We start from the raw sequence: 72,089 nt of genomic DNA, 5'->3' as shown, positions 1-72,089 counted from the left end.
TTGCTTGTCAAGTATTTAGTAACGAGGCAAATAATTCCAGTTTAGATAATCTTTTATTATTCGAAAAGTCATAGTTTTTAATCATGGTATTTTATATTTTTAAAATATCAAACTTATGTATGTATTGCCTAATAAAATTATCTGAAAAAAATTTAAATTCGGCGACTTTATTCCAATCAAGATATTGTGAAAAGTTGGTTAACAATGACTTGTCTAACACCTGATAATTGCAAATTAAATCTCATTTTGCATATTTAATTAATATGTTTTTCAATAAATGAAGTAGCGATTATATAGTTTCTCCATAAGATATCCCAATTTAACTTATCAGAAAATTCAGAAATAAATATGAAAGATAAATCGTTTCATTTACTGATGATATCCCGGTCAATATAATTTTTTAAAAACGAACATTATTTTTTTCTAATGGCAAAAATGTAAAATCCCCCCAATCAATTAGCAGTTGAGTATTGTCTGTAAAAAAACAAATATTTTTCGTTAAAAAATATTTATTTAATTAATTACATAATAGGATACATCATTCATATTAATAATATTTTATTATATGGATATCATAATAGAATACATTATTATTCAAATTGAATACATATGTAAAAAGATAACATTATTTAAATTGAGTACATATATTGGCAGATACTAAATTATTTATTACATTTCATACAGTCATCTCTTCTAAAATGTTTTTTCATATATCAGCAATATTATTTTATCATTTATAACAAAAAAATTTACATTCATATATTTTAGTTAGACAGATTTAATGATGCTGCTTTAATACATTCTTGTTTTAAACATGGATAAGTTTTACTACAAATACTATATATTACATATGTATGTTTTCGTTTGCATAAAAATTTATATTGTGAAGATGATGATTATGATGATGATGATATCTGAAAATCGGTAAGAATCAAAAGTAGAAGCTGCAATGACTGAACGCTAGTACATTTATCCCATTATCTAAAGTGAATTTTTTATCATAAAATAGATGAAAGCAAAATTTTGTATTGCAGAAAGACTAACGTTTTCGGCTTACTCAATAAGCCATCCTCAGGTTTTAAGCTTTCGAAAAAAAGAACATTATCGTTCCATTAAAAGAATAACAGATTTTGAAAAAATTCAAAACATTAGTAACGGACAAAAACGAAGTACATGGTAATATAAATAAATAAAATACATAAAAACAAAAGGAAGAACATGGTAATATAGATAAATAAATATATAATAAAATCGTTATATTGGGAATAAGAAGTAAAAGATGAAAAAATGAAAATAAAAAATAAAAATGATTCCACTGGTGATACTTTTAAAAAGAATGGCAGATTATTGAGGAATGATGCCAAAACAAGCTAAGACAAGCCTACGAGTTCATGATACATTTCTTAACTACGAATTTCCAAGCTGTTGGTAGGCTGTCAGCGTCCCTCGCATTTATGCATGCGTCTTCCAACTTGCTTTTATAGATTTCAATTTTTTCTGCGGTACTTGCTAACGTTGGAGAGCTCAAGGGTTTTACAATATCCGCTTCCTCCCATTTAATTACCGAGCCTTGGGTCTGCGCGTAGGAAGCGGATATTGTAAAACCCTTGAGCTCTCCAACGTTAGCAAGTACCGCAGAAAAAATTGAAATCTATAAAAGCAAGTTGGAAGACGCATGCATAAATGCGAGGGACGCTGACAGCCTACCAACAGCTTGGAAATTCGTAGTTAAGAAATGTATCCTGAACTCGTAGGCTTGTCTTAGCTTGTTTTGGCATCATTCCTCGATAATCTGCCATTCTTTTTAAAAGTATCACCAGTGGAATCATTTTTATTTTTTATTTTCATTTTTTCATCTTTTACTTCTTATTCCCAATATAACGATTTTATTATATATTTATTTATTTATATTACCATGTACTTCCTTTTTGTCCGTTTTTCAAATAGTTGTATTCTTTTAATGGAACGATAATGTTCCTTTTTTTCGAAAGTTAAAACCTGAGGATGGCTTATTGATAAGCCGAAAACGGTAGTTTTACTACAAATACTATATATTACATATGTATGTTTTCGTTTGCATAAAAATTTATATTGTGAAGATGATGATTATGATGATGATGATATCTGAAAATCGGTAAGAATCAAAAGTAGAAGCTGCAATGACTGAACGCTAGTACATTTATCCCATTATCTAAAGTGAATTTTTTATCATAAAATAGAGAAAGCAAAATTTTGTTTTGCAGGTATGCTGTTACTACATGATTTTTGCTTTTAATCCCAAATTGCTGATGTTTTAATAGCTTTGTGTTGAATAAAACTTCTTTATATTTATCATTATTAAATGTTTTTATAACAGATTTTTAAAAATCTTTAGCAGTTTTTTTATTTTGTTCAACAAAAATGTCAGAACCCGAAGGGGGGATAAAAGCTGCATGCTTTGGCTCCACTTATCGGCACGGATCAGAGAGATCTGTCACAGGGACGTTGGATGGCTGGTTCCGAGTGGGAGAAATGGAGTGAGTGGGGAAGCAGGGAGTAAAGTGTTTAGGTGTCCTTAGTCAGCCCAGAGACATGGTTTTAACACACAATATGAGTATTTATTAAAACGCAAATATATACTATATACAAACCAAAAAATAAACAAACGTAGCGATAAACATTAGTCTAGCATATTATGACCTAAGTTATACTTTAAATTAATCTCTAGTGAAAATGGTAAGATCTACCAATATAATAATAATCGTGACCAATCGGCGTGTCACGACAATACTAGCGCGGGTCGGCTAATCGTATAATATTGCAAGTTGATTCTATTGTCTATCTTAATTGTTCGAGAGAGAGAGTTTACAATAATCGGTTCATTCTAATAGAATACCTCTAGACATGCATAGCTCACAGGTTATGCAGTGGATGGATAGACACCGGCTGGTCGAACTGATTCGGAGGTTGCCAGTCTGAAGTTATGGCAGAGTTGGAATGAAGGTGGTCGTTGGCAGCTTCCCTTTGTGTCTATGGGCCGGGGTATGGCAAGACAAGTCTGGTTCGCTGGTGACATCTGCAGAGGATGTCTGCCTGGAAGCTGTCCACCTGGAAGCTGTCCCTTCTTGGTGTCCACTTTGTCGATGTCCGCCCAAAGGCCGAGATTGGCCCCTTTTTATATCAGTCTCTGGCAGAGGCTGACTCATCTATCACGTGATGTGGGTATGATTGACTAAGAATTAGTGACATAAACTGTCCCCGCTAAAATGTTATGTTTTCTCATGTCACCAGATGGAAACGTGAGAAGTTTTAGAAAATTGTTGGATATAGATGATAACTGTTATTTTTACGTGAATCATAGACTTAGTTATACGCGAGAAAGTTTGGTTCGAATCTCTTAATAATTACGTATTAAACATTGTATATACAGAATGTTTCACAATGATTTCAAAGTTAAATAACTCACAAACTAATCGCTAAAAAAATCGAAAATTTTTCACAAGGAACAAAATTTATTCAATTTTACTTATGTAATATTACATTGCACAAATGACGACCATTCGCGGCTACACAAGACTCGAAGCGTTTCACCCAGCTTTTGAATATATTTTTCGTAACTGCTAGAGGAATTCTGGAAATTTCATCTCCAATTCGATCTCTTAACTGTTCCAAGCATCTTGGCCGGTCGAAGTACACATTTACCTTCAAATCATTCCACAGGTAAAAGTCTGGCATAGTTAAATCAGGCGATCGAGGTGGCCATTCGAAACGAACGCGTTTGAAAATTATGCGGTTGCCAAAAGCTTTACGAAGAACTCCAAAGGTCTTTTTGGCTCTGTGCCATATCACACCGTCTTGTTGGAACCAAGTTGATCTGAGATGTCTACAACGGTGAAGCGTTAGGATTAGGAACGTATTCAACATCTCTGTATACCGGGCAGTGTTTACAGTATCTTCGAAAAAATACAGAACTGACGATGCCCCACCTGCCCATACGGTTACTCGCTCGTTGTTTAACGGCTTGTCTTCGATAGCGTTGGGATTATCACATGTATGAGTCTAGTAGCGATAATTTTGTTTATTCACTACGCCAGTTAAATGGAATTGCGCCTTGCCAGTCATTAAAATTTTATCAGGATCAATTTCTTTATTCTCGATTTTATCGAGCATCTCCTCAGCGAATGTTTTTCTTTTTGAATAATCTCCGGGTCTAACTTTTGTGTCACTGCTAATTTGTAAGGATGATAATGCAGACCATACCGTAATATGCGACGAGTGGGTGCCGGCGAAAATTTCAGCGCTTGGGCATGTTTTCTTAGGGAACGACGAGGACTTTTCTGTAAACTGCTACGCACACGATCGATGTTCTCGGGAGTTTGTACGGTCTTCCTACGGCCGGATGACTTTCGATTCGATGCACTGGCAGTTTCACGGAAGTTTTTTACCCAATTCGATATTGTTCTACAAGCAGGAATTGGATATCGCGGCTAAATGTTAAAATTTGTACGAAATTTATCTTGCACGCGCACGTGATTCGCCAATCCGAAAATAGCACTCTACCGCAAATGCACGATGTTGCTTCCACCAGTACGCCATGATACTACGTAATAACCTATTGATGAGATGAAAGTTGACAGTCCGCACTACTAATAGAGAGCGCCATTGTCACTGTATCTCGGTTTTAACGCGAGTTTCTCAACTTTGAATTTGTCAAAACATTGTGAAACACCCTGTATATTGTAAATTGAAAAAATTGAAAATAACACTGCACAACATACAAAATGTTTTTGGATGTTCCTTTCTTTCATGAGTGAAATCTTACTAATTTTGGGATAAGAAAATCGAATACGTCAAAGAGAAATTTTCATTAGCTCTAGTTTCTGTGATATACAATAGGTGGCAGCATGTGTTTTTATCGGCTTAAGAGAAAACGATAAACTTTAATTACATATGCTCACAACATCGAAAGTGCTTTTGAATTTTTTTTAAAATTACAATTACATTCTAAGCGTTCTAGATTGATGGAAGAATATTTGGCAGGCGGTTCGGAGTGAAGAGAATCATGTGGTTACTTCATGACATCGTTTTCTTTTGACTTGCCTCTTGTAAGTGAGTTTCTGTGCATCCCTACACACAGACCAGCAGACTACAGAAATGGAGAATATTCCATTGCTGTAGTCTTGAACGCTAAAAGTTCTGCCTTATTCTTTGACAAGTCTAGGTCTCGAATGAGATTACTCAATTCTGCTTGACTCAGTCTGTGTGGTGTATCAACATTTAACTGAAAATTAGAATTATGAAATGTGGAAGGTTGTTGGATTTTTTTCTTCCACACTTTCTACTTCAATCTCATAATGTTGGGTTGGAGTAGGAACTGGTAGACTATCTGAATGTGGAATAGGATATGCAAGATTTGGGTATTAAACTATTCCTTTTTTCTTCATTGACAATCCAGCCATTATAGTTGGAGGCAAGCAGAAATATCAGTTATTTGTATAGTTTATAGGCTCCCGCCAAACCATAAGTACAACAAAAGCCATAGATCGTTTTTTATTTTTCAGATATTCTCGTAGTATAACTGAACAAAAGTTGCAACATATATGTGGAGCCCATGACTTATTCTGCTCCCTACCTTCATACCAGAATAATGGTGATAGGCAGTCTTCAGAAGAGGTGTCAGATTGTGTTTCTGTGACGAAAATGTTATTTCGCCAGAAATATAACAAAAATTGTTCACAAAATTTACACATTTTCGTGGCATTTTGGTATAACCAGTATTACATTTCAAAAGCACTCCAAAACCAGGAATTTTGTAATAAGAAAAACAGAAGCAATATTAAACTCAGAGTCATAGCTACATTAATTACGTTTATAACCTACAAACATATGGAGAATGTTGTGCTATGTCAGTTGAGAGGTGTGACAACTCCCAGGAAATTAAATTTTCCCCAAAATACAAACGTAAGTGGTATATAGGTGAGAGACTCTGGAATAATTTGTTAAACTTTCAAGACCTTATAACTTTTATTTCAGTAACTCTCACGATTTCGTGGAATAGACTTCGAGCAGGTGGTTAAAAATCGACGAATTTTTCAATAATTGGTAAATGGCTCGTGCGTTTTTGAGATATTTAGTATCCTAAAAGCTTTCGTAGACATCAAAACCATACCCATTTTAAGTGCCCCTTTCGGATATAATTTCCAGCGCGATCTAAACAAGCGTTTTTGAAATAATTCGTCGTATTTTTATACATCTTAAGAGAATCAATATTTTTATATATAACTTTAATATTTAAGAGATTTTTTAATGTAAGTTTTGTTAAGAGTTTTTATATATAGATATAAGAGATTTCTTAAGAGAATCAATATTTTTATATATAACTTTAAGAGATTTTTATATATAGGTTTTTTTTGGTTAAGCTGGCATCATCTTTTGGCAAAATATTAAACATCATTTTTTTAAATATATTATTATTTTTTTATTCAAAATTAGGTAGGTGTTAAAAAATAGCAAATAACACGAACCATCGCTAATCGGATCATGCTATTTGCTATTTGCTTTTTTATATTGATTCTTTTACGATATATATTTTTTTCGTGTTGCGACAACAATTAAATAAACGACGACAATTTTTTTCTCTTTTTTATTAGTATACGAATAATATTTTAAAAAGTCAATATTTTATTGTTTCCAGCGTTAAATTTAAAATAATTACAAGCTATGACAAATGTTCTCCTTTGAATATGTGAAGTTTTTTTTATGACCAATGCTCCATAGCACCTAAAAAAACAATAAATATTATGTTGCATATTTATTTTAAAAACTTTTATTATAAATAGTCTACATTAGAAATTTCGAAAAACTGAAAGCAGTTTTTAAGGAAAATCCGTAAGAAAAATAAGCAGAGGGAGTTAGTTGTTCTATTTTCAAGACAAAGAAGAAAAGATGGATGACTAGTCATTGTGCGTAATTGTAATAATTAAACCTAGTTCAATAGTTTTTACCGTTGCTTTTTGACTTATGAAGCTTACAATTGTTTTAAATAAGTACGAGTTGTACAAGAAGTTGAAGCGATCGATAGGATTAACTGATGTATCACTATCAACCGTGTCTATAAGAACGAATCGAAATGAATAATATGCACGGTGAAGGTAAAAAGTTTAAGATTGAAATTATAAAAAAGCGTAAAATTTGATCGTAAGCGAATTAAAGTTATAAAAAAAGTTTAAGAGTTAGCTCTAGGAAGCATTAGCTTAAATTTATTCCGAATATTAAAAAAAAACGCCTTCTTGCAGAATATTCTCCAAAAATAAAAACTTCTTACATCTATTATTTAAAATTTGTATAAAGTTTTTTGAAAAACTTACCTTCTATTGATTTTCTTCTCCTCCTTCAAATATTATTATTTTTGCATTCCCAATTTTAATTACTATCCATTTATAATATTGTTTTAAAATAGTAATATTTTTTTAATATAGCGTTTAAGTTTGATATTTTGCAGTAATTTTTATAAAAAATGGATTCCTTTTTAAAAACATTTATGCTAATTTTCATTGCTATGTTAAGGTTTAACGGAATACTTCCGATTACTGGATTTACGTTATAAATGTTGTTGATTGGGATATCTGAAGATTCTGAAAATTATCAAATACTTTTTAAAAAAATCCTACTAAATAAAAAAATTTTTACTGAAATATAAAAAAGATAATTACCGTTACGATCCATAATTTTCCACTTTATTCCATTTTAAAGCATATTTGGTCCTCATCATCATCGAAATTTTGGAGGACCTCTATGATATCTTATTCTTCTCGTACCGTATGATTCCCTGTATATATTGTATTATTAAAATTTAACGTATATTTCGTAAAAAATTCGGTTTCGGAAATGCCTACAATTGTAGGGGATCTCATCTTGCTGGTAAAAAATTATGTAAAAATGAAAGTATTTATACTCTAGGGTTTTAAATTGTTAATATTGTTTTCACATTACAATTCCACATGTTAACCCACGACATTTTTTTGTTTTACGATTCAAAGTCGCGTCTTATTGTCCCCCGCTATGACATACATTTTTTACGTTCTAGGTCAAAATTACACCTGTTCGCCCCTCTCTATTGTTTGTTTTACGCAATTCAAAGTCAAGAACTCCCGGCGAAGATATTTAGTAATAGGAGTTTTCAAAATCATAATTTCTCTTACACTCGCTATGGCATACATTTTTTACGTTCTAGGTCAAAATTACGCCGCCCTCTCTCTATGTTTTTGTTTTACCCAATTGCCACACAAAAATTACTTGATGCGACTAATTTTTTATAGTTTCAATAAAAAACACCTTTTTTTAAGTTTTAAAAATTAGACTTTTATTTGAGTAAACTAACGCTACATTGATTACATTTAATTAATATATTTGGCGGTATTTTACCAAAACGAAAATGTTTGCGTACAAAAGTTATTACATAACCATCGTTAAAATATTTAGTATTAGGTTGAAGTATTTTTAAGTCTTGGTTTCTCGATATTTTATAGAGAAAAAATAGGCAAAAGTATCCGCACGTAAGGATATACGGACCTTGGAGCGTTCTTCGATTCCAGCGTAACTCCTTGGAATTCTGTCTAATGAACTTTATAATTTTCGGGATTTTTGGAGGTAATCCGTATGAGTCAAAATAATAACAAATTGAGTTCTGAAAAAAAGAGCTATCCAGTGTCGTCCTGGATTTTTACTGTCCTTTGTATTAACGATAAAGCTTCTCTTCTTTTGGATTGTTAGAGGTAATAAATCCGAAGGATAGGCGCCCCCGAATGTCTTGCTAATTTCGGGATCTCCTAATTCCAGTTTCCTTAGCGTAATCATATCCATTATTTTTTTAGTAGTCGCGGTAAATGTTTCGAGATCGATCGATTTCTATTGTATTGCGATATTCGAAGAAGCATATGACGTTAACTGTTTCTGGCAAAGGTCTTTTATAAAAAAAAAAACATTTACATCAATTTGGGAATAAGAAGTAAGTATACAAAAATATAAGTGAATAAATGTATTAATTATATTTTAAAAAATTAAAGTCTTTCACATATTTCTGCTAAAACACGAACTAGAGCAAATTGATAATTATCCGTTATAAAATTGGTTGTTAATTGTTTCTGATTACTAATGACACTACATCAATCCAATTTATGTTTAAAATCTTCCATAACTTTTTCGGATAAATCTTGATATTCTAAAATAATCTCCTAATCCACGTGCTTTTCAAGTTTTTTAATAGTATTTTCATCCAATCGTTGATGTTTACAAACAAGTGCCATGTTGAGTAAATGTTTAAAACTTATAATGAAATGCGGAGTCAGTTTTTGATATTGAGATACGAGATCCCAGTTTAGATGATTAGAATGTTCATTCAAAAATATTTCTGTTAACTGCTGATAAAGACAAACATCATTCCAATTAAATCGATGAACATACTTGTCTAAAAAATCAGGAGAGTAATGTCTGCTTTTCCACATTTTATTCCAGTTTAATTTATCCTTAAACTCCTGAATAAATTCATTACTACGATTTTTTTTCAGAAATAATATCCCAATCAACTCTATCTTGAAGTCGTCTTATTACATCTTCTGTTAAATTTAATTTAGAGAAATGTTTCCAATCAACATTTGAATTTAATTCGTCAGAGAGTAAGGCTATTTTTCTTGACTCCATTTTATATGAAAGGATCGACTTGTCTTCTTCCGATATTAATATAATTACTAACCTAATTTTAGTTTCTAAACCTAATTTTCATTTTCTATCTGAAATTTATATCTACAAGAAAAGTTTCTTTTCTGATATGCATTTCAGATGTGAAATTCCTTTTCAGTGAGCAATAATTTCAAGAATGATTAATTAAACCAAAACATCAACATCATTAATTTAGTTTTCTAAATATTATCGATTACAGATATTGTAATCGATAAGCCATAGTTAAAATTGTTACTATAAAAATATTTTTTACATATTACAGTCTGCAAGAATAAATTAATTACATATTTTTTGTATTATAGCATCTAAATACTTATACATTCGTCTTATAAGAACGGAGCAAGGAGATATACAGATCAAATAGTAAATAAGTTATTTCTTTTTTTTTCCTTTTTGTATGTACATGTACATACTTTATTGTGGTACACATTTTGAAAAAAAATTACATCAGGCATTTCATATGATAAAACATAAACGCTATACAGTATTTATACAAGTAATGGTTAACATTGTAATCTACTCTCCAAATTCTCCCTTCCATATCCGGACTTGCCAAAGGCAACTAAAAATTTTACAAAATAATGTACACAACTCTAAATCTTACCTTTTCATACTGCAGTGTGCACATTTGAAAATTCTTCATTGATAAGGTAGCCTTGAAGTCCATAGAAGTGCAAACTGCATTAACCACTGCTGAGATGATAATAATGAGGCATTAGTCAGAGGTGGCAGCTCTTCAGCTAATCGAGAGGAACACAAAAAACTTTAATACAATACTTTCATAATTAATTGTAATTGTCAAAAATAAACCTGAATGTAAAATAAACATTTTTTATGCATACGTGGCTTATTGTAGCTTTTTACGGCTTCTATGTGGCTAATTCAATTGCGTTCGTTCTCAAAATCTGTTTGATCAACTTAGAATAAACTCTGCCAGTTTCAGTTTTAGAGACATAAGACCATAGCATGAGCGCTCGCGAAAAAGCGATATCGTATCAAAAGACACAAGGTAGACAAAATTATTAAAAGAACTACAAAAAATTGTCATAAAATAAAGAAAGTAGTATCATACATGAGCTAGAGATACGCATTAGACGGGAATTGATTTTCTTGTGTAATGCATGAGACAAGCCCATGAATATCTAATGTTTCATAAAACGCCTTTTCTGTTTCGTTGTTTCTATTTCAATTTTAAGTGTTTTGAATTATATTTAGGTTTATTGAATCAATTTGGGTAGATAAAATATAATTTAATCTGGATAAAAGCTAATGGATTCAGTTTACGTGTTACAAGTAAAAATGCCTCAAGTGCCGTAAACACTGACAACAGAATTAAGTTCTACCATTAAAAAAAAAGAAAGAATTAATTGATTATCTGAGTAAAGACTTTGTACAGTATTCAGCATGAAACGTCAATTGATATATATATATTTCACCTCAAATAAATTGTCTACTGCTTTTGAATTTACTTTTCATCTTATCACAGTTTGACAAATTATGGCCATTCCTCTGTTTCACTCCCCTTTTTACTTAATTCATCACTTCTATTTCTCTCGATCGCCTTTTTATCATAAACCTTACAAGTTATTTATTTATCCATAATACGATTTGCCATTTTTTTCCGTAACGAAACTTTTCTTCCGTTTCGTTCCAAGTCCTCATTTCTTTAAATTTGCTTTTTCATGGTTCACCCGTTATTCATCTCAGTTTTGTTCTCTGTATTATTTACTATTTTCCTTGCCACAGAATTCAGTTACATAAAATTATTTAGAAATGTTTTATTTGTTAGAACGTGTCTTTACTTCTCCGGCTGTTAATAGCACGAATAAAATAGCACGGAAAGTATTGTAATGATCTCAAATTTTTACGTCATTGTTACTTTCCTGATTGTACTAACGTGACACGGGTTACATTCCCGACTGTTATAATATAATTATAACATTGTAATCATGTTACATTTCACTCTCCGGGCTTTTGGAATCATGATGTTTCACAATTCTCAATCTAAAAAAGTCGAAAAACTGATACCCCATAATATGTATGTATGCGTGCGTGTGTTTTGGCGTCCATTTCGTTTAATATCTCAGGATGAGATAAAGGTTAATAAACGTAATTTCGCATGTTAACTTTTATATAAGGGGCGTACATGTGTCAAATTTTGCTGGTTGAAGGTTGAAGTTGTAGATGTAGGTGAGTCGGTATCATATGTTGAGTGCGGTCAGATTTAATGAAAATTTTTTTGTTATTAATGTCTACAATTTTTGATGAAACTTATTCATACCCTGAAAATTAATCTTTGTTCCATTTTAAAATAATTAATGATATAAAAGACTTCTTATAACAAAATCTCATAATAGATGATACCATAGACAATTTCATTTATTATGATTAACCATACTGCTGCCATAATTAATTTAATGCATACCGACGAGATGTCCGAATCAAATCCCACTCTCCTAAAACCACCAGAAGAAGAGGAACTGGCCATCTTGAACTAATAACTAACTTAGACCTACTTACCAAAAACTACTAAACAAACTTAATCTAACACAAAAGATCAAAAACAATGAGAAAAATTGCCAAAAACCGCAAAAACTTTAAAATGCTTCAATGAAGGTATCCAAACCGGAAGAAGCCTTCAATTGCAACGCGATACATTTTAATAATATAAAGAAATCACACAAACTATCGGTATTAATTAAAATTTTTCTTTGAACTTTATTATATAAACGAAACTTTCTGTTTACAAATTTAAAATTTCAAATACATTTTTAATTATTACAGAATATTTAATTATATGTTTCAGATTGAATGGAACATAAAAACAAATTAATTTTGTTTATACTGGTCGTAAATAATGCGTATCTATCTTTTGGAAATAAAAGTAAGTACTTAATATATTTTATTAATTGTTTTAATATTTTAAATTCAAAATTTAATTTATACTTTACGTTGTGCTAACTATAGAAAAGTAAAAAAAAAGTTGTACAGGATTACACAAACTATCGGTCAAAAACGTTTATTTCTGTTTTCATGTAACATTTTTCATTTGTATACATTAAAAATATGTTTATAGCATGAAATTGTGTTTCTGACTAAATTATTTTCCTGTTTTTAATTAACATAAGTATCATTTTCAGTACTAAGTAAAAAGTATACATATAAATTATTATTAAAATATATAATAACAGCTAATAGTTCGTCCCTTGATTTTTACATTTTTCATATATTATATGCGATATTATTACATGATATATAATATTATATCTGTTTATTGTTTTATCTTATTTTTATACATACATATATATATATATACACTGTATATTATTATATTTACTTTTTATACATGTATATATATATTTTGTTATACTTCTTCCGTTAATTTTGCATTTCAATTTGTTCCATTGTGTTTGTGTTCGAATTTATATGTTATATTTTTAGAACATCATTATTTTTTCTTAATTAACCTGAGGATGACCAATCGATTTGGTCGAAAACGTTAGTTACGTTTTAATAAATATTTCTCAGCAACTTAAGGTGGTGTTGTATAATTTATAATAACAAAGTTTGAATAATAAAATTGGACAACAGAAATTAATAGAAGAACCAGAGCAGGAAAGCAGTTCAATAATTTTCCATTATTTCTACAAAATCTAATTTAAACTAGTTGAGTAACGCTGCATCAGCGTGTAGTCAGAACGAAGCTGCTCGCACCTTTATTTTCTAGATTATGAGAGAAAAAAGAAACACAGAATCATTCGTTCTCAACAATATATTTGATTTCTATTGGATCATTTAAAGGTACAAATATAAGGTCAGAATAAGCCATTAATTAATTGCTATGCCATCGTTTCACGAAATTCTGCCTATCACTACGGGCCTCGGACTTACAATAAAGATCGCTACGAATCAAACTGTAACTCTCTAAAAATTCTGAGTCAGTTATTTTTTCACTCGACTCAATGTAACATAGGTAAGACCGATAGCTGTCTCTTTTTTCCCTACATCTATTTTGATTTTTGGAAGAGTTAATCCTTGTGATTTATGTATAGTCATCAAGTATGCTAAGGTAAGGGGAAATTGTCTACGAGATCACAATATATTGCCATCGTTCGAAGAGCGTATTATGGGGATTATTGGAAACAGATTACCATACATAAAGGTCCCTGATAGCTAACGAATTCCACTAAAATAAACAGAGGAAGAGCTGGAGGGCGAGCATTAGGAGCATATATAATGTAGCGTATAGTTCCTAGTAAACCATTGACAAGACCTCCTTGCACCCATAAGTTGACTCTCAGCATGATTCTGGCCTTAACTGAGAGATTCAAATGCTTGGAAAGACCAAGAGCTGAGTCATCTTTGGACAAAGACAGGGCAATATCTGGAGTGTTTTCGGATGCTATATGTGCAACAGGGTGCCCAGTTGACTGCAAAGAATCTTCGTTGCTTTCTCTAACTTGCTCGTTTGTTGGATATAGCCTTTTGGAACAGATCAAGTTCATCTCTGGAGAAATAGGCTCCATTTCTTGTTGTCAGAGTGGTCAGATCTGTATCGGAGAAATCAGCCGAAGATAGATGTTGTAAGACATCTGTGAAGGAACTATCTGCGCTATTTTGTCTATGAGAATTACTAAGTACAATGAACTTCACAAAAGAATCAAATGCGAATGTAATGTAAAGTCCCAACAAGGTCTTTACCTTGTTGGGACATTACATTGTAAAAAACACTCGAGGAGAGAGGAGTATCTTTAACAGGAGGAAGCTGACAAAAATCATCAAACAAATAGACAAAGAATCCACCAAACGCCTCATCTTTCTCAGGGTTTATCTCCCTCAATCTTCTCTCGATCATGTAAAGCATTCTTGCACCAATCATTGACATTTCATCGATGATGATGAATTTGAGCGACTTCATCTCAATCTGAAATTTCTGTGCAGCTTCTTTATTTAGAGATCGAAATTTCGTACTAACGATAGGAAGACAAGGAGAGAATGGATCGTAAAGCCATCAATATTGATCACTGCTACTCCATGTTATAGAATAATAAGTTAAAAAAAGTTAGCGGTAACATTTACCTTCAAAATTACTGATTTAGTGCTTGTCATATTTTCTGACCACTAGATGACGCTTCTACACGTGCGTGCGGGAAGCGACTAACACTTGACTTCATGCATTCCTTGTCAACATTATAACTCTAGAATGAGTTGTCCGATCTTGATAAAATTTTCCACTACGACTCACCATCACTCAAGGACAAACTGGTTAAAATATCAACTCTCAAAAATGATCCATACTGAAGAAAAACCCCTATCTTTAGTTCTACAAAAACAGATCATTTTTGAAAGTTGAAATTTTAATCAGTTCGTCCTTGAGTGATGGTGAGTCGTGGTGAAAAATTTCATCAAGATCGGACAACTCATTCTAGAGTTATTTTATTGACAAGGAATGCACGAAGTCAAGTAAGTATTAGTCGTCACTACGTTCCGGCAATTATAAAGCGAAATGTTTAATTGTAAAACGAGAAATATCCATTTATACTCGTGATTGGAATATGTATTTACAGTATGTTTTAAAATTGTATTTTATTGCTAAGAAATTTTTAAGTTTTACAGTAACTTATTTGTTTTGTTGTTACTTTTTAGTGTTTGGTAGTAATACTGCTGATTAGGGGCATGCTAACCCGAAACACGTATAATATGTGTACAGAAATTATTACTACAGGTGATATAATAAAGAAATTTTGTTCTTTCCTGAACTAACTCTCATTACTGTGCGAATCTTTAAACACCAGTATAAAGTCCTATTAATAAGTATAGTCCAAATAGACAATTAACAATAATATTAGAATTTAAGGACAGTAAGGCTTTTACAATTAGTTGAAAGTTGAAATTTGGTACACAGTTAGGGAACGTCACGTGGACGCACACTAAGAAAAGATTTTTCGAAATTCCCCCTTCCACCGGGTAGAGGGAAAGAATTAAGGCTTAACACTTCCATTCTTGATGGAAGTGTTATACGTAACAATGAAATTGTTAAGAGAAAGCGACGTGTAAGACGCAGATGAATTCTTTCGTTTTTGCGGGAAATGGAACATATTTTTAGACTTATCTAAAATTCTCTAATTAGTCTGGAAACAGGGGGACCTAAGTTTTTCATTCTGTAAAAACGGGTAAGATTGACTACAATGTAATAAATTTAATCTTCGCTATCGTTACTTTTTGCCCGAGCAACGCCGGGCTTATCTGCTGGTTTGTATATATTATTTTTCAGTTACTTTCTTGTTCTTTTTCCGTTGTTGATGTTTTGAATTTTTAAACAAATGTATTCTTTTAACGAAACGACAATGTTCCGTTTCGCAAGTTAAGCCTGAGGCTTGCCTATTGAGTAGGCCGAAAACGTTAGTTTTTTCAATAAAACTATCTCGGCAACACAAAAAGGTATAGTGTGGTGAATTAAACTAGATTCAACTATCGTCTTATCTGTGGAAATATACGGTATATTTTCTACACCACAGATTAGTAGTGTCTTGTACCCGTAGATCATACTTTGCGTGACAACAAAAGAGTCATGCTGGTCATGTATGTAACTCTATTCTGGATAAAAAGTGGCAGCAAGTGAAAGTTAAAAAAAATCGTCAAAATATTTCTGTTAAGAAAAGAAAAACTTTTAGATGATATAAAGAAATTACACAAAACGTTCAATACAAAATTGTTCTAAAGTCTTTACACAATGTATAGTTTCAATAAAATCTGTTCTATAGGAAATAGTCTATAAAATAATTCAGACATGAATTACTTTGCAGATTCTGTATTTTGTATTGTGCAGAATGTTTTCCATAGAAAAAATTATTAATTGCATTTTACTTTTACTTGAACTAACAATACTTGTCTCAGAGTACAGATGTTAAATCTTGAGAAAATCATCTCTTAATACATTTTGCAGATTTTTCTTATATCTTATAGAAATCAAGCTATTAAAGTATTGATATTTGAAATGCACGAGGATTCACAAATGACCCTTTATTTTAATCTTATAAATAAAATCTTGTTTTAACTTTCGAAATGGCAAAATTATAAATTGATTTAAAATTCAAAACCTTTTCCAGAAATAATCTTAGACATATATTAAATGTTCTTTTTCACGTATACAGGTATATTTGTTTAACTATTAGTTTTAGTCACAATATAACTTATTGCAATATGTTGCATATTGCAATAAGTTGTATAACGTTATTTCATCGAGTGTTGCACTCGATGAAATAACGTTTTTAATAAAATTGTATTCAGCCTACATGAATGTTTGTTAAATCTATAATGTGAAATAAAATTATATAATAATTAACTGTAAAATTAAAATGAGCTACTATATTCGATTTTTTCACTTATTTGTATGTAGAAACATCATAATATAAATCGAAGTAATTCATATATAAATTTGAAAAATATATATTGCAATAATAATCATGGCCAAATTATAAAGTTAATTTGATCATAAGAAAATCATTAAAAGTGTCGAATGAACTGTTGCAATAATTCGATTGTCTGTCTACTAGCATTCTGCATTTCTAAACAACTTCTTATCATCATTGTGTTGAGAAATAAAAATTTACATTTTTGTTTCAAATTCTTTCTTGAAACATATAATTATTCATATTCTTATATTCAACATTCTCAAATAATATTACATTTGTCTGCGTATATTTAGTATACAAATTTTTAATTTTGTTTTAACAATTGTAACGTTTATTACCAAATATAATAAGCACACTTCTATTGTATCTATCAAAAATTTAAAACTTATTTATAATTTAGCCTATTTCTTTTCTATTAGCCATTACTTGAGCAATATTGTGAATTAAAAGTAGGTATTTTTTTTAATTTATAAATTATACAGAATAATTCATTTTAATCCCTGCTACTATTTTAACTAAATATAAAACACGTTATTAATGGAGTCATTTAAATTTTCTTTATATACAATACAAACTCCTCAATGAAGAAGGATACTAACATATATACAGGTGGGCCAACGAAAACGAAACGGCAGAGTGTTCGTGTTTGTCCAAGCAAATCGCTCGGACAGGTCGATTTTATTCTCGAGGGGACATCTTTTGCAATAAAGTTTTTGCGATTCTGAATACAACAGACAACAAAAAATTTTAAAAACTCATTTATTTTGTATTAACTGAACAAACATTTATTTCGAAAAAAAATGTTTGTTTAGTTAATATTCAGATTCGCAAAAACTTTATTGCATAAGATGTCCCCTCGAGAATAAAATCGACCTGTCCGAGCGATTTGCTTGGACGAACACGAACACTGCCGTTTCGTTTTCGCTTGCCCACCCTGATATATTTACCTTATTGATTTTCACGGAGAAAAATACTTTAATTCACTCTCTTTTGGAAAGTACTAAAAATGGAGCACTGGTTCCTTAACGTTACAATTCGCGTTGTGACGTCAAGTTCTAGCCTAATAGCAATCTAAGTGGCCATCATCCTCTTCGTGAGTATGAATCGCGTATTTGAAATCTCGTTTGGTGTCATTGATATAAACAACTGAAATTCTCCATGTTCTTGAAAGATTTTGAATTTCAGTAGCAGTGTTTTGGTTTCCTGCAAAATTTCGGTTTCTGTACAGAATAAATTTAGTGATGCAACCCATCAATTTTAAACAATTACAATAGGTTAAGTAATTGACAAGTAATGCAAATATCATTGGAAAATCATTTAAGTAATGATTACATTTAAAAAATTTAAAGTGATTAGTGGAAAATAATTATGTATGAAGTTCATTAAGTTAACGTTTAAGTATTACTTGAGAATTATTAGTAGGGTATAATTGTTATAAACTGCTTTATTAATTAAATAACTGAAAGTAATTGAAAGTAATTTTTTTATTTATTTAACAGCAATTGCTTGACTCTTGACTACATTTCTCTAACCACTTTTAACTTTACATTAACTAATACTAACTTGTAAAATTTATTTATCTTTTTGTATTTTTAGCCCAGAACCAGAAAAAATATAACGTAATAAAAATTTCTATGACAAAGGCGAGTATTTTAATTTATTAATTTAATAAAATAAAGTAAATTGGTTTATAGTGCACTTAATTTCGTTAAACTTTTCAGAGGGATTACAAAAATTTAATGGAGGGAAAGCCATTCGAAAATATAGAATTTGTTGAGACACTGGTAAATAAGCTAAATATTAGGTGAGTAATTTTAACTTCAATTTTTATATGACTTTATTTTTGTACAGAATTCTCAATTCTTAAAACTAAAAACATATTTTGGAAGTTTGAAAATATTCTTATGATGTAACACTCGCTGCATTACCTGCACACGTGTTCGCGACTGATTATATACTGTATGCGCGTGTTTGTATATACATCAACATATATAGAAAATCCGGAAAAGATGAACCTTCTTTTTAAAACTTTTGTATTTTTCTTATTTATAGCTAGACTAACCAGACGTCCGCTTTGACCAAGACGTTCTTGGAAAATATTAGAAGCAACATTTTCGAATATAATGTAGATATTTCCAAATTGGAGTAATAATTTATAGAGGTTTCGAATATTACTTTTGCAAAACACGAGTTAAAACAGCGTACGAAGTTCTCTGAAATTGAGAGATTTCATTTCTAATATAAATATTTTTGTCCGAAAAAAGTTCCAGAACAATTCTCGATTAAATTTTGTTATTCCGTTTAATGCAGTACGCAGGTGACTGTATAGCAAAATTCAACCCATAAGCGGCATGTAGAGTTGCATAACGAAATATAAGATAATATTCAAAAAATGTTGAATATTGTTTCGTTTCATTTCTCAAATTAATTAAGTATTAATTCCTAGTTAGTTGAATACTCTTTATATTCTTACTGGAATTTATTTCAAAGTGCTTTATGCTAACAATTGATATGGCGATTTAAGATATGAAACTGTCCACGAATTATGTTCTCTGTCATTGTTTGTTAATGGTTTTGAAATAAATCATGTCACTTCTTAGATTCAAAAATAACTTGGAAACATCTTGATTATTTCAAAACCAAGATGTTAATTTGTCTAATTTACAAAATTTGTATTTGTTCTATTTTCGGTAGTAAGATATAATGACGAATGACGGCAGTTTAACGTGAAAGGAAATCTTTGGATTGTATTAAATACAAATTTTTCCTCGATACTTTTACATGTGCATAAATTTAATAAATTTAATTTTCATGACAACAAAAAGAAACAATATGTTATATACAAAAGAAATTCTGAAGAAAAAAGTTTATGATATCCAGTAGTCTATTGAATAAAATTTCTGACAATACGTCTCTCTCAATTTAAATGCCAAGTAATTTATATTATTGTGAATACTATCTTTTTCTTCGATTTTGAACTTAATATTATTATATTATTATAATATTAACGGAATGATATTATAGGCTATTCGTAAATACTTGACATCTTTTTACCGGATCCTAATAATGGTGAAATACGTCTAACAATTTTAGAATAGTATTTATATTTTGGACATATTGATATACAGATTCTTACATGTGACCGAAGTTATACAATAAAAATAACTAGTGTTATCTATCTCACCGTAGGAGCGAATGACGAAGCAAGAATTCTGTTTTATAAAACACTGATGATGACGTTAGTGTTTTGTTTAGCGGCATTTTTAATTAACCCCTGCCGTCAGACGCTCATAGAATCGGTTCATTCTATATCGAACTGGTACTGTACATGATGGCAGTAAACTGACCGGTGGTCTCGCGTACAGTATTTCCTGTTTGTGATCGCTTCGTATGTTTGTAATGTGCTTTCAAGAGTTGTTGATGTAATTCCTGATTCTGATTTTCGTTAATTATTAATAAATATTTACTGTACTGTACAGTATGAGAATCTTTATTAATATACAGTGCATTGCAAGCATTCTAAGTGATACAAATTACTGTGTCTGCGGCGGTGGTATGATCTTGCCCCAAACAGTTAATTAAAGTCGGTTTAGAATAGTGCTTTGTGTGACAGAATGAGATATAAGTTACGAAGGCAGAGACAAGCGAGATGTTAAAAATATATCTTCTAGTATGTAGGATAAGGTTGCAGCGCGATTCTCATGCATTTCGATCGATTCTATTATCAAATACTACAATCTTAAGAATGGTAGCTATATTTCGATGCACGAATGACTTGGATGTTGCCCCAAGACCTGCACAGTATGACACACGATGTAGCTAGCTATCACATCATACTCATATTCATATTAAACCCAACTCCTTCAAATCAGGATCTAAAAATAGGAATTAAGTTAACCTTTATTCTTACGATTCTCAAGAGGTTCTGTCGTCATCAGGATGTGGGAACTTGAATTTACCGGCAAAATAAAAATTTAAATTAGTCTTTATTTCGACATCTATAACCAAACTCCAAACCAAAAACCGACCCGTCTTAGGGGATTGACTGTACTTCCCCTCTCCTCGAAACTCGAAACTGAGTCACTCTCGGAACTAAAGACAAAATTCGCTTATTAGCGAGAAAATTAATGAGGGGACGAAATAAAAAGTAGGGGAGCGAGGACAGCGGCGTCGTTGTTCGTAGCTCCCGCCTATAGTCAGACTCGAAGCTTTTACGCCGAAATTCTACGCCCGAAGCCTCTACGCCACTACGACTGGACTCTGTATTGACTCAGTCTTCCGACTCCTATACTTGTTGAGGTATGACGACCACTTATTTGTAAACTCTTTCTCGGGATCGAACTTTCCTAAGTTCATACGTAATATCTCTGTCAATGTTATTCAGTGTAACTGTTCTTTCTTGTCTCGTAATAAATTCTGTTTGTTATTTCAACTGGTGTCGTTTATTCAAATCTCGCCTCTGTCTTATCAACGAGCCCACTCTCCTCCTCCACTCGACCTGACAAGTAATTAGTTCCAGACTGCACAGCCATCTTTGACAGTGGGGCAGGTTTTACCGACCTGTTAACCGAGAAAAAAGGAGGTCTGACGCTGTCCGACCTCCCGGTGGACCCACAAATTGGTGTCAGGAGTCGGGTGTTCGAATTTCTCGAACGATTGATAAGACGAAAAAAAGGCCATATTCGAATAAAGTGACCAAGTCTGGTCGAAATAGGATCTCCATAATTCGGATTAGTAGATACAGGGACCCAATAGACTTAACTTACAGTCTAGATTTAAGTACGCAGTAGACATAATGGTGGACAGTCCCCAACCAGCGAACCCACATCCAGGTCCAAATCCCGCTCCAAACCCTCTTACTCTAGGAGGGCTGGGCGGAATAATTCCATTGCTGCCCGTATTCACCGGAGAAACGGGAGGCATAAGAGTTACGGACTTTTTCGATTCGCTCGCGGATGTAACGAGAATAGCCGCCTGGTCAAAGGCCGAAATGCTGGCCGTAGCGAAACTCAAGCTTGCCGGAATAGCGCGGGAATTTGTTAGAAAAGACCGTCAGATCAAAGAGGTAGATGATTTCGACGAATTTAAACGAATAATGATAGCGCGTTTTGAACGTGAACCTTTTTCCTTTCGTTTAAATAAATTTTACACGTGTGTGCAAAGGAGGGATGAGGATGTACAAACATATGCTTCCCGGTTGAAGGTACTCGCCATGGAAATTGAGATCACGCCGGAACCCAGCGCGGATACCACCGAAACTGCTATCATCCAGCGGGTTCAGAGAAAGGAGCTGGACGAACGCTTAAAGGCGCAATTTTTAAATGGGATAGATATCAGGATCCGCCAGTGTGTGATGAGCAGGGAATCTGCAACATTCGATGATGCGCTCCAAGCTGCGATTAGTGAGAAGACGATTGAAAGTCTCACTGCCCGTCCTCACGGATTCATGCGCACTATCAGGGAACACGAGCGATCAATCAATTACCCCTCACAGGACAATATAGCTCAATTAACATCAGCAATGGAGGAGCTAAAGGCCCGAATGGACGATTTAATCCGAAACGGATCGCAAAACCGCGCGAGAAATCTACAAAACAATCAAGGAGGCTATGCTAATAATACCTCTAATAATCCGCCCTTCTGTCAAGGCGAATATTATTCGAACTCTCCTAGTCGCCGATTCGATTGGCCTGATGAAATTCAGAGTCGATATAATCACAATCGCGACGTAGGAAATGATACAAACAGGGTACGATTCAGACCTCTGTCTCCAGCAGAGGGTCAAAATCGCTGGAGAGGCCAATTGAAGAGTGTCAGGAGTCAACGATCTCAAAAGGGACCTAGAGGAAATCCTAGTAGAACTTTTTCTCCTCCTCAATCAGATTCATTGGGAGATGAGAACGAGACAAGGTGGAAAGGCAAAATAGGACAAACGTATATACCTGAGGAATGTAAGCCAGTGATTCTATGTTACATTAACAACATTCCAGTCAAGGTTGCTGTTGATCTGGAAGTCGGCGAAACGCTAATATCGAATAAGGTAGCAAATAAGATAAAAAGTAAAGCACCTGTTAAATTTGGGACCAAAGAGAAGATAGCCGGTTCGAGAGGACAATCCATCCCCGCCATAGGCAAGGCGGTTCCCACCTTTAAATTAAGGGGACACAAATTCCCCAGGGCTTGTAGAATCGTCCGATCCGCAGTTACCTTTCCATGTGAAGGAATAATCTGGCGAGACTTGATAAAAGAGGAAGGCCTCATTCTTGATTATGCAAAGGAACGAATTACGCTACCAAATGGGAAATCCATTCACTTCTGTTCCCCTTCCAAACCCTACAAGAAACAGGGGAAAGGACAAAAGAGAATTAAACATAGAAAAGAAGGTGAACCGACTCGTGCGCCCAAGATAAATGTGATTCAACTCATGTGCCAAAGCCCTGGACCGGACTTACAAAGGGCGCGAAGTGAGAGAATACCCTCAAGGATCACACGATCCCTCAGGCATAAGAAAAACCCGAGACAAAGCGACCAACCAAGAGGCCCAGGAAGCCTCCAGAAAGGGTCGGCTAACCAAAAGAGACCTTCCACCGAAACCACTAATCTTCGACCTATCCGCGACTGGCTTCCAAACAAATTTAACGTCAAGAACATACAATTGAAACGAATCTCAAATATTTTCACCAACTGAAGCAGATCGACAATCACCCAAAAGGAAGTTCATCCTGAAACTAGCAAGACCGTTGACCAATCTATATTATGGCAGGGACAAGATACAATAACAGCCGACCCTTGGGATGAAGCTACCTTAGCCTCCATACTCCCTTCACTACCAGACGACGACCGCGATGAACTTGAGCTAGAAAGCGAAGTCTCCAAATCGGAAACAGACGAAGAACAAAAGTCCATACTCTCTGCTAGAGAAAGAACTTTTTAAACAAAATGATCGCCATGATCTATCTACAAATCAGCATCCTCTACCTATGCTTTGACTGTGCTACATTGGAAACCAATGACCTTCACGAAAGGAGTACTTTCCTTGCACCGAGGAAGTTTTCTCATGACCTCCAGTCATTGGACTTTAGTTAATGATTTTACTTGCAAACAGCTCTATCAACAAATACATTTTGTCTCCGAATCACTAGATTATTTGGAAGCCTTAATCCAAATACATGCCGATCTTTAAGGAAAATAGATCGACAAGGCATATGGATTTACTCCACTCCAAAATCACTTACCCTAACGATCAAATGTCCAACACGACATCAAAAGCCACCCTTTTTATCGACTATTCGTAAATTAAACGGTACTGGAGTAGTTAAACTCCCAAAGACATGTACTGGCTATTTGCCCGGAATCATCCTCACGCCACATTTCCAAACCCAATCTACAATACACCTAACCATGGAACAACAATTGATCGTTCCACCTATCGAGCAGATTATCAATCAAACGGAAATACAAGTACTACAAAAACATCTCGTAACCTCGCACGAGTCTGACCTACTAAAGATATCTGGAAATACAGACATCCAGCTAGCAGATCGCTCACTGAACCACGTCCAGTACGATCTCGACCATTTGTTACGAATTTCAACGAAACCTCCACCAACATCCAACTCGCCGTTAATGACAATACTCCTTAGTTGTCTTGGTACCACCATATTATTAATTTGCACCACTTTCATCTTTCGTTATCATCTACGACAACGAAGATCTAGGGCAACAAACCAATAGCCCGTTACCAAAATTAAAGCGGAAACCATCCCCCTCGACTGAATAGAAGAACCCAAGCCACTTCCACAAACGGCCGGACCAACTTCCTGCGAACAAACCATGCCCCGGCCCACCCAAGCTTCCATTGTTCAAACTTATTAGCTGCCATCTTTAACTATTTTCTGGAGTTAACTTTCCCAACTTCTATACATTCATAAACTCATACGAGATCGCAAATTTTATACTAACCCTTATTTTATCACTATATTATACGTTACCAATTAGTGGAAATAGGTTATTTCTTACTACTAATACATTATCATTTTAATTTTTATTATTTTACTTAATTATCTTAATCATTAATAATAATCCTGAGAGAGAGAGTACGGTAAATAACTTGTAAACCCATGCATACCTCCAATGTACCCGAGGGACAAAACCTTAATCTCTATACTCTAATTTAATATTGCTTTTGTACCTATAAGAACAGGACCAGCCATGGCCAACCGAAGAAGCCTCACCCGAAAATCTACTAGCCTTCGGCTGCTTTGACTCCCCACTCGCCGACTCCAAAATTTATCAAGACACAAAAAAACAAACTGTTATTCACTCACCTGAGGATAGTCTCCTAGAAAAATAACCGCATACATCTTTAATTTCGAGATAGCACCTCATCGATCAGGACAATACGCACCAAAGAACAAAGAACAGTTAACCTACAGACGCACATGATTTACTTCAAACTTTGAACTGCACCCTCGACCTCACCCTTAACGGGGACAACCAATCAAGCTCTTACTGACGTCACCAGTCATCAACTTCCGAACGTCCGACTTCCGAATTCCGGAAATCTTATTTTAGCCTCGCACTAGAAGCTAATAAACAACTACTTGTATCTCAGGCTACCCAGAATTTTAACACTACAATATTTCAGTAACTTCGAGAAAAATAATCAAACTTGCCCTTTTAGGACAAGTAAGATTTTGGAAAACCTGCAGTGATGTGGGAACCTGAATTTACCGGCAAAATAAAAATTTAAATTAGTCTTTATTTCGACATCTATAACCAAATTCCAAACCAAAAACCGACCGTCTTAGGGGAATGACTGTACTTCCCCTCCCCTCGAAACTCAAAACTGAGTCACTCTCGGAACTAAAGACAAAATTCACTTATTGGCAAGAAAATTAATGAGGAGACAAAATAAAAAGGAGGGGAGCGAGGACAGCGGCGTCGTCGTTCGTAGCTCCTGCCTCTAGTCGGACTCGAAGCTTTTACGCCGAAATTCTACGCCCGAAGCCTCTACGCCACTACGATTGGACTCTGTATTGACTGTCTTCTGACTCCTATACTTGTTGAGGTATGACGACCACTTATTTGTAAACTCTCTCTCGGGTTCGAACTTTCCTAATTTCATACGTACTATCTCTGTCAATGTTATTCGGTGTAACTGTTCTTTCTTGTCTCGTAATAAATTCTGTTTGTTATTTCAACTGGTGTCGTTTATTCGAATCTCGCCTCTGTCTTATCAACGAGCCCCCTCTCCTCCTCCACTCGACCTGACAAGTAATTAGTTCCAGACTGGACAGCCATCCTTGACAGTGGGGCAGGTTTTACCGACCTGTTAACCGAGAAAAAAGGAGGTCTGACGCTGTCTGACCTCCCGGTGAACCCACAAGTACAAGTGTCAACGTCATCGTCAAAGATCTTATTTTTAAAGACTAGAAGGAAATGATAAACTTTGAGGAAATATTTGTGGAGTTCAACAAGACCGTACTGTTCGCATGCGCAGGAAAATTCGCTTTGCTTGCTCGTGAAGAACGGGCAACATCGGTAGTGTTAACCGAATAATTACTTGACCAACAAGTTTTAGGGTTTTTTTTTATTATTTTACTGGCGGTATCCTTAACTGCCGAAATCATTTGCAGTTTTCTATAGATGTTATTGAATCACTACTCTCAGATATAGCTCTTAATAACTCAATTTCTCTTGAAGTTTAAGAGAGAACTTTTCTTTTCCTTCATTCCAAAAAAATGAAACATGAAATTATCATGTAATTTTATTTTGAATTAAAATGTTTGCGATTTAAAACAACCTACTAGTTATTGCTTAATCAGTATTGTACGTATGCGGTAGAAATGTTGTTATTCTTACATTTTACGTTACATTTTCGCATAATTGCGCATAATAACATAACAATTGAGCGCAACATGCATATCGTGCATGTTGCGCTGCATTCTCACTTCCTTAGGCGCTCCTATGGTGCGTTATTTTTCCAACATCCTGCTTGTGTTATACGAATAAAATTCGAACGTGTAAATTTCATATACTAGGTATTGTTTCTAACTTGATAATGTTTCTCTCATCATTGTGTCTCCTAATTTTTTCTAATTTCTCCTAATTTGTCATTCAGTTTATGTAATTTTTTAGCAGCAATTAAAATGTTTATTTCAATTTGTTTTTCATTCTCAAGATTTGGGAATTATTTAGTATACAAAATATTCAAGAAAATAAAATTTTGTTTTCAGAAATACCGTGGACTTAATTACAATTGTAATAGACCTACAAATTTATGTAATAAAAGTTTATAGAGTTCGTTTAAAATTTACATTTTATTTTGAAATAACATAGTAAAAGCCCATTTAAACAACTATATTAATATCGACGAAAATGGAAATATACATATAGACGGTGCATATAAGTCGCTTTACACTTTATTCGTGTTTTATAAATATGTTTGCTAGAAAGTTTGTTACAATTGTCGAAAGATGCATAAAAATAACCTTGTCTTTTATTTTCGAAATCATCGCACTGTCTTTCTAACCTATAAAACATACACACACACGTACGATACAAATATCCCACAAAACCAGCACTTTTTTCTTTCAGATGAATCGAAGTAACGAGGATAAGTTAGTCTCCGGATTATCCAGTAGATTTAAAGTAATATTAAGAAAGACATTCGAGTGAAAATATCTCGAGATGCTATTATGGAGGATGCAACAGAAGGGTCCACTCGGATTGGCAACATTCAAGTTATATCAATTATCGGTTAATGTTACCCTAGGTTTAAAACTTTAATTTTCTGTAGTTTAATACATCAAATATATATATATATTTGATGTATTAAACTACAGAAAATTAAAGTATAATATAATTTTAAAACTTCAATTTTCTTTAGTATAATACATCAAAAAATATATATATAATAAATTAACAAACGAAAATTTATTAAAGGTTTAAATGTTAAAACGACTTCCAGACAACTCGGTATATTTGAATCTTTCGTGTAATGCAGAAAAACAATTATAATGGTTGGCAATACATTATTCACCATTTTTCAAATATGATGATTGTAAAAGATATTAACATATTAACATATATTTAATATTAGTACAGACCATACTGAATAAACAAAGTATTTCTAATGTATTTATTTCTAGTTATGAAGTAGCCAAGCCGATACAAGATAAGGTTATAGGAAGAAACGAACTTGGTGAATATACCGGATGTTTTGGACAAGTTGTTAAATCGGTAAATAAACTGAAAAATAAGTTACGTTATATCGTTAAATTATTTAATCAGCTCTACAATTTAAATTTTGTAGTACAATGGGTATAACTCTGTATATAATTATACTTGTAAGAATATATTTAAAAACACTAAGAAGCATAAAATTATTATGTTACTTCTGATGAATATGAAATTTTTCAAAATAATTTACTTTTAAATCAATTTTTAAATCTTCGGCGCACATTTTCTTTATAGGAAGCGGATATCCTTTTCAAGCGTATCTTTCTTACTTACGATCGAATTCAGGTATCCGATTTTTCTACAGCTGTGTCCACGCACCCAAACACTTTTCTCTTATTGGTTCCAAAAATGAAATTTAGTTGGACAGGAGACAGGTTTTAACATAACACAGCGTTTATTCTATAACTAAAAGTATGATATACAGGTTAGATACATGCGGTTAAATAGGCGATTAAATACAGGTACAAATACTTCTATCGGGAGGAGAGCCAGATAGTTTTAGGTAGCTCGCGAAACGCGTGCTCGTTCTACTTCTAACGGTTTGCTCGCGGAGAGAGTTTACAAATTTTTAGCCCCCTAAATACCTCTCTTATGCATAGCGGAGAGTCGTTTCGACGAACTTCGTTGTATGGAAGGGTCATTGTCGTGGATGTTCTTCCAACGGGTGGCTTCTCCTATTCTTGGGTCCAGTCTGACGTATGGAGGCCCGGGAGACAGGATGCGCACGATTTCCCGATAAAACTTCCTGTTACGGTGACTCTCACTTTTTATCTCCTTAACGTGGGAAAGGGGTCACAAGACCGTCAAAAGTTGGACACAACAGCGCTGAGTTGGGACTTACGTGTGGCAAGTTGTTCACATCGGTAGATTCTGATCAAAACGGTGAGTGATGATCGTAAATTATTCAATCAGCTCTACATTTCAATTTTGTAGTACAATGGGTATAACTCTGTATATAATTATACTTGTAAGAATATATTTAAAAACACTAAGAAGCATAAAATTATTATGTTACTTCTGATGAATATGAAATTTTTCAAAATAATTTACTTTTAAATCAATTTTTAAATCTTCGGCGCACATTTTCTTTATAGGAAGCGGATATCCTTTTCAAGCGTATCTTTCTTACTTACGATCGAATTCAGGTATCCGATTTTTCTACAGCTGTGTCCACGCACCCAAACACTTTTCTCTTATTGGTTCCAAAAATGAAATTTAGTTGGAATGCCCTCTTCCGACCGTTTTCCTTTCAGGTAAATAAATATTTGTAAAATTAATCCAAAATTTAACAATAAAATGAATCCGAAATTTTATCTTAAAGGTTTGGCTGTTAATCTTTGCATCTTTTATCACTTCTGGATTTGCATTGTATTTTATGATCCGCGCTTATTACAAAATAATCGGAAAAGCCTTTGGATTATCGTTCAGAAAAATATTTTGGTTTCTGTTTTCCACGTTGAGTAATCAAGGTAAGTTTACTTATTTAAGATATTAAATAATTGACATTGAGAGATAATTCCTTGTCGTTATGCATTGCAGAAAGTAATATTTTAAGCCAAGTTAATCACTATTCACTTCGATTAACGATTGGAAGTTGGTTATTAGCAGTTTTGGTATTATTATCCAGCTATAGCGGATGTTTGGTGTCCTTCCTTACTGCTTCTGAAGAACAGTCAATACCGAAAACTTTTCACCAACTGGCATCTGCCGTGAAAAACGGAGATTACGAATGTGGGATATATGCAAATGTTGCTGTTAGAACCTTTTTAATGGTAAGAGCGATTTTGCGAAACTAAGTTTTCAACGTGAACGTCAGACATTCACGTTTTCGCATTGAAAACGTCGGCCGCACTGTAAGCCTAGAAGTTTGACAATTGACATATGAAACGTACAGTCGACGTGTCCAAACCCTATTGGTCAAACTTCTAGGCTTACAGGAAGGCGGCGCTGAACGTCCGACTTACACGTTTTTCGCGTTGAAAACATCCGCCGCAGCCTCTCTAATAATATCAATTATATAGTTGATCAATTGTGTTTGCTTATACAGGCAGTACTCTACTTACGAACATTCGACTTACGAACTTTCGAAGTTACGAACAAAGCCGACAGATGGCGGGTTAAAATGAAGTTGGTTATTTTTTATGTATAGTCAAATTTATTGTTTGAAGTTTTACGGGAAAGAAATGAGTAATTTTAATAAATAATGTACTGTACATGTGATTGATTTGAATTTATACTTCCCTTTAACAGTCTTAATTCAACATTATTCAAGTAGCCTAAACATTACATAATTGTAAAAACAACGTTGTATTTGAGTTTTTGCGCCAAACATCGTCTTTTCGAGTTACGAACTTTTCGACTTGCAAACGACCGCGACGAACGGATTAAGTTCGTAAGTAGAGGACTTACTGTAATGTTTTTAACGGTAGATTAAAACAATCTACCCTTAGCATATTGGTTCCTTAACGCTTTTTTAAAATACCTAGTGTATTTTAAACAAGCACTTAAAAATCGTTCGATACAAAATATTTCTGTTCTTTTTCGAAATTCTTTACTTAGACAAAATATTTCCATTTACCTAAGCATTAATGTTAAAAAAAAAATCTGGTTAACTAGCACACCGTTTAACTCGTTACCAATGGATAAATGGACATACTTTTTCAGTCCCACACTCGTTTAAAAGTCTGAAAAGTTGACTCCCCTCCTGAAAAAAATGACTTTTTTTCAAAAGGGGAGTCGACTCATTTATTAATATATACATATTAATAAAAAGGCCTTAACATCTTATGTATTTTTATACGTAAAATAATAACAGATAATATACAATCTATATCAACGTCACCGCAGTATCCGATTTTGCATTTTCTGAAGTCAAGTGTTATTTGTAGCAAGTGTTTCACATTTCTGTTAGAAATGAGTGTCCGAAAGCTAACAACGCTTAGGCTGAAAGAAAAGTACGAACTTTTGTCTGAATTTGAATGTAAGAAAACTTCGCAAGCTGAATTTGCAAAACAAAAAATACTTCCGAACATTGGTGGGAATTCTGAAGATAAAAAGGGAAATTAAGAAACGTTTTCTTGGTTTTTGTCTCGAAAACGCCAGGGAAAGTCGCCGTACAAAGATGTCGAAGATGCTCTCGTACGTTGGCTAAAACAAATTCACGTTCGTCGAATCTTCCTGTTTCGGGACCGATACTGAAAATAATGGCGGTGGAAATTGCTGGGGTACTTGGAGTAGAAATCAACTTTAGCGCCAGTGAAGGATGATCAGAAAAGCACATTGCACCTCTGCAGCGATTCTCAACCTTTTTAGCTCTGCGACCCTCAAATAGTACATATAAATAAAATTAATATTTTGCGACCCCCACCCAAAGGTATAATAACAATAAGCCTTACTATTACTAATTAAATTTTGACTGTAATTATAAATGTAAATTTTTTAAAAATATTATATAATCACATTGCACTAATTTTATACATCAAGAAAATACGGACAGTATAAAAAATGTAATACAACTATTCCTATTATTTTATGTCGCTGCATTTATAGCGACAAGTATGAACATGCATGTATGACGTGTACATACATAAATAATTTAAAAGTTCTAACTTGATGTGTACGTTCTCTTTATAATTTGATCTTCAATAATACTCACTGTGAGAGCATGTTTGAACATGCATATGGATGCGTTTGAACAAGTCATGCAGTCACTAGTATAAAAGAGGCGCTGGCTATTGCGCCACTTCAGTTAAGTTTCGAATGCGAAGGGTGCTTTTATTTTAGTGTGCGGTCAACCGTTAAACTGAATTTTTTTTAAAATTGTTAATGCGAAATGGATAAATTTCTGTAAGAACGAAGTGAGCCATCTACATCTAATGAATTGGTTGCTAAAAAGACAAGGTTGTACAATGACAGTTATTTAAATCATGGTTTCACCTCATTGGATGAAAAGCCACAGTGCGTTGTTTGTTCTCAAGTTCTCTCCGATGAAAGCATGAAGCCATCAAAATTAGTTTGACACTTGGAAAGTAAACATCCGGCTTATAATAACAAACCCGTGGAATTTTTTGAAAGAAAATTACATACCTTGAGGAATCAACAAACTTCTATTTGTAAGTTAAGCAATACTGATAAATGTGTACTCGAAGCATCTTTTCTCATAGCATTACGAGTAACTAAGATGTCTAAATCCCATACAATCGCCTTTTATCACTCCAAAACAATTTGCTTTTGTGTGTTTCTAACCTAGATTTACGTATGGAGAAAATTTTAAATGAAAAACAAATGCAACCATCACATTAATTTCTTTTTTCTTTACATGTGTATTTATTGAAAGTAAAATGTTTATAAGTTTATAATAAATGATTTTTTTTTCATGAAATGATTTCATTATTGTTTGGCAAACCCCCTTTAATTTTATATCTATGGGCAACAGTCCTTTGGACATTAGTGTACAGAATGCTGTGATGGCAATACGAATTTGTCGTAGTTACAGAGACAGAATTTTAGAAAACGGCAGATGGAGCTAGTTGTGACACACAACGAAGGAAAAAATTATTTTTCTGTTATACGAACTCTGTTAATCTGCGTTTAATATCCAATTTCTTCTGCAGAAATGGTGCATAATTACAACGGGTAAACGGAGAGAGCAAAAGCAGTCTTATAACACTACGTAAGAGTGAGTAAGGAATAGTAAAGAAGGTGTATTTTACAAGACTCTTCAATGTCTATAGAATGTCTGTACTTTGATGTGTCACTAACGTCTCCTATCCTGATGCTGTTAAATTCACATAAACTGTATCAACAATGATTCTTATCATGTTTGTATTCATTGTCAATCTAAAACACACGAGAAAAGTAAAGATGGTTATGTGAAATCGGGGGGGGGTGCCGAATAAGTCGAACCCCTCTCGATTGTCACCAATGTGTGGATTTATAGATCTTGCCCAGTCAAAGTTAACTTTCTTTAACTGCAGTATTATGGAGGCATTGTATATACATTATAATAGGAAAAATATTCCAAATAAATTCACAATACGTTGTTATATTCTTGGGTTCTTTTATCTGACTACAAGTTTTAAGTAAAAGCCTTCTCCCCGTTATTGTTTGGACTTTGTAAGCCTTTTGCATTTATCTCACTACTTGTCCCATGCGTGTCACAACATGCCCCATGATTGGGCATATTGTGACAAGTCGTACACTTGTAGAAAATAATAAATCACTTTAAACTATTTAAAGCATGGTTAAAGGTTTTATGCTTATATAATGTGGGTAACAACAGTGTATACAATCCATATGAATTTATTTTAGAAGTGCATGTAGTATACACATTATATAGTTAATAGTAAAAACTGTCATAACTAGTCACGCTCACCACTAGTAATTCTCAAAGCAATAACAGAAATTACAGAGGAAAACAGAAAAAAAAATTCTGTTTGCTTTTGTATATAAAATATTTGGAAAATTGTATATATTAAGACATTTTTCTCTAATTTTATAAATCGAGCATTTATTAAGAAACCTAGAAATTTAGAACATATTAATAAGATTTAATATAGCTAACTCTGTATTATCAATGATTTAGAAAAATTTTCCTAAATATTACTCCTATTATATTATGGTAGACAGTGAAAATTCTTTTAACATCAATTTTTTCACTTTAAATTTTAAATGTACAAATATTGAAATCTGAATACATAATACAGATAGGGTTAATGTGAGCTTAGGTATAACAAAATGGCGTCATTTCCGGCCGCCATTTTGATTACGACTATCGGCAAAAATATTTATGCAAATTAGGCCTCGCGGATTATTAGACACTAAATCCCTATTTTAAATCTATTTTATGTAAAAAGGTAATTATTAAATTGAAAAAACAGATTTACTTACATTAAGATGCTTCTTTTCCCTTTTTCGGACGCTTATTTTCTACAACAGTTGATTCTGACAGACCGGTCTGATTTCGTTTCTTCTTAGTGGTTTTTTCGCTTTTTTTGTAACATCGCATTTCTTGCATGTTTCCTTTTTCACTTTTTTTTATTAGTACAAACAGGAGCGGCCGGAACGGTCTCCGGTTCTTTCCATTCGGGAAATCTGCCAGATCCCGGAAAGATCTTTCTTAAATGTTGTAAGAATATATAAAACCTTTCGCCGGGTTTCTTACATGGCCAATTTAAAAATCTTCTTGTACAGGTACATAAATGCATACATGCACGAATCAGATAGATCGTCGGTATAATGTTTCGGCAGATTTTTTTTATTTTTTAAATACCCCCAGAGTCTTTAATATTTAGGGTGTGATCGCCAGTAGTTGGATTAACGAAATTTTCTGAACGGTTGACTGTTCTATGTTCAATATCGATTCCGTGCAGATCTTCTATATGCATATAGCCTTTCCACTCGTCGGTCAGGACTGTACTCCCTGAGTTAACAAATTTAGAAATTATCCAGTTTAAAGTGATTTCGGAGCGATCGTTCACTTGACAAATAAAGCAGTTCCTGTCTTCTCTGCATATTCCACCGACAACCCATTTCGTACTTTTCAACTTCCGTCCTTTTTCATATTTGCGTTTGCATATGACTGTTTCGTCTATTTCTACAGTTTTGTTTGGCCCGCCAATTTTAAATGTAGTTAAATTATGCATAGCAACCATCATTACAAAACGGATGTGGTTTGACCAGTCTATTCCAGCTCGATTAGAAATGCCTGAGGCTAAGGTAGCAGTTGTAGTAGAACAGTCTAATCCAATGTAATGCCACATAAACGAAAAAATTCGATTCCATGAGATTTTGCCGCATTTTCCTTTAAACGTTCCCTCAAAAGCTGAAGAATTGCTTCTACATGTTTTGCATCGCATAACACATGATTCTCTGTCAATTCGATAGATTATTTTACATAAATTAGAAAACTTTTTAGACACATCCTGTACGTGCTGTATTCCTAACGTTACTGCTAATTTAAAACCTTTATCAATTCGAGTATCAATACCCAATTCGGAAAAGTCGGATTCGAACAATTGAAAAAACGATTGAGAGGTGCATTCAGCCCAAAATGCTAGGAATCAATATTAAACGATCCCATTTTTAACAAATTACTATTAATAAATAAATAAATTGAAAAATTAGGAGTTATACAAAAACTCAAAAAAAGTATTAACGCAAAATGTACAATTCTCCTACCGTGTCTCCTCAGAACGGACGTATCAAAAATTAATTTGCATAACACGACAAAATCGTCAACAGCTCCCTCTACTTCGTAGGTCATTTAGTCATTGCATTCGTGATTATCGGAAGTGCCGCCATTTTGTATACGAAAGCTCACATTAACCACAGATAGATTATACAGATATATAATATACAGATAGATAATACAGATAAATATATATATGTAGAAAATAATTTGGAAAACATTTTTCTATAAGACTTAATACGCTATATAATTGATAAAATAACTAGCATATACAGTCGAGTCTGCATAATTCGACATCCCAAGAAGGGAAAATGTGTCAAGTTATCCGGTATGACGAATAAAGCGATGTTGAAAAAACCACAATAGTACAATTAGGAAAATACAGTAGTGCAATGTTTCTCAACCTGGGGGTCGCGGTGATATTAAAAGGGGTCGCGAGACAATAATGAAATCATTTTATGAGAAAAAATCATTTATTATAAACTTATAAACGTTTCACTTACAACAAGTACACATGTAAAGAAAAGAAATTAATGTGATGGTTGCATTTGTTTTTCATTTAAAATTTTCTCCATACGTGGATCAAATTACAAAGAGCACGTACACATCAAGTTGGAACTTGTAAATTGCTCATGTATGTACACGTCATACATGCATGTTCATACCCGTCACTATAAATGCAGCGACATAAAATAATAGGAATAGTTGTATTACATTTTTTATACTGTCGGTATTTTCTTAATGTATAAAATTAGTGCAATGTAATTATATAATATTTTAAAAAATTTACATTTATAATTACAGTCAAAATTCAATTAGTAATAGTAAGGCTTACTGTTATTATTCCTTTGGGTGGGGTTATGAAATATTAATTTTATTTAAATTCCCTTTTGGGGGTCGCGGAGATAAGAAGGTTGAGAATCGCTGCAGTAGAGCATCGATTACCAGAATCGATTCAGTCTGGAGTTTTTCGGATAACCGATTATGTACGATAAAATATATTAACCTATCGGATATTGAAATTCGTTCAAATCCTGGCATGTCCTTAAGTACCCTCTCATGGTCACGCCAGTGCTGCCAGCTAATACACGCACACCAACAAAAATAATATTGGACTAGCCCAAAACATAGCCAAAGACTGCAGTGCCACAGCACTAGCGGAAATTTAAATTTTCCAACTGGAAATCTTTCCGTTAATTGATGTTGCAGTTGATCGACATTCAGATTATCGATGTTTCTACTGTACTGTAAAATGGAGGGGGTCGCATGTCTTCCAAGCACATCCTTTCTAAAGGTATCCTGCAAAGTAGTGTCATCTCCCTTTTCATTTTTGCCATTTTCATGCATGACGTCTTTCTCTTTGAAAATCCACATACACATATGCACGTTTATGCCGACGATATTACAGCGATTATACATGCCAACATCCCTAATGATCTGCGGTATCACACAAATCACTTCTTTAACTCCTTTGCTGTTTGGGTCGACCTCAATGAAATTGTTTGTCAACCGCAGAAATGCGCTATTCTCTCCATCCCCTACAATTCGCTATATACCTAGAATCTCACCATTCAAGGTCAAATCCTCCCTGTCATCCGCAGTGTTAAACTCCTTAGCACCTTTATCACTAATACGTTAATTTGGACTGCCCACATTCAATATCTATGCAAAAAATGTAAATGTCTACTTATCATTTTCAAAATTTTCTGCAATAAGAAACATGGTGCAAAAAAACTATCGTGAGGAGACGTTCCCCTAAACGTCTCCTCACAATAGCGGATACCATCATCGGTAGTGTTATAACCTACACCAGCGGTTTCCAACCTTTATTCATTAGCGTACCCCGTGGCATTTCAACTTTCCAACGAGCGATGCATCTCAAATCTCTGCCTGTTTGTAGAGAGTGTCGCCATTTTGAATTTTATTTTGACTCAGTTCTCGGTCCCCTGATTATGTACAAGTCTAGTTTTTTTTAATGCGTGCATGATTTGGGCAGCTAATACTTTGTGTCAAATTGCAACTTCTGGCATGTACTGTACTCCTTCATACCTCTAAGCTGATAACACAGCAGGCAGTACGATTTTATAAACAAGACATAGTCTTGTCAATAAAAAATTAATAAAAATACTGAATAAATAATGAAAAAAATTACCGCTTGTAGAGAAAATCTAGAGAAATTAGCTATGCCTTTTCCTTGCTAACAATAAAAAGTACTTTTTATAAACAAAAAAATACTTTTTTCAAACAACACGTGGGGATATTGTTGAGAGATAATAATAATAACGGTAACACACCCCACCATCAAAAGTCCGTAGAATAATCACCAATCACACATAATGGTATCCCCACTACCATTGACTCCCTGCGCAACATTTATTGTTCTGTTGCATTGTACAATCGGCAGCATAAGTTTTTATTTCTATTTTTGTATTTTTAAATATATAATACAGTTTGTGATTGTTGCAAGGAACATTTTTTACCTAATAATTTTTTAATATTATTAATTTGTGATACATAGTTATTATGGCAGAAAAAATAATATATTAACTTTTGTCTGTATTCCTAAACAACCTATCGCATATCCCAGCGGTACGCGTACCCCGGTTTGGGAATCGCTGACCTACACAATTTCTACCGTTGCGTCCCTTACTTCCACCCAAACAAAAGCCCTCGATTCCATCCAAACTCGATATCTTAAATTGCGTCTAGGTCTTCCTTTCACAACCAACAACATTGTTACCCTTTGGGCTGCTAAAAGCACTACGATCTGCTCTGCTTCCAAAAAACCTCATCAAACAGTACAGCAATTACCTAAAAAAAGGCGAACAACTACCGCCTCTTTCTCGAAATTTTACATCATATTCACTATCCCTCTAGAGCCATTTTGGTTAAAGTCCTTATTCACATCTCAATCGACAATTAAGATTTCCAGCATTCAAACAGTCCTAGCAACTGAATCCGTCAATATTTCAATATCTGGTGTAGCGACTACTCTGCTTTAACTTTCATTGCCATCGATGGCTTCAAAAAACGTCATACGGTCACTGCTGCGTATATCAAAGATACCCACAATGTTACGGCTCACTACACTTTTCACCTTGACTCCACCATCTTTACTGCTGAAGGCTATGCCATCCTACAGGCCATCACTTATGCTACTGCCATCCGCATCATGCACCAATTCTAAATTCATCCTCTTCGCCTTAAAATTTAACGTCAACTCTCCTACTATCATTCCCAGCCACAACCACCTACACATCCACTACAGTCATGATAAGCATATACACCTCGTCTGGACTCCTGCCCACCTAGGTATCGACTTTAAGGAAAAAGCTGACGCTGTCGCGAAAAGTAATCTGCCTAACTCTGTTAACTCCAATTACATAACCCCCAAAGATCTCCTTGCAATCATAAACTCTGACCATCATCACACCATGGAAGAAAACTGGAACCACTATCCAACCTTACTAACTACCCTTGGCTCTACGACAGTTCACATACCAGCTTACTAGAGTTTTTCATTTTCTAGTCTTTTGCTTTCCCCGGGATAAAATTAATTATTTTTAAGATATACAATATATCTTAGAATCAAATGATATAATTAATTTTCATTCTTTAAAGAAATATAGTACGTTCTGCATGCTATTTAATCTTTGTTTAAGATATATATTTAAAATTACCTTTGAATTACGTAGAAACTTTCACAAATTTAAAAATTTATTAAAGTTTGCTGGAAACTGCATACAACAGAAACAACAACAAAATGCTTTGAATTAAGTTGAAAATTAGAAAAAAAAAGGAACCGACTAAAAGGGTAATTTTCGTTTTTTTAAATAAAACATAATACAAAATATTATTGTAAATTTTTATAATAAGATTTTAAAAAGAAAAGATGGTCAATTACTCGATCTATTTCTTATTTATCTAATGAAAGTCCTGCTTCCGAGAATGTCTTTTCTGATTCAATTAATGTGAGTAAAATTGTGTTTAATGTATTTAAGAGAAGACAGATGTTATGTGTTTATTCACCTGTAATCTGGAAGATTTCTATTTCGCTTTCGAGATTGTAGTACTTCTTTTGCTTTCTAGTATTCTTGATTTGTCTACCTCGACTGCTTTAATAGCGGCATCAAGCTCATAGCCCGATAATTCGGCAGTTCGTTTAGCTTTAATAATCAGGTTTATGAAGAAAAATTTCGTACTTGCAGATTTCGTACTCGTCTGTATCGTTGCCCAATTTGCACAACCTGGCGTTACGCATTTATTGAAGCTACTGAGCACGGTTAAAAATTAATACAGCATAAACAAAATTAGGTCAGATATTACAGGTTGTCACAAGTAAAGAATTTTTAGAGTCCTGCTAAAAATAAGCTACGTATTGATTATTGACCATTTGTGACATGCCATAACGAGCAAAAATTTAAAAAAACTAATAAGTAGGTTTAAAATTAATAAATAGAAATGTATTCTGACAGTTTATGAGTTAATTATGCTTTCTATTTGCAAAATTGCCTCAACTTTAATACAAAATAAGAAAAAAGTGAACTTTTAAGAAATTTCTGGGATTTCCTGGGATGAGAAAAATTTCCCGGGATATTTCCCGGGTTAAAAAAACAACCGGGATCCAGTTTGATAAACCCTACAGCTTACCTACCATTAACGATCGTTACATAAACGTTTTAGTCAACTATGCCAGGACCAACTCGTTACTTACTAATTACTTGGAAAATCAAAAGTTCCCATAACTGTAGTCACATGCACCTGATCAGATCGACACAACCTCCCATCGCCACGATTACTATACCAAATTCAACGCTGTACGGCATAAAATTCTATGCGATTACTCACTTCATACACAAAACAATACACAGTTCTCCGATTACCTTAATCTCACCACTCTCACCACCTGCCAGGAGGCTCTGAATACTTAATTCAAGGAGTCCACTAAAATGTAACGCTACTAGAAGTCACATTACTGCTCTATTCTACAAACATCTACGGGACCCGAAAGACCCGTAGCTAGCGTCCAACTACCCCCGAAGAAGAAGAAGTATATTGAAGTGTACTTAGAGTTTTAATCATTTCTTATCTTTGAGATATGTCATAATAAAACTTTTCATGAGAATTTCTGATGATTTGCCGAATAATGTTTTAGTTTAACAATTTTAATTTATTCTTTTTTCATTAATTCTCTTCTATCAGATTTTATTCATTTCTGCCGAACATTTACTAAAAATACAAAAAAATATTATATAATGGCTTATGGATTAATTATCCCCTTTTTAACAACTAGTCTTACAGCGTTCAAGTGTCTACATTTATTGCGTGCTTCTTAGTTCACAATGTTTTTGCATTAATCTGATTTTTACTTCAAAAGCCATAAGTTCTTTGTGTTTTTTCTTCAATAATTTTAAAACATAAAAAACGAATCTGATAACAATTACATTAACATACTCAGAATAACATTAGATTTATACGCATCTGTTACGAAATGTTTATATGAAACATTTAAATATATATTAGTGTTAACTCTATAATCGTTTTATATCAAATATATTACTTCATACAGAAAAAAATATTCAATGGTTTAACCACATACAATTTATTATTCACATGTTTCTACGTGTGCATTTCAGGCCGACGTAAATTCTCAACTTTTAGTCAGTGCCGTATATACGTTCATATAAAAACAACCATAGGTGAAAGTCCATTCCAGGTACAACTACGTATCCAGTGTTTATAATTTTAAATACGTCTTAATAATATGGGGATTGGGTAAAAAATTTAGGAATAAATTGTACGTAGTTGCTTCATTGGATATTTGTTTTCAGTATGAAATACTATACCGGAAATGAAAGGATTACAGAGTTAAAAGTAATAAGACCAGCTACCCTATAACTAAGGAAATTTAAATAACTTATATATTTTTTTGACATTTATAAATCTGCAGAGTTGACATATCGTATTTTGTAGGAATCGAAAACAGAAGATGGGTCGATATTAAAAGAGCACCTTACATTTAATAATAATTATTTCACTGAAATGGATGTTGTCGTCAGACATTTACAGAACCGGAGACTTGCTATTATATCAACGAAGTCTAAACTGAAAAAATTAAAACAACAGCTACGCGGAAATGTTTTTATTTCTGACGATACACTTCTAATATTTAGTTCAGCGTTTGCGATGAACAAAGAATTTAGTTACAAGAGGGAACTAAACACAATGTAAGATTTGTTTGTAATTTTAATATTTATTTTACAAATGATATTCTTAATCCTTAAAATATTTTTCCATTTAATTTTTTCAAGAATATCGAATTGGATTTCAACTGGTGTTACTGACAAAATTTATGGACTTAAAAATGACGCTGACGAGGAAATTCCAGTTCAAGCAATACATCCCTTAAAATTAGAAGAACTCGGCGGCGCTTTCATTTTACTGCTTATTGGATATGCATTATCGTTTTCTTCGTTAATTTCAGAATTGCTGATTGCAAAGTTAACAAAAAAAGTATTACTGAGAGGATTTCTTGCTGAAAATACATTTTCCAATTAGAAACTATTTCATCGTTCTTCACAGTGCACTTTCAATGAAGATCAGAAAACATCACTTCAATTTAAACACCACCATGTCTATCTTAAATGTAACTAAAATTCTGAAAATTAAATAAACTGCTTCAATAAAATGTAAAAAAAACATTACAGATGGTTACTAGTCCAATCTTCACTGCTTGCCATGTTAATCACCAGGAACAACTATTTCCATTGCAGAGACAACCTTTCTTTAGAGGCTATGCTTCTGCACAAATATGTAAAACAGTCTAAAATGTCCCTTTTTACAAAGAAATATTATATTTTTAATTGTGTTGGGATTATCACTTGTGGAAATTTTAAACTGTTTTACATATTTGTGCAGAGGCATAGCCTCTAAAGAAAGGTTGTCTCTGCAATGAAAATAGTTGTTCCTGGTGATTGGACATGGCAAGCAGTGAAGATTGGACTAGTATCCATCTGTAATGTTCTTTTACTTTTTATTAAATTGTAATTCTGCCAGCCCTTTTTACAAATAAATAAACTGCTGTTTGTTAACTACTGTAATATAATTCGTCCGATTTGTCCGGTCTCAGCACTTACCCTTCCTTGAGGAGTATGCTCTCTCTAATCTCAGTGGGTCTTCTAAGTGTCTGAGACTTCCGTGTTACCAGTCTCGAGCCCTTTTCTCTTCTCTCTCGTTCGATCCGCGATGTAAGAATTTTTTGGACGGAAACTTTCGATCAATTACAAATTTTCCTTTCACGAACAACTTTCACCCAGGTCAGCTTTGATCGGATGAGAGTGAAGCCTTCATTTGCGTTTGCCGATCATCCGACCAACTTGTTTACTGCCAGGAGCAAGTGGTCACCCTTGCTCCGGGCAGTAAAGTGATCTGGTCCACACCCGATGCAACAAACAGGAGAGACACTCGTTAAAATACACACGAAAATATATAAATAGCTCATAAAACGTATATACAAGTAAAGCAATAATATTAAAAACAAAATTACGAAATAATTAAGAAAGTAAGTAATGACTTAACAAGTATTTATATGAATTACGAAATGAATGCATTTTTTGGATCTATTAATGCCACATTGTTATCCACTTGTCCGTATACTTCTATATTCTTAGAGATCGTAGAAATTAAAAAATTATTATTTTAATAGACTTAAATTAAAGTCGAATTTACTTGTGTAGTTACGACGTAAGTCGTAGTTTCGACTTACGTCGTAACTAAACGCCAATAATGGAGGAAACGCCAATGATGAGCATTTAAAGACCGCTAAATAAGACGACAACACAGAAACACAGATGTTTTCATGGTTCGTTTCCTAGGATTTATGATTATATTAACATTTACTGTAAATGTACATATTTTAATATGATTTTTTGTGCTTTCAACGCTTTTCTAGTCATATTACGACTTCAATGTTTATGGCGGACGGATTTAAAGTCGAATAAACTGACTTAAACTTGATTTTTATTTTTCCATATACTTTTTTGACAAACGACGTATAATCGGGAACGACGTAACTCGAGAGCGACGTAACTTGAGATATACCTGTACTTCTATATTCTTAGAGATCGTAGAAATTAAAAAATTATTATTTTAATAGACTTAAATTAAAGTGGTAGACATTTAAGATGCGTCATTTTTAAAGTGTAATTAAATAAATATAACATACTGTGAAAATAATTAAAAAATAAAACAATCGGAAACTTAAAAAAGGAAAATATATTAGTTTTTAAACCTCGTGGTAAGTTAGCTCATCCTGTATTATATTATGATGGTCTATTATAATAACGATGATTACAACACACTTCACATAAAATGTAAAATTTATAATTTTTATAATATCGTAATCGAAATATTATATATAGAGTAAGACATTTTGATATACAACAAACATAAATTCGGAGCGATCGTATAATCAGTTTTTTACAATCAATACGTACTGTACGTACTTATTGTAACTTAAATCGAAAGATGAAATTGAGGATCTAAATTTCCTAGTTGAATTAATGTTATAAATAAATCATTTTTATTACAGTTATTATTTTATTCGTGAAAAAACCGTTAATTAATATATTTAGAAATGAAATGCAATTTTAACTGTTTACGAAGTAACGTATATTTAATTTAATATTCTGCCCTCGTAAGACGGATTTTGCAGTAACTTCGAGAGATTGAATCCCAATATTGCTTTGAATTTCTCCAAAAAGATAAAAAAGACGGCATAAAATTCGAGTTTTGATAGAAAAATACAAATAAATTAATAAAAATGTTTTATTCAGTCAGTTTTCTCTGTGAAATTTTCTGACTGTATTTAATAAAATTAATCCAAATTTTTTAAACTTTATTTACGGAACAATTAATTAATCTTTCATATTCTGGACACAACGTTGTCCAATCTCATCAATATAAGAAAGTTTAATAATTAGTTAATGGTATTAATTATTATATTTAAATAAATGCTAATTGCTTATTATACACTGTTTTTTAACAGAGTAACGAGCGTATCCAGGGGGGAGGGTGCTTTTGGTGTTGTAGATTCTTTCTATACCAGTGAAATCAGTTTTTTTACTTTAAAATAAAAACATAACAACTCATATCGCAAGGGCTACTTTAGGCCAGAGCTGTCGAGGGAACTCACTGAGTTTCCGAATGTAAGAATTCTTTTTTATCATTTTATTTTATTAAAATATGTTTTATGTACGACAGAAATCATACAATTAAATATTAGGCACGCACAAAAAATAATTCCGTAATTTAACACAATGTTTTTTGTTCGGTCATAATAATTTTGCGAGAAATTCTGCTCGTTGATCAAAGCTCATCCGTTTCCCTACATTGGCATCTCGCCGACATGACAAAATTATCAAAATAGCATCAGAATTTTTAAAAGTTTACATTCTTTAACATTTAAATAAGCAACACACGTTTTAAAATAAACAAATTACTGATTTTATACAATAATAACTCGTAAATATGTACAGTAAGTCTTCAAGTAAACAATACATGTATTCAGTTTCATGTTGACAAACATACTAATGTATAATTGTTTACATACGGTATCTAAAAGATAAGGTCATGTCAGTTTCGGTTTCAATACGCTGGAAACTAATAATCCGCATAATAAGAAAAATTATTGACTATAAAACAAATTGTCAAATTAAAACAAATATCATTATTGAAATATTACAGACGTCTTTTAGATTAATATTAATATATTCAGTATACAGTATATTTACTCAAAGTCGTGTAATTACGCTAACTTCGTCGATCTACGTAATTCTGAATACAAGAGAATTCATATAGCAAAGACATTGAGAAATATTTAACATTCATTTGAGAAAATTGAGAAGAAAACTTCTATAAATCTATTACATTTGCTATTTACACGTCATAGATAAATATTAAATCCCTGACGAGAAATTCACTACATATTTAATCGATTATTATTTTTATGAAATATGTAGTCATATTTATACTGATTATTTTGATTTTATTAACAACGACCTCAATACGATCTACACGTGTCTTGCTCATTCTCAATATTACTCAAAGCATTCATATTCACCACAAGTTTTTATTTGTGCAATTTGTACTCGAATAAAGCGTAATTATATTCTGAAGTAAAATTAATACAAATATTCTAAATGTGATTTTTATAGAGGAAATGGTGAGAGACCGTAACGTTTGTGTTTCTGAATAAATTTAATGCTTTCATCGCGATTTGAGTATCGCTAAATGAGATGGATGACACTACTTTCTCGCTCCGACTGCAATTAGACGTTCTCCAACAAGGCAAATAAACGCTATTGAGTAACCTACTACGAGAAGAAAAAAGCAACCGGAAAGCTGAGTCGTGTCTAACGGTGTGATTTCATTGTCATCGTTGTCTCGCTTACGAAACGTTTTCTTCTCAATGTTTTCTGTTACTCCAGACTCAAACATACGACGCACGCTGAAAATATAAAAAAATACTCTATTTTAAATAATACACACATATAAATGATGATCGTAATTTGACTTGAAATACTACATTTTATTCAAATCGTCCTTATACGGAAAATCCTTCCTTAAGTAATATGCTTCGCTGAATGTCATTAGAGAATCCGTGCTCTTCAATATTCTTCCTTTCAATTCGGGTATTATCTTTTTATTTACAATATTACTAGCGTCTATGAAAGCAAATCGATCGCTTCTTATTCTTTTAATTATTTCTTCGGGATTTATCCAGTTGTTGTTGCTATCGATATGATCCATTAAAATTTTTGTAACACCGGAGTTGACACCCTGAAAATATATCCTAATAATGTAAATTAAAGTAAATTTATTTAGAATACTTAAAGCTACTTTCGTGAAAAATATTTTCTCATCTAACTGAAAAAAATAATTTTTATAGGATATACAAACCATTTATTGTTTATCATTCATATATAGAAATTTTCAAGTATTTTATGTGAGGTAAGATGATAATATGCTTTTAGTGCAAAAACAAAACTTATTTTAACAAATACCCATCCTAATTTTTCTAATTGGATGACAATGTTTTGTCTAAACTGCTGCTCGTAAGTTTCACGACCCAGAAACCAATTAATATTTTATATTCTGCAAAAAACTGGTACGTGTAAAATATATATGTGTATTTTAAATTATTTACACAATTTATTTGAAAAGTAATTTTAATGTTGTATATCCTATTCTTGTTTTGCCGTTGACGTGACTGCGGAGCAAACGGACTGGCTGCGAACAACAGACTTTTCGGCATAATTGGTGACTGCTCTATGGGTGCGTTCTTTAATAGCGGTCGCTCTGCGGTCTCCGCTACTACGGGAGTGCGCTGCTGTTTGTAGGCATTTAGGAACGACGGTGAAAGAAAGAAAGATGGCGGCGCCCGCACTATCGATAGTATCGTGATGGAGGAACCTATAATTCTAAAATATGAGCTTTTAAAGGCAAAAGAAGGGTCCCAATTGTGAAATTTAACCATAAAATGGATTATTTGTTGAAAGAACATTCAAAATAGCCACGAAAAAATTTGAATGCCGGCTACCATTCGAAAAAAATTCGTAAAGACACATCACCGAGTGCGCTAACTCGCGCTTTCACAATTTCTAAATTTTCATTCATAAAACTACATAATGGACCCGGAAACGAAACTATCTGAGCCATGGAGGACGCCATGTTGCTTTCCACCGTAAACTACTGCTACAAGCGGCCGTTTTTGCCGTTCGACGGTGCCCACTCCCACCGGAATTTAGGAACATGTTCTGCAGGAATTTTTAAACGGATGTCGCTCGCGCAGAGTTACACGGAGGAAAAAAGAACGCACCCTCTGTTCATTTTTTTTAATGATACAGTACGGTTATTTTATCCTGCGGAACGAATTAGATGTTTTAACATGTATTTCTATGGAAAAATGCGTTTCGTATAACGGACGTTTCACTTAACGGACGTGCACCTGGAACGGATAAAGTACGTTATATGAGGCACCACTGTATATGTATTTTAAGTTATTTACGCAATTTATTTGAAAAGTAATTTTAATGTTGTATATTCTATTCTTGTTTTTAGTTGACTGATGAGGGCAAAAGCCCGAAACGTGTAAAATTAGTTACCGTATCAACTAAATAAAGGTGGAGTCAAAAGCCAAGTGATTGAGTTAATAATACGATCTTGTGTTTAACAATTCAAACAAGCAATCTAGCACAACACGGATTCTCTACGACTGATTTTATATTCTGTTTATGAAGCTTTTTAAACAAATATGACGTAAATTTCTGTTCGATGAAAGGTATACAAGTTCGTTCACTTTCAGCGAAATATCACCGCTTTCATTAATCTGTGAATGGTCCTTCATACGCCATTTATAGAACATTCCGTTCTTCTAAGATTTTTCGAAAAACCGATCACTTACTGATGCAAAACCAAAATCCCTATTTTCGCATGTAATACTAACTCCCAATTTCGACCCGTCCCGATTCTCCAAAAAAGTAAACAGCGTTACATGTTATTAAATTTTCACCTACCAATTACGCAAAATTGCATAAAATGTTGCAAAAACCAACCGAGAACAAGAAAACAAGATGATGTAATTCACTTTTAACATACGTAATAACGCAATAGATATACGAATTATAATTTTAAATCACTTTATCCTTCGTTTTAATTTTAAAAACTATTGATAATTTTGATTTTTGGCAGTGTTATTAAGCTCTTCAGCCTCAATGTGGTGACAAATATAATTTTATTTGATACAAATCTGTCACAGTCATATTTTCAGATAACTTTCAATTAATTCGATAGAAGAGACAATAAAAAAGATTTTCGCATATCATAAAATAACATCGCAAACAATTTCTTACGAATTGACATAACATACTGAAAATTTTGTTTTTGATAACTATACAGAAGTTAGTTAATATTTGGTGAAGTTTCTATATGAATACAGAAAACAATAAAATTTATAATCAACGTCACGGTTTAAATACCATAAAGTACCATACTCTGTTATGTATTAAGTAGCTTACATTTTCCTATTATGAAATAGATTATTTATCATTTTGTATCGTAAATTTTTGTACAGAATCTACCCGCAATTTTTGTACGTTTTATACTAATCTGATCACATTCGTGTGCTTTCTATGGTTTCATCTATTAATACAGTATTTATATAGTGCTGATTATTTTATATTTTATGCAATTAATTTTCCAAGCATTTTTAATCAATTTGCTTACTTTGAATATTACAAATTTTGAATTCTCGGATGATCCACAAGACCACTTTTCATTTTGCACAGCAGAAGCTAATTCGCCGAATGTTGTCGGTGCCGTGTCGTAAACGGGTGGTGTTAGGAAAGATATTAATGTTCCGCTGTAACTGTAACCGAGGACTAGTAGAGACAAAAGCCACAATCCAACAGATAATCTTGACGGTAATCGCTTCAGATTGTTTAAATCTGCCCCTGAAAAGAAAAGACTAAATTACAATATACTTCTCACTTCATAGAAAAAGTAAAGGTTCATTTGTTTACTTATATTAGACTAAGTTTACCTTGAAATGTTATCGTTGTAAACAGATACCAAAAAGTCTTGCTTAGTGACCATCGTCTTCTAGATCCAATTAAGTGTTGTTCGAAGTTGATTATTGATGACAAGATTAATCCATAAATTAATACTGAAATTCCGATTAAGATCCAAATCTTAAAAATAAATGCCGTTGTTTTAATGAATGAAACACTGGCAGGTTAAGATTTTTCATTTGTCCAATTATTTTAGGAAATTTATAAAAAAAATGATTTCGATAAGTATTATAAATATGACCAAAACTATTCCCCCTCCTGTAAAGAAACACTTTTCCAAGCCTACTTTCACAGTGACGTTAATGAAACAGTTTGTACTTGATTGCCCACAGTCTTTATTGATTGAAAAGAAAATGTATATCAAACTGCGGTTCCTACACGGTCAATAAAGCCTATATACCTCTTCCAGTTGTGTTCCTGTTTAATTAATTCTCTTAAGCAATCTGATGCTTACTTCTAACAATAATAAAAAAGTTGTTTAATTATAATTGGTCAGTCTATTCCAGTGTTTTTTCTCTAAGTATAATTATTGTTATAAAATGAACGTAAATTATTATAATAAAGTGCAGTAAAAACATCGATTTAATTGAAATAAACCTTCTCATCTTCAAAGTACAAGTATGTGTGATAAAAATTAAAAAGAGAAGATAGCATATACAGCGTCCTGTAAGTGCTATCTTATCTCTAATTTTTTTCCATTTTAATTCAGTTACTGAAATAACTCGAAAAATACGCATCCCAAAAAATATTTCACTAAACCACAAATAATAGGCTTCAAGAAGCCGCTAAACGGCAGTACGAGTTTCAACGACTGTGCTTTAATCATTGAAAAAAGGGGTCAATTTCACTATTTTAAATGGGAATCTCTGTTTTTATTGCATATTATAATTTTACATATAAAGCAAACAAGCTTTTATCTAAAATATTTATTCAAAAGACAAACTTATCAGAAATCATGAAAATGGATCATCCTGTGTAATTCGGTAGGCCAATGAGATTGCATTGTAGGAATTTTCAGAGAAATACTTCAATCAAGTTTTAGTTCTGCTTTTTTCTCTGCTTCTGTTGTGTAAATGTATTAATATAGCCTGATGAATATATAGAGTTTCTCCAAATACCCTGTTTTATTTTAAAGCATAATTTATATTAAATTGTGAGTTTGGTATTTCATTTAAATTGTTGTTTGTAATTATCTTAGGTTTTCATTCGCTGCGAATAAAAGGATGTACACGTATATCTGTCATACATTTTGACGTTTCTTCGGTTTGTTGTTTGCTTCTATAAAAATATTTTCATTACAATGGAAATATCTCTGGAGAAATTAATGTGTTAACGAGAACTATTTACGAAAACTGTGAAAAATAAAAGAATTTCTGTTCATATTTTTATATTTTCGGTAGTTTATTACTTAAAGATTTTTAATCATCATTATCTGTCGTGAACTCTTTGAAGCTTATATTTAATATAATACAGTATAATAGTATAATAAATTTAAAATCCGTTAAACTTTTCTAGTTTAATTTTATAACTGAATATAAAACACGAACTTTTAATCAGCTGTCCAAAACTTTCTGCTTATCATTTATTCATTTTTGTCACGAAATTTGTTGATTTTTTGAACAGGCAAATGTCTAAATATTCCTTTACGTAAATGTGCAATAAAATTTCTGATTTAGTTAGAAAAATTAAAAATATAATTGAAATAATCAAATTTATTTAGATAATTACAAATTATATTAGTGTCAAACCTACCTCGAGTGAAAATGGTTTCGCAATTGTCGTCCAAACTGTTTCTTTCAGTCTTTCGATCAGTACAAAAGTGATCGGATTCATTACCACAACCGATGAATAATCTGCTGCTTCAAACCTTTCACTTGTAATAAATAATGGAATTGCAACTAGATCTGCTTTCTATATAAATAAATATAAAAGAAAATCGAATTACTTTTTAAAATACTTTAATAGATTTTAAATATTTAAATTATTTAGATTAGAGGTATACCAGACACTGCATAATTATCTATTTTGTATTTTTGGAGAAAAACAGGTAGGAATTTTAAATATCATATACTCTATAGTTGCTAACAGACTCTAGTATCAATTGATATAAAAGATGTAAGTTTTCTCTAATGAATCTCGCGATAAATTTGCCTTGTCTTTGGGATTCCTGTTATGTTTTCGACATTATGCACTAATACATAAGATAAATACTTTACATTTTTAACCACTTGACCAATTGCACCAGAGTACGATCCATTTTGCTCTTTTCTTCCAAAGGTTTTCGGTATGGGTTGAACAACTTCGTATCTGAAAATTCCTTGTTTGCAGTTCAATAATATAAATAATAAGTAAACTTAACACGGTAAAATATATAATGTTCTTATTAAGGTATTAAAATATAAATTCATTGAAAACATATAACTTCTATTATATTCAAACACAATAAAAGGTATAAACAGAAGATAAACGCATATTGTTATTATAGTCATTAGCTTTGTCTTATTTATTATTATAAAAAGCTTCTCGTTTATTGATTACTGTATTATATTTCCCATCTATCAATATAACTACTAATTTGGTTATCAATCAAGACTTATCACATCACCATCAAAAAAGTAACCAGATTAGAAATTCTTTATTCTTTGATTAAATCCAAACTGCACATTTCGAAGTCTTTTAACTTCCTCTTCAGTTGGAGTAGACCATTTTCATAAAACTTGCAATTTTAAATTTCCAAGAAATAATTTTTTTTTTCGAAAAATTCATTTATATGAAAGAAGGTGCCGTTAGATTGTAGTGTGATAAATCCTGACTAATAGACAAATTAGTTGCTACATCGATAGAAGAGGGAAAAAACACTCGGTTATGTGCATTTATATATTTAATTTAACATTTTCATAATATACAGTTTTGTTTAGAATAACGCCAATAGATATTCTATACAAATTAAATTTTGCAATTACGCAAATTTGAAATATTACGAAAATAACAATCAAATAAAATAATATTAATTTTAAAATTCATTGTCGTGTTAACAAAACCAAATGTTTTCTGCTTTCCAGGGATATATTAATTAGATCTATAGAAAAACCTCAAACCAAGTATTATAGCTTCGAGCTGACGACCACAAATTAATTAAAATTCAAAATTGAAACATAAAAATTAAATGGTTAACTACAATTTTAGTTTTAATTTTAATGAAACCGTGTTTTAATTTACGTTGTTTTATGTTGACACAATGGAATGACGTTTTTTTAAGAAATAAAAGTGCGGAAGGTGACAAGAAAGTTAAAAATAAACGGACTGTTCGTGACCAATATCGACGATAAAATAAAAGAAATTGTAGTATAATATGCCAAGTGTTTTTGTACTCCATTGTATGCCAAGTGTCACTCCATTGTATCAACATAAAACAATACAATTTTAGTATTTTTATTTAAATTTAATTAAATGAACCTTATCTATCGTCGATATTTGTCTCTAATAATTGGAATTTTTTTTTATTCACTTTTCATCGGGAATCATTTCCATGCAACAAAAAGTGCGGAAGGAAACAAGAAAGTTAAAAATAAACGGACTGTTTGTGACCAATATCGACGATAAAATAAAAAAATATTTTTCGTTTTCGAGGGTAAAGTCTATAAACAGCTGAAAGGTGTCCCGATGGGCAGCCCAATGTCTGGTTTGCTGTGCGAGTTAGTTGTAAGAAAAATGGAGCGCATCGCACTTAACAACTTCAAGGAGGACATAATCATGTATAAAAGGTACGTGGACGATGTGCTGGTTATATGGAGGAACCACGCAAGAATACAACAATTCTTAAGTGCCATGAATTCCAACGATCATGGCCTAAAGCTGAACTTGGAGCAAGTTAGTAGCGAAGAATTACATTTTTTGGACATTAGTATTGCATTTAGGAACGGGTCAATAGATACGAAGGTGTATATCAAACCTACACACGACCCGCTGTATATACCGTCAACATCGAATGATCCTATTACTTATAAGCTCTCAGCGTTTAGAGCTTTAATTAGAAGAGCGTTTCAGTATTGCTCTAACATACTCGATACGATGCGAGAGCTGGATAGAATCAGGCAAGTGGCTAAGGTGTTGGGATTTGGTCCAAGAACTGTTGAACGTTTGATTGCCGCTTACAGGAATCCTAAAGTAAACAAGAAAAAACGGGATCTGACAAACGGTATCACGAAATTCACGTATAATAAACGTCTATCATCGATCATGGAAGGTATTGCGGGCCGCATGAACAGCACTATTGTATACAAAAGAGCTCCCTCGATATATAGGCTACTAAGGAACGACAAAGATGCAATTAGACCGAGTGAACAACCAGGTGTGTACTCGATACCGTACAGCAACGACCAGTTAAAGATTGATAAAGAATACATCGGGGTCACGACGAGAAGCCTAAGTAAAAGGATTAAGGAACACAGATATGACGTGGCGAAGGGTAAATGCACAACAACGTTAGCAAAAATGGCGCAGACTGAGGGGTCCGTGGTGAAATGGGATGAAGCCAGGGTCTTAACACCGATACATTCGCCGACACTTGCGGCTACAACCGAAAAATGTGAAATTTATAAGTCCGGCTTAACCAAAAAATGCTTAAATTACAAGGATGCGGCGATTTTACCATCAGCTTGGAAGTTTTTAATTAAAAAAGTCACAGGAATACATTAGATACGGCAAAAGGATTGCCTAGAGAACTATAGACTATAGATTTTTACAATGTACACATGTAACATTGACATATTTTATTTTATTATTTTCTATGTTGTTTATATTAGTTTTAGTTTACGTTATCCAGCGTAGCGCGTGAGTTCTTTTGTAGTTTATTTCAATTTGAAATTGCTTGTTCGAAATTGTATTCGAATGTAGTTAGCCTGACGATGGCTCATGGAGTGGGCCGAAAACGTTTGTTTTTGATTAAATTTAAACGTTCTCAGCATCAAGGTGTTTTTTGTCTTATGATAAAATAAAAGAAATTGTAGTTAACGATGGAATTTTTAGGTTCGAATTTTGTATTTTAATTAATTTGATAATGTTGAATCATTTCTGACTGACAAATTCGAATAATTACTCTGTTGTGAATTAAAATAAATATGTTTGGAATTTCTGACGATGGGCTTGTCAGTCCGCATGTACTGACTGTACTTTGGCAAGAAGTTTGTACTGCACGTAATTAGTATACTAACGGAAAGAGGTAAATGGATGACTGTCCATTTAAGAAAGCATGATTTCTTGCTGTTTTCTTTTAGAAATACAACACAACGGAAAATTCATGACTTTGCACTTATCTACTATGCTCTACCATAGGGCATGAGCAGTCTGTCCTAAAAATACGCTGTTAATTCACATTATTATTAAGTTAATAGAATAAAATGCATCGTTTTAAACTGAATTACACGTGAGTTGGAATACCTCTCTATTTGGATATTTTCTGGTGATCTAAAAATTTGTTACTGTGCTTCCGCTACAAAAGTCTGTCACTACCTGTACTGGATGTGGTCTCCTGACAAATCTATGACATTAGAAGATAAACCAAAAGTTATTACGAAAACAGTGGCAAGATGATCACGTCGAATTTTCTGTACGATTTTAAATAGGACAGTTTTTATGAAAAACAATCATGAAAATTATTGATGAAATTAAAATGAAACTTTCTACGACTGCAGAGATTTATACACGTTCGTTTGATTGCATGCATGTTAACCTATTCTTGTTTCATTTTAGAATAAATGTAAAATAAACCAATTCACGTATTACTCTTATACAATACATACAGATTTTTTTATTATTCATTTACGGTACATAAACTTATGCACTTCCAGAACGTAACTAATTGTAGTTTATTACAATTGTTATTCATTAACATTAAAATCATAAAAGCATCTATTTTGCAATAACCGTCATTTAGAGTAAAATAGATGTAACGTAGTTCTACGTGAAAGCAAAATTACCTGAACTTTAATGATTCCTGAATGGTTTTCAAAATTTCGATATAAGTTCCTTCCTTAATTTGTGTATTCGATGCCGAAAAATTCATTATAAATGGTATCTATAAATTTAAACTGTTCATTGATACAGGCTTATATTTTATTGTTAATGTTATAAAAAGTGCATAAAAATGAAATTACATTTACTGCAGCCACTTTCCAAACGTACCCTTCATTAGATTTTGCTGAAAATAAATACAGTTTAATAACTACGTATTAAACATTGTATATACAGGGTGTTTCACAATGATTTCAATGTTGAATAACTCACAAACTAATTGCTAAAAAAATCGAAAATTTTACACAAGGAGCAAAATTTATTCAATTTTATTTATGAAATACTACATCGGACAAATGATGACCATTCGCGGCTACACAAGACTCGAGGCGTTTCACCCAGCTTTTGGATACATTTTTCGTAACTGCTGGAGGAATTCTGGAAATTTCATCTCCAATTCGATCTCTTAACTGTTCCAAGCTTCTTGGCCGGTCAAAGTACACTTTTACCTTCAAATAATCCCACAGGTAAAAGTCTGGCGGGGTTAAATCAGGCGATCGAAGATGGCCATTCGAAACGAGCGCGTTTGGAAATTATGCGGTTGCCAAAAGCTTTACGAAGAACTTCAAAGGTCTTGTTGGCTCTGTGCCATATCACGTAGTCTTGTTGGAACCAAGTTGACCGGAGATGTCTACTACGGCGAAGGGTGAGGATTCGGAACGTATTCAACATCTCTGTATACCGGGCAGTGTTTACAGTATCTTCGAAAAAATACGAACCGACGATGCCCCACCTGCCCCTACGGTTTCTCGCTCGTTGTTTAACGGCTTGTCTTCGATAGCGTTGGGATTATCACATGTATGAGTCTAGTAGCGATAATTTTGTTTATTCACTACGCCAGTTAAATGGAATTGCGCCTTGCCAGTCATTAAAATTTTATCAGGATCAATTTCTTTATTCTCGATTTTATCGAGCATCTCCTCAGCGAATGTTTTTCTTTTTGAATAATCTCCGGGTCTAACTTTTGTGTCACTGCTAATTTGTAAGGATGATAATGCAGACCATACCGTAATATGCGACGAGTGGGTGCCGGCGAAAATTTCAGCGCTTGGGCATGTTTTCTTAGGGAACGACGAGGACTTTTCTGTAAACTGCTACGCACACGATCGATGTTCTCGGGAGTTTGTACGGTCTTCCTACGGCCGGATGACTTTCGATTCGATGCACTGGCAGTTTCACGGAAGTTTTTTACCCAATTCGATATTGTTCCACAAGCAGGAATTGGATATCGCGGCTAAATGTTAAAATGTTGTACGAAATTTATCTTGCACGCGCACGTGATTCGCCAATCCGAAAATAGCACTCTACCGCAAATGCACGATGTTGCTTCCACCAGTACGCCATGATACTACGTAATAACCTATTGATGAGATGAAAGTTGACAGTCCGCACTACTAATAGAGAGCGCCATTGTCACTGTATCTCGGTTTTAACGCGAGTTTCTCAACTTTGAATTTGTCAAAACATTGTGAAACACCCTGTATATTGTAAATTGAAAAAATTGAAAATAACACTGCACAACATACAAAATGTTTTTGGATGTTCCTTTCTTTCATGAGTGAAATCTTACTAATTTTGGGATAAGAAAATCGAATACGTCAAAGAGAAATTTTCATTAGCTCTAGTTTCTGTGATATACAATAGGTGGCAGCATGTGTTTTTATCGGCTTAAGAGAAAACGATAAACTTTAATTACATATGCTCACAACATCGAAAGTGCTTTTGAATTTTTTTTAAAATTACAATTACATTCTAAGCGTTCTAGATTGATGGAAGAATATTTGGCAGGCGGTTCGGAGTGAAGAGAATCATGTGGTTACTTCATAACATCGTTTTCTTTTGACTTGCCTCTTGTAAGTGAGTTTCCGTGCATCCCTACACACAGACCAACAGACTACAGAAATGGAGAATATTCCATTGCTGTAGTCTTGTCGCTAAAAGTTCTGCCTTATTCTTTGACAAGTCTAGGTTTCGAATGAGATCACTCAATTCTGCTTGACTCAGTCTGTGTGGTGTATCATCTTTTACCTCAAAATTAGGGTCATGGAATGTGGAAGGTTTGTTGGATTCTTTCTCTCCCACACTTTCTACTTCAATCTCATAATGTTGGGTTGGAGTAGGAACTGGTAGACTATCTGAATGTGGAATAGGTCGAATAGCAGATGCAAGATTTGGGTATTGAACTGTTTCTTTTTTCTTCATTGACAATCTTGCCTTTATAAGTGGAGTCAAGCAGAAATAGCAGTCATCTGTATTGTTTGTAGGCTCCCGTCAAACCTTAGGCACAGCAAAAGCCATAGATTATTTTTTATTTTTCAGTCATTCTTGTAGTATAACTGAACAAGAGTTGCAACGTGGAGCCCATGACTTATCCTGCCCCTACCTTCATACCCAAATAATGGTGATAGGCAGTCTTCAGAAGAGGCGTCAGATTGTGTTTCTGTGACGAAAATGTTATTTCGCCAGAAATATAACAAAAATTGTTCACAAAATTTACACATTTTCGTGGCATTTTGGTATAACCAGTATTACATTTCAAAAGCACTCCAAAACCAGGAATTTTGTAATAAGAAAAACAGAAGCAATATTAAACTCAGAGTCATAGCTACATTAATTACGTTTATAATCTACAAACATATGGAAAATATTGTGCTATGTCAGTTGAGAGGTGTGACAACTTCCCCGAAAAAGAAATTTTCCCCAAAATACAAACGTAGACCCTAAAAAATGACATATCACTGTATCTCCAAAGCAGGAACTAATTGGTCATTTTTATGGTGATATTTGAATTCAGCATATGGAAATACATAAGAATGCGCTAATTTTGAGCCTGAAACATTTTCATTGTTGTGCAGTGTAATCAATTAAATACACTTATTAGAAAATATTTCATCCAACAAATTACTTAACACTGCTATTTAAATCCGAGCATATGCAATATACGTGATGTTAAGTAGCAATTAAAGAGATTTTGTGTGGAACTACTTATCAATAACATACATAATATAATAATATGATAAGAGATAATTTTGCATGAAAAGTCTATCTGCTGCAAAATAAAACGTTAATTTCGATATAAAAAAGTATAGCTACTAAAAATTAAATATTAGTTAACTTTTATCAGGAAAATCTGCTGTCGTTGATGATAAAAAAAATTAATTCTTAACACTAAGAACAACTTGAACATATAACGCTAAATTTTTGTTTCATAATCTGTTATTTCATTAATTCTTATTTGAATCTTCATGTTTGAACAAGGTTATAAATTTCAGCTGCGTAATAACGAAATAAATTCATAAAATTTCAAGCTACTTAATGTTGTATTAACTTACGGTATATAATGTTGGCACAAAATGACAACCAGCTTATAATTTTTTTTTTAATTTTCTCTATTCACTTGCGATATAATTAATTATATCGCGAATAAATACAAAAAATGGTAATGAAAACATAACAATAAATGAAACTTAACGTTCTCACCTTCATTCGAAGAAATATTGTTGAAAGTTACGAACAAAAAAAGAGCGAGCAGACAGTATTCCATTTTCACTGGCAATTTGTAGAACGGACAGAACTTAAGCCGTTCCCAAGAAACACTTTTTGTAACTATATTCGAAATTGCTTACAGATATTTTCGTCATGGGAACGAAATGTAATTTTATATTTCATTTTTTCAGTTTCGTGAGTTATTCATTATTCTAAAAAATCGTTATTATTGCATGTTTAGAAGAACAATATAAAACAATTACGGTAGTTTCAAGATTAAAAACAAAATAATAATGTATTCTTTTATCAAAGCATTAGATGATTAATATTGTGAAAACTTTTGTGTTTTTAATGTGGTATCTTCGGTCATTTTGATTAATGAAGAATTGTATTTTATCTTTAGGTTGTCTCCTATCTGTCTCTGGATGGATTTAAAAATAAAGTAAACGATTTAAGCTGACCCAAAATTGTGTGTATGGTAATTATTATTTAAATTGGTATTATGTATTTATTCACTTCGTTTCTGTTCTGATCAGACAAATATATTATAGTACATTTTTATGGGAATTGTTTTGTTTTTTATCATTTAGAGTAGGCTATATTTTATTTTTAATTTTTAATAATAAATCCAGATTTATAGATTCACCGGCTAAGATAAAAAAATAATAACTTCCCAATAAAATATTTAGCATTATCAAGTTAACGTATAGTATCTTTATCAAGTTAAATAACAAAGCTTTCCAAAACATAATTCTAAATTGATCAAGATTTTTATTAAAACACTTTCTTATCCTGTAAAAAAGTATTTACATATTTACAAAAATAATCTTTTTATGTTAAATGTAAATTATTTATTTTCAGGTATAATGTTTTACTCTTCTTAAGTTTATAATATTTCACTTAAAATATGTGAAAAGAAACTTGGTTTATGAATTATTTGTTGTTATAGGACACAAACAAAATTAGTTCGTGTTCTATATTACAATATATTATGCTCCCCAGTTCATATTAAAAGAAATATTTATTCTACTTAAAATGATTCGTTTCCGAATTACAATTGTATTTTTTCTTGCATATAGAGGTAATTTTATTTCAATCAAAATCCAAATTGTCATGTAGATAAAATGAATATTATCGACTGTTTTGCAACTTAAAACAAAATAGTTTTTTATTTTTTGATGCGAGCGTGATATAATCATCTGTTATGTATAAAATACAGCTTATCTTCTGTTAATACTAGTATCTTGTATTTAGGATAATCTTGGCAAAAGTAATTATTTTTGTTTTACAAATAGGCCCATAAATCTAACATTTTCGACGAAATAAATTAATTTTAAAACAAGTTTGTAAAAGTCATTTTAAATAGTTAATTTAGTATCAATTGCATTTAATTTATTTTTAATATTCATATTTAATTAATTAACTATTTAAATGTAATTCGTAATACTTTAATCATTTAAAATTAATGATGACTAAGTGAGATGTAATTTAACCATTAGTCATTTTGTGAATTTTCTTTCTTTGGGTTTACAAGTACAAAGAAAAACAATATAATCATTTAAACCGTTTCTAAATACTGAAATCGAGATGATTTCTAGAAAATTAAAAACAATTTTGTTTTGATGCATTTTAAATAATTATGTCAACAAATGATATGTAATTAAATGACCGAATCACTTCTTGAAAAATATCTGTTGAACAATTAATTTGAAATTTTATCCAAAAAATAATAATAATTCCTCTGATAATATACAATATTACATAAAAAATTACACAGCAAAAGAAAAGCATTGGAATGGAATTATACTTTATTAGTTATAACATAATGGCGTTGATGATTTATTGTAATTATCAACACCATTGCGTTGTATTGTAATAATTTATAAATGATTACAATATAATAGCAAATAAACAATTTCACGTAAAATAATGATACTATTTAAAGAAATTCAGTATCTTGTAGGATTTTTCCTTGCTGGATACGAATTGAAATACAGTCGGGCAGGTGGATATACAGGAAATAAATGACATTCTGGGACAAATGTAACAAGTTTTACCTAGATCCTTCAAACTCATAGATTACCGAATCTGTCTTACCATTGGTCTCCTCTATGATCGATGAACTAGAAATTTGTTGACCGGGCAGGCCAGGAATTGTGGAATGAATCTCTAGCCGTTGACAACTGAGCATTATCTTGCTCGAAATAGATATTTGCATTCCTGACATACAAGGCAAAACACGAGAACACAAGCTTTTCTGAAGAGTCCTTCTGCAGTTAATATTTCTCGTCCTAGTGGGACGAAAAATATTAACTGCGGGTAAACGAATATCATGCAAGTTGGATCTTAAGCACGACGGCAATGAGGCAGCAAGCCGCTTAATAGTAAAGGCCTTGTCGAAGCAATTGCCATTCGTCTTCCACGCACACTAACACGGTGATGATCTGTTTCTAAACGGAACCGGAAAACAGTAGACTATTTTCTGTCATCTCATCGCTTTTGGGGCGTTAAGGGCAAATTTGAGCGCGCGGCGTAGAAGGCGCCTTACGTGCAAATTTACCTCTGTTAGTCATCTTCCACTAGTATAGAGAAAAATAGGTTACATTAGTGAGATTCCTTTGTCTCTAGATGTTTAACATCGACGCCTTTTCAATTGTTCGTGCTTGCCTTACTATCAGACGATCATTTGTCTTGGTGGTCTGTCTGAGGACGACTACAGGCTGTCCCAAAAGTCTCCATACAGTGACACCAATCAAGCCCACCAGTGGCGGAATAAATAAAACCATTGAACACTGGTAGTTGGTCGTTGGTTCGTGCCTGACCAATGGGCTGGTCTGCATGCAGTGTTCCGAGTTTTCTTCATGTGTCTAACACCTAAACAGAATTCAGTTTCCACACAGTAAGTCCTGCTAGAATTTACGCCATTGGCACATCACCCATGTGTTCCGCCGTTACTATACTCCATCAATTCACTGACGCAAATCTTTATTCGCAAAACATTAAGATTTCAGCGTTAAGTTTCATTTCACCTTTGTATGTACGGAAATTTTTGAGACATCCTGTAGAGCCTGTCCAACTCGTATATATGACTTATCCATTGCTTCATCCGCTCCTCACAGTTAAATCAAAACTGCCCATATGGAGGGCAATTTGCTTACATGGTTATCCCGCCTCCTTTAGATAATGCAACTCCACCGACTCCTCGAGAGATAGCTTTGACTGCATGTTACAGACCAGATTGGCGCTCGAAGACTTCCAGACAACAGATAGACTAATAACTTAATACAGTCAGCCTCTGCCAGACTTTTCCTAGGATATTGGGGTAGACATTTTAAGAAAAATCAATATTTATTACTTTTAATGCTGGAATTATTAAATATAAAATTTTGTCACGTGTGAGTCATCTGTTAATGTCTATAGATTTTTCCATCGTTTTAAAATAACGATATAGCAGCTTTTGTTGGACTAATTTTTTAAATAGAAAGAATTATAATAATGTATTGTATACAAAAGAAATGCACATATCGATTATTTGTATTAATTTATTAGTAAGCGAATACAATTTTGTACTGAAAAATTGCACACTTTAAAACTTTAATTCAAATTCTTGATTGTATTTTAACAATTACTTTAACAACAAATATATTTTGTCTATTATCCGGAGGGTGTATATGACCGAAGGGTCAGCACCCCTTTGATGCTCGTCAGGACTGATACTAGTGTATCCGTTGAGACGCAACGGATACACTGTAGCAACGGCTTTATATACTGTCGCTTCCTTCAACACGTTGTGCAAATGAGCCCCTGAATTAAGCTGACTGCAGGGGCTCATTTGCATTGTGAATACAAATCTCAATGCAAATGTGCTCCTGACAAGCTGATACAGGGGCACATTTGCATTGAGATTTTTATTCACAATTAACGTTCATTTGTTATTCTTCTTTTTGATAAATATAGTGTTGAGATGAAAATTCCTGCAAAAAAGTTCACGAACAACTTATTGCACAGATCAGTATTGAAAATGATTTATTTGTATATACAGTACGTATTCTCCCGGTACCTACTTTATATTTATAATGAAAAAACTTATAAACAAAACAGTAGCATACAAGTTTTCTACTATACAATTTCAGTTTATTTTCTACTTTTCAGAGTTCGCATTTTTATGGGACATCGTGATGGCAACAGGATAAGTATTTTGTATTATGTCATTACAAAACTCAAAACTTATGTCATTATTACCATCGTGAACCCGCTGGTTTTAGGGTGCAAATTTTTAAAATTTTCTGAAGTTTAATTTTCGAGAGATGTTAGTGCTATCGTTAAAATAACATTGCAAGAAAAAGGTGTAGAATATCGTCCTTGTCATCAACAAACGTTAGAGAAATTAAACAATAGGCCGTTGCGAAACAACAACATTCGATTACAAAAGAACAGAAAAGCGACTCCATAACGTCAATGCAAATCATTGCCGAGCAGGCACACCTGCAAAAGTAATCTTAGTATCTTAAACAAGTGACGATTACATGACTGATTTCCCACGCATTTTCGTATAAAAGGTGAAGACACCGGGAGTTCCTGGAGGTTATCATCTTGATGTGTAGATGACATAAGAAGGTGGGTTTTGGAGTCCGAAGAGAAGACTCATTCTCCACACGAGGAGAAACCCGTCCCTTCCAAGCGAACATCATATATGACAGCGCCATATACTTCGTCAAGATCGTCAAGAAATATTTTTGTTAGAAAACTGTATACTCTCCGCGTCATTAGGCTAGCCCCACGCAGGATAAGACTACGAATAGCCGCGATTATATTGTACGGTTTAATTTTTGTATTTTATTGCCATATTTAGTCTCTTATTGTATAACGAGCATGTATATCGTAGATTTAAAATATAATAAACCTTTGTTTTGTTATGTACAACCAGTCCACCTGTCTTATTCGAGCGAAGGACACCTATCGACTTACCAACGCGCCTTCTTCTTCATTAAAAAATCATCCAGAACGATATTGTGAGCAGTCTTTGCCAGACTGTTGCCAAGTAAGCGGTCTTTAGGGAGCCATTAGCCTTTCGACCCCCGAATACTCATACCATTATATTATATGAGACTTCTGGAATTAGCTCATTTGTAAGAGCACAGCAAAGTTTGGTAAATTAGAAAAAAATGTTTATTTTAACTTTCTGTTCTGTAATTACAGAATGCCTTTTTATCTCATATCCAACGAAAACTATTCAAACTTTAATAATATAAAATCCTTGTTGACACGACATTCGAACTAAAACGCAGAAAGTATTTTCTCTTAGCAAATAAAATGTCAAAAAATCATTTCAGCAAATAAACCGAAAGATTATTTTTTAACTAACTCTATGGTTTTCTATAAATAATGTGCATTTTCAAGTATGTTAAGTACGGCAAAAGAAAAAATTTTCAAAACGTTTTAGATATTTTAGAAATATCTTACTGGATCGCGTTTTGAAAAGTTAACAGTCTTTTGTGACTTCTTTGTTGTTTGTCACGATAGATGGGGCTATCTTTAAAAGTTCTGTAATTATTTTATACTGTTGGATTTAAGTGGAAAATTTTAAGAAGTGTCTAGAGAGCATACCTAAATAAAGATTTAACAGAGAAAGAATTCTCTAATTTCCGCTAAGTTCTGGAACTAATATCATAAGTTAAGTTTCTGTTTGTGTTTTTCCGCATAATAAGTATGTTTTATTCATAACACAGACAATTATGAATAAAATAGGCTGAAAAACAAAATCGTTTTACAAAGATATTTGTTGTTTTATAAGAAAAGTTGTTTATAAACATTTTAATAGAATATAATCTTGAAGAAAACGGCGCAGCTTGGAAAATATTTAAATCTCTTAGAAAAGTATGTATGAATCACATAATTCACCAGTGATATTTACAGCTAGTAACATTGATGTGACAGAAGAATATTTCAAAAACTTTTTCGGTTTTCTACATGTTTAATTACTCATTCTATCTTGATCTGTTAGTCCATAAATAACTATTCATTTTCAAAATAATATCATCATGCATTATTTTGATAACTGTGAATATTCTATTTATTACTTATATTATCTAGTTTTATTTTGAAAGCTTTATCATTTAGAAATAACTTGGTACAATGTGAAAAATTAGTTCTCATTAAATTAATAAAATAGACACTTGTAATGCAAGCTTATCATACCAGCTAGTAACTAATTATTCAAATTTTAATTTTCTGTTTTCAGTATCTAAGATTTGTATCTACAATAAAAGTGTTTTCCTAATATGCATTTCAGATGTAAAATTCCTCTTCAGTGAGCAATAATTTTTAGAATTATTAATTAAACAAAAAACATCGACGTCATTAATTTAGTTTACAATATCTGTAATCGATAAGCAGTAGTTAAAATTGTTATTATAAAATTACTATTTACATAGTACAGTTTGCAAGAATAAATAAATTACATATTTTAGTATTATAGCATTTAAATACACTTATATATTTGTCTTATAAGACCGGTTCAAAGAGACATACGGATCAAACAGTAAATAAGTTATTTCTCTTTGTTTCCTTTTCTATGTACATACTTTGTTATGGTATGTATTTCGGCACAATTCCTACATTATACATTTCATATGATAAAACATAAAGGTAATACAGTATATTTACAACTAACGGCTAACATTATATGGTACAAAGGCAAATATAAATTTTCCAAAATAATGTACACAACTCTAAATCTTACTTTTCCATACTGCAGTATGCACATTTAGAAAGTCTTTATTGTTAAGGTAGCCTTGAAGTCGATAGAAGAGCAAAATGCATCAACCACCGCTGAGGTAATAATAAAGAGGCATTGGCGAGATGTGACAGCTCTTTAGCTAATCGAGAGGAAAACAAATAAATTTAATACAATACTTTCAAAATTAATTGCAATTGTGAAAAGTAAACCTGAATGTCAAAATAAACATTTTTTATGCATATGTGGCTTGTTGTGGCTTTTTATGGCTTCTATGTGGCTAATTCAATTGCGATCGTTCTCAAAATCTCTTTGATCGAATTAACTAAATCCGGAAGAGTTTATTGTAATTGCGATGAGCAATTCGAAAATATAATAAAAATTTGCGTCTAAGGCTGTTTTAGACACATAAAATAATAGCAAAAGCGCGCACAACAAAGCGATATCGCACCCACAGACATAATGTAGACAAAATTATTAAAAAAACGGTTAATGTTACCTATGGTAGCCAAGATGGCGGCGGGGAAATTCTAGAGGCCGACGGGGAAATTCTGGACCGCGGTGGGGAAATTTTTTCACTCTCCGTTCGAGATTGCGACCGGGATTACGTCATGATTTCGTCATCAACTGAAGATATCCGTAGAGGGCGCTTTGATTCTTCGAATTGCGTGTTATCGGAATTATGCAAATTTTTCCTCCGAGTATGAGTGGGCGTCTTGTCGTGCCGAGAGATTTCGTTGGTTTTTTCTTACTTTTGGAATTTTTGTATTACGAGGTAATTTGTAATGTTCTTAATTTTATTTGCGAATTTAGGCTGTTGGAAAAGTTGTTTATATTGAAAAGTAGGCTAAGCGTTTTCTGTGATTTTTGGAATAGATATTTCGCAACCGAGTCATGGCGGATTGTGATTTAGAATCGGACGGATTTTGGAAACAGTGTACTGAACGACGTTTTTATCAGTTAATCGAAGCGGAGTATTCCGAGTTGGGATTAGACGAAAGAATTGATGGCGGACTGAAATTCGCCGTGAAATTAGGCCTCCAACACGCCGAGGAAGTTTGCGAGGAATGCGGCCAAACATGCAAATTGATTTATCGCAGCGACCGGAATTCTTGCGCGATGCGTTGCCGAAAATGCAGGCGGAATAGTTCGGCTTTCGATGGAACGTTCAAAGGGAAATGCGGCAATGTTTCGTGGGCCAATCTGTTGGCATTCATATGGCACTATATTGGTTTAGAGTGCACGACGAGTAATTCGGCAATTTCCTCGGGCGTTTCTAAAAAGGCAGGAATAGACTGGGCTAACCACGTACGTTTCGTTATGTTAGTGTCCTTACACAATCTGACATCGTTTAAAATAGGAGGCGTCGGCAAAACAGTGGAAATAGACGAAACAGTGATATGTAAACGAAAATACGAGAAAGGAAGAAAGATGAAAAGCACTAAATGGGTCGTCGGAGGTTTGTGCCGGGAGGACAAGACTTGTTTTATATGCCAGGTTAATGACAGATCTGAAATAACTCTCAATTGGATCATTTCGAAATACGTTAACTCCGGCAGCTCAGTGTTCACAGACGAATGGAAGGGATATAACCACATCGACGATTTAGAAGGTATAGAAATTTCTCATAAAACAGTAAACCACTCTGAAAATTTTGTCAACCCGATTACAGGCGTTCATACTCAGAATATCGAAAGATTGTGGGGTCACTTAAAAAACAAGAAGAATTTGCCGAAACATTACACAGAAGATTTGTCGGATTCGTATATGTACGCATTCATGTATAAGAAGTATCACAATTGGACGTTAAAAAATCCCGGCGAAAAATTCCACACCTTTATCAAACACGTCAGAATGATATTTCCCGGTCGCGGAAAAGTACCTAGTTGGAAAGAACCGGAGACCATTCCGGCCGCTCCCGCACCTATTGCCAAGAAGAAAAAGGTGGAAAAAAACGAGAACATTGTTAAAAGAAAAGCGCAAAAGAGATCCTCTTCTCATGCCGGAGAATCAAGTTCAGTCGACGGGAAACGAAGAAAAAGAGGAAAGGCTCAGTAACAAAGTAAGTGCTCTTGTTTTTTCGTTCGTGTGTTTTTTAGTATTCTTAATATAGACCGTCGGGTAGAAATAACCTTCACGTCGCCGTTTAAATGTACGGTAGAAAGAAAAAATTTCGCGGTCGCCGCGTGCAATATACGGGCGGGGGAAAAATCCCTGCCGCCGTCTAGATTGTAGGGTAGAAAAATTTCCCCGTCGCCATCTTGGATACCATAGGTAACATTAACCAAAAAAACTACGGAAAATAGTCATAAAAAATAAAGAAGCTAGTGGCATGCATGAGCTAGAGGTACGCATTAGACGGAAATTGATTTTCCTGTGTAATGCATGAGACAAGCCCTCGAATATTGAATATTTTATAAAACATATTTTTTTTTCAATTTCGTTGTTTCTATTTCAATTTTAAGTTTCTATTTACTTGAAATTTAATAAAATTTAATTAGAAATTAATAGATATAACAATTGAATTGTTCTCTTAGGGAACGTGGACGACAATTGCGTATGGAAGATTGCCGGATTCGATGTAAATTTTATTTTTACGTTTTTCATAACAATTAGTTAGCCACGTTTTTCATTTATCCTAATTTGAAATTACAGTATCCATGGTTCATGAAATTTAGTAACTCTAAAAAAGAAATTATTGGAGGTTTGTACTATGAACTGTTCAAGATACTTCAAGACAAACTTAAATTTACGTAAGTAAATTTATTTCTTTACAATAGAGAAAATGCATTTACTATAAACGTCAGAGATTTTCTAAAACTCTTATGTTATGTAAATTTTTCTTTCGAATTTAAATTTGAGATAATTTTTGTGTGAGAATATTAAAGCTTAGACTCAATATTTTCGAAAATAGTAAGAAAAATTTTTACGTTCAAGCAAACCGTGGACGTATCTTTTACTTATACGTGAATTTTTTTAAACATTATTTTAGAATACGGATATTATTTATTAATACAGAAACAATTTATTATGTATGTCTACATTCTATAATAAAACTATTGATAAATTCAAATATAAAATCGTTAGAATTAATAATAAATTTCGATGCTGAGTAATTAGTACTAAACTAACCTGTTATTTATATATAGATATGAAATAGTTCAACCCATACCAAAACTGGTGGAAGGAAGACACGAAAACGGTACATATTTTGGAACAGTAGGGCAAATTGTTAATCAGGTAAAAACTTTTCATTGCTTGTCTTATATAAAATAGTATTTGCAGTGAGTTATCGTTTGTAAATGAAACATATATGTGACCAACGTAGTCAACAATATAGCGTACTTCTTATATTTATCATGACACTTACGATATTTACGTGTCGAATAAAACGAAGGTCTGTTCCAAAAGAATAATCTTTTGAACCAGACCTCTATGTGTAATATTTCCTTCTATGTGTACATGTCTGAATACGTTCAAAAAAATTCTGATGAACAATTCAAAGTTTTAAAATTAAGGATATTCGTAATAAAAGTTCGATACGGACACTTAATTTTATTGATAAAATGTTTACAATTTGGTATGAGATTATTTCGCTGTAAAAATTAAAGTGGTCGAACATACAAAATAGCTCTTGTGAAAAATAGTTACTTATTATACCTATCTATTGTAAAATATCTATTGTCATGAAAGTGTAGAAAATCTGATTCCTGTTAAATTAGAACCTAATTTTGGAATATGTTTAACAGTGGTACTAACTAATTTTAGTTTTTACGTGGTTAGTACAAAATAAATGACGTTATAAAGTCAACTACGTTTATAAATTTTAAATCACCGTGATTTATATAATTGAAATATTTGTTTGAATAATACACAATCTTTAATTGAATGAAATAATCGTTTAATATAACTAACGTGCAATATTTACGACGTACGTTGCTATTTTATAAATTGAACGAAGTTAAGTACCTGATAACTTATTAATTTTTTTTTTTTTTAACATAGCTAACAGACTTTTGTTATCTTCCACTGTATATGTCACTTGATCGGATAAAAGTCGTACAGTTTTCTTCACTCGTGTATAGTACCGAAATACAGTTTATGATGAAACAGCGTAAACTGCAAAGTAATTGGGATACGATCACCAGACCATTTTCTTTGGGAGTAAGTGACATAGAATGTTTTTAATGCATTTTTTTCTTACAAAATGTCATACAATGTAATGAACAATTTTATGTATTCAACGTTTTTTTACTGTTACATTATAAATTCTATAACAATTTTTATTATTAACAATTTATATTATTTTAAAATCTTTAATAAAGTAAAATTGATTTTAAGTGTATTAGAAAAATTTCATATTTACGTACAGTGTGAATAATAACTAATGTAGATTTAGATGTATGTACTAATTACATCTATTAATGAATTGCAAAAATGTGGAATGTGCTAAATTACTGTCATATGTATGTCATATATATGACAAAGTGTAAGAAGTATACAAAATTAATAGAACAGGACTTATTATTTTATACAGAAATTCTTACACAACAGAATTTTCAAAATATGCCCCCCTACTGTAGCTAGGCAAAGCAACACTGAAAATTACTGTTTGACTTTCTTCACGGGGTTACCTGCTGTCTTTTGGCATAAATTGAATTACAGATTTTAATGAAGTATAAACTGCGATGTTTACTGCTTTTATCCGCTTGGTCACTGCTGGGCCTAAGTAAATGGAATCGTTGATCTTTATCTTTTCTTTTTATTTCTGTATTATTGCAGGTGTTCAACATCGTTCTCATGGGGCATCGTTCACTTTTTCTTTGTCCCTATTTAAACGGAGGCCATTTCCTTTGGATTTTCTTTTCAAATACTTTTCACCAAAGTTGTTTCAGTAGAAGTTTTTATTATTCAGCATAGTTTAACCTTCTGTTTTATTAGTCATTATTATTTCTTGACCGAGTACTTAGCTTAGTATTGGGCGTTACATAAATTTTTCCTCAAATATTTTATATTTATTTTATTAACCATAAATTTTTCACGTGGAGTCACGTTAACCACATTTTTGACTTCACCAAGACTACGTGCGAATTTGATGGTATAAAAATTTTTAAAAGTTAAAATTACCTCCTTATATTCATAATACTTAAAAGGCTCTAAAACATAAAAACATTCATCACTTCTTGAGAACTTTCAAATCCTTTCATTCGTCATCAGGGAGTTCGAATCTTTCACAGTTAACATAATATTCAAAGTAGATTTAATGTAATTACCTTCTAAATTTTTCTTTATTCATGAACCTAATGGTTTACAAATAACGTTTCAAACAAGTCTACATGTGATATTGCTATTCTTTATTTAATTTTTGAAAAGCTAAAAATTTGATATGCAGAACTTACTTTTAAAAAAGATTTGTCTATATCGGCGTTTCACAACCTGGAGGGCGTGGTGGTATTAAAGAGGGTCGCGAAACAATAATGAAATCATTTTATGAGAAAAAATCATTTACACTGTGTATTATAAACTTATAAACATTTCACTTACAATAAGTACACATGTAAAGAAAAGAAATTATTGTGATGGCTGCATTTGTTTTTCATTTAAAATTTTGTCCATACGTGGATCCACGTTAGAAACACACAAAAGCAAATTTGTTTCGAGTTATAAAAGACAATTCCTGTATTTAGTTTTTAGCGCAACCATAGACGAAAAACCCTTTTCACAGAGATAAGACGTGGCGAAAGGGATTAATATTTTCAATGCTTCTGTGACTAAATTTCTATATTCATGTCGACAAGCATTCCTAAACATATTTAAATCCTCAGATGTAAATTGCAGTTGTAGCGTTTTGTCGGCAGACATTTCGATGAGCTGGTCGTGAATCTCAATTAGTAACTTAGCAGCAGCAACATTTTCACTAAACGCATTCAGTACCCATTTTTTCGAGAAATCATTTTTATCTTCCGCGAAATACTCCGGGTTCATACCTGTCGCTATTAACGCACCGACATAAAATAATAGGAACAGTTGTATTACATTTTTTGTATTATCGGTTATTTTCTTAATGTATAAAATTAGTGCAATGTGATTATGTAATATTTAAAAAAATTTACATTTATAATTACAATCAAAATTCAATTAGTAATAGTAAGGCTTACTGTTATTCCTTTGGGTGGGGGTCCCGAAATATTAATTTTATTTATATTTACTATTTGTGGGGTCGCGGAGCTAAGAAGGTTGAGAATTCCTGGTCTATATCATTGTGGCTTAATTCTGATTTATTGTACTAAACAGTGTTTGGAAATATAAAAATTTCAAATATTAAGCATTTGTGTCGTCTTTTGTACTATTCAATGAACAATTCGAGTTTAATTGTTGTATCTATTCATGCCGGATCATTTAATTAATTTCACTAAAACTGATTTCGAAATGATAAATCAGGCGCATCATATAATATGGCGAGAAGGGTAGTGTATACAACACAAAATGTGTATGATTATTTTCAATAACACCTATTTAAAACGTAACGGTCATAAACATAAATAGAATTTGCTTACCATTTATTTAGGTAAAATTTCACAAGAACATTTCAATTGACGACG

General features: G+C 32.7%; 3 protein-coding genes across 3 annotated transcripts; 2 read left to right on the top strand and 1 right to left on the bottom strand.

Moving 5' to 3' along the window:
* The first annotated feature begins 24,533 nt into the window (after positions 1-24,533).
* On the top strand, positions 24,534-42,123 carry LOC136976194 (glutamate receptor ionotropic, kainate glr-3-like). The gene is made up of 7 exons (XM_067271421.1): positions 24,534-24,694; positions 28,286-28,376; positions 29,471-29,629; positions 29,698-29,845; positions 29,916-30,148; positions 41,539-41,792; positions 41,877-42,123. The coding sequence occupies exons 1-7, from the start codon at positions 24,534-24,536 to the stop codon at positions 42,121-42,123; spliced, it is 1,293 nt and encodes a 430-aa protein (XP_067127522.1).
* A 3,747-nt stretch (positions 42,124-45,870) lies between these two features.
* Positions 45,871-51,026, bottom strand: LOC136976193 (glutamate receptor ionotropic, delta-2-like). The gene is made up of 5 exons (XM_067271420.1): positions 50,946-51,026; positions 49,166-49,313; positions 48,850-49,076; positions 46,148-46,404; positions 45,871-46,072 (listed from the first exon to the last, which is right to left on the bottom strand). The coding sequence occupies exons 1-5, from the start codon at positions 51,024-51,026 to the stop codon at positions 45,871-45,873; spliced, it is 915 nt and encodes a 304-aa protein (XP_067127521.1).
* A 1,830-nt stretch (positions 51,027-52,856) lies between these two features.
* LOC136976192 (uncharacterized) lies at positions 52,857-53,891 on the top strand. Its single transcript, XM_067271419.1, has one exon. The coding sequence runs from the start codon at positions 52,857-52,859 to the stop codon at positions 53,889-53,891; it is 1,035 nt and encodes a 344-aa protein (XP_067127520.1).
* The last annotated feature ends 18,198 nt before the right edge of the window (positions 53,892-72,089 follow it).

Source organism: Centruroides vittatus, unplaced genomic scaffold, assembly GCF_030686945.1.
Source record: "Centruroides vittatus isolate TY-2023 unplaced genomic scaffold, ASM3068694v2 contig_397, whole genome shotgun sequence".
Lineage (NCBI taxonomy): Eukaryota > Metazoa > Arthropoda > Arachnida > Scorpiones > Buthidae > Centruroides > Centruroides vittatus.
Note: the sequence above shows the minus strand (reverse complement) of the source record. Positions and strands in the feature narration are given on the sequence as shown.

Bases quoted from the DNA above. Each gene is read 5' to 3' on its own strand.
- LOC136976194 (XM_067271421.1), top strand. From the start codon at position 24,534: ATGGAACAACAATTGATCGTTCCACCTATCGAGCAGATTATCAATCAA. The intron at 30,149-41,538 runs GTAAGAGCGATT...CGTATTTTGTAG, and splicing joins CTGTTAGAACCTTTTTAATG to GAATCGAAAACAGAAGATGG. The intron at 41,793-41,876 runs GTAAGATTTGTT...AATTTTTTCAAG, and splicing joins AAGAGGGAACTAAACACAAT to AATATCGAATTGGATTTCAA.
- LOC136976192 (XM_067271419.1), top strand. From the start codon at position 52,857: ATGGGCAGCCCAATGTCTGGTTTGCTGTGCGAGTTAGTTGTAAGAAAA.
- LOC136976193 (XM_067271420.1), bottom strand. From the start codon at position 51,026: ATGAATCCGATCACTTTTGTACTGATCGAAAGACTGAAAGAAACAGTT. The intron at 49,314-50,945 runs GTAGGTTTGACA...TTTATTTTTAAG, and splicing joins CGAAACCATTTTCACTCGAG to ATTTGGATCTTAATCGGAAT. The intron at 46,405-48,849 runs GTAAGCAAATTG...ATATATTTTCAG, and splicing joins CAAAATTTGTAATATTCAAA to GGTGTCAACTCCGGTGTTAC.